At 42.0% G+C, this 50,931-nt stretch overlaps 1 protein-coding gene and 1 long non-coding RNA gene across 2 annotated transcripts; one reads left to right on the top strand and one right to left on the bottom strand.

Moving 5' to 3' along the window:
- Positions 1-513: 513 nt before the first annotated feature.
- On the bottom strand, positions 514-37,017 carry LOC140907533 (uncharacterized). The gene is made up of 3 exons (XR_012157516.1): positions 36,858-37,017; positions 10,104-10,278; positions 514-1,141 (listed from the first exon to the last, which is right to left on the bottom strand). It is a non-coding gene; the product is annotated as an uncharacterized lncRNA (long non-coding RNA).
- On the top strand, positions 36,095-50,705 carry NPY (neuropeptide Y). Its single transcript, XM_073333713.1, has 4 exons — positions 36,095-36,429; positions 37,290-37,477; positions 45,294-45,374; positions 48,381-50,705. Exons 2-4 carry the CDS (start codon positions 37,290-37,292, stop codon positions 48,403-48,405), a joined length of 294 nt encoding a protein of 97 aa, XP_073189814.1. The 5' UTR covers positions 36,095-36,429; the 3' UTR covers positions 48,406-50,705.
- Positions 50,706-50,931: the final 226 nt, after the last annotated feature.

The following is a 50,931-nucleotide window of genomic DNA, read 5'->3' as shown; positions in this document are numbered from 1 at the left end:
GATTGAAATTAGATCCCCATGATTAATTTCCAGTGTCAAAAAACTGTAAAATACATGCTATACTCATATAAAAACTTCAGTGTGACACAGTGATATGTTAAAAATAAAATTAAAAAAATCCTCACGCACCATTATCACAAACAAACACTGTTGGACTGGGTTTATTGCTGTAAACACCCATTTACCCTCCCACCACTATTGTTTTTAATCCTTTCTAATGAGTAACATAGAAGGTTTAATTGGCCCAGCACAACTTCACTGGTGGATAAGATCAGACTTTCATTCCTACACTGTCCATTTGTGTTACTTGAAACAATTTAAAAACCAAGTGGAACCAAAAAAGTGACTATTTCATATAGGAAATAACCAATAATATTTTAATTTTATTTGCACTTCAGTTTTTTGAGATATGATTTGAGCCATCAAAAATCTATATCCAGATGGTAGTAAAATGATACATTTTATGTAGCATGTCACTAGTCAAATTATTCTGCTGTACTTTCTAACCTTAATTTTAAATACTGTCAGCATCAGCTAGAATTTCAAACAAATGCAACAACTCATCACCATACTAATTGAATGAAAAATGCTTCATGATTTAAATACCTATAGCTTCATCATTGACACAGTTTTATGCTTCCATTTTGTTAAGCATGAGGTTGGTGATTAAACTAGATGCATAATTATTAGCAACAGAGAGACTGTTGTCATATCTTGCAGTTTCCTGACCAGGTGCAGGCTTCTCAGATTCATACTGAGCTTATCTGTCAGTCTGATGAACAATCCAGCAAAATAAGTGACTGATTTCTCGTTATAATCACAGAGGCACTTTTCAGCAGATTGTCACACTAGACCCTGTTTTCTGAATGGTATAATGAACATTCCAGTGTCTGGAAAAAAAAGTGTGTGATATATATATGAGAACTTCAGAAGATCGAGGTTGTTTGTCCTTGTTCTCCAAAATTTTTTCTTGTTTAAAATCCTTAACACCAAGTAAGTGAACTAACCAAGTGGATAAGAATGTCTTTCATGATCTGGAGGATTAATAGTTTTAGGATTGTGAGCCTTTCTTGTTGCAGTCCATACCAAGACTCCCATTTATTTCAACAGGTGTAGTAGCTGGCCTCTGACTAGCAATTCACTAGGTAAAAGAGAGAATTTAGAGTTCAAAAGTTATATGAAACAGGACTTAGAAAACATATGCTTTGTGATCAGTTACAAATGTACTGTGTGGCCAAATTCTGCAGTCTTTATTTAGGCAAAACTCTAATCGACTTTGAATCTAATTACCTGAAAATGGACTGCAGGATTGGCCCCACAGTTTGCAGTCAGCTCCTATTTCAAGGCACAAATCGGACATCAAGAATTATAACAATCAAAAACCAGTAGGAGAACACTTCAGTCTCCCCGGACACTGAATAACAGACTTAAAAGTGGCAATTCTTCAACAAAAAAACTTCAAAAACAGATTCCAACGAGAAACTGCAGAACTGGAATTAATTTGCCAACTGGACACCATCAAATTAGGCCTGAATAAAGACTGGGAGTGGATGGGTTACTACAAAAACTAATTTCCCCCTGCTGATACTCAGACCTTCTTGTCAACCATTTGAAATGGGCCACCTTGATTACACATGCATCCGATGAAGTGAGCTATAGGTCACGAAAGCTTATGCTCAAATAAATTTGTTAGTCTCTAAGGTGCCACAAGTACTCCTTTTCTTTTTGCGAATACAGCCTAACACGGCTGCTACTCTGAAAACTGGCCTCATTAGCACTACAAAAATGTTTTTTTTTTCTCCCTTGGTATTCACCTCTTCTTCTCAACTCTTGAGAATAGCCCACTTCCACCTTAATTGAATTGGCTCATTAGCACTGACCCCCCACTTGGTAAGGCAACTCCCATCTTTTCATGTGCTGTGTATTTATACCTGCCTACTGTATTTTCCACTCCATGCATCTGCTGAAGTGGGTTTTAGTCCACGAAAGCTTATGCCCAAATAAATGTGTTAGTCTCTAAGGTGCCACAAGGACTCCTTGTTGTTTTTGCTGATACAGACTAACATGGCTACCACTCTGAAACCAGTTATTTTGTTAGTTCTTTACATTTTGTGATATAATAAGTCTTCATATCTAGTGGAATTTTGCCATCCTTTACAATGGGCCAGGACTTGACTTACATTGCACAGACACCGATATTAATATTTTCTTAGATTAGACTATTGGTGAAACTTTCGCATGGTTTTTGTCATTAGAACCATGTAGTAGTCTGGTTGTAAACTATAAATATCTATTCTTGTCGCAGATCTTCCGGTTCCCTGTTCTCAGTGGAAAGTTGCTAGCCAGCAGAATGTAAGTGTACGGGAAATGTAATATTCCAGTTCTCCGAATGGCGCAGAAGTCTGATTTATTTATCACTGCAGGCAAGCTGGAAGACACAGGTTATTAATTCAGGGCAAAAATAATCTTCAGGCTCATAAGTCAAAAAACAATAGTGTGTTCAAAAGCTGCCCCTTCTGAGCCAGCTGTCACTTTTCAGAATGTTCCTTCCTTCTCCCTCTCCTGTTGCCTCCCTTCCACCCTTCTCAATGACCTGCAGTTCCAGTTCCCTTATGTTCCAATTCCCTTAGGTGAGATGAATAGTTTGTTGTGGGAGAGCACTATGCTGACACCTATACCCCAGAGTCTGACTCCCGGCTCATGGCTTTTGACATTGGCTGGTTTGGATTGAACCCCATGGTGGGTGATTTCAAAGAATTCCATTGGACTACCATAATGTGGCATGCTGGACTGGGGCAGGACTCCAAATGACTGGGTTAAGGTGAGGGCAGGGCCGGCTCCAAGCACCAGCATTCCAAGCAGGTGCTTGGGGCAGCTCCCATCTCTTCAGCCGCTTCGGCAGCAGCTTCTATCTCTTCCACTGCTCATGGTGGCGGCAATTTGGCGCACTGCTTGGGGCGGCAAAAATGGTGGAGCTGGGACTGGACTTTGATATCTCTTGGATAGTCATACAAGTAGCCACCCGGCAGGAGAAGCCTCTTTTTCAGCCTGCTGGGGCCCATAGCTCAGCTTGCCCGACCTTTTAAATTTGCCGCTGCTGTTAACTGAGATGGCTACTTGGTACAGTAGTCTGTTTATTGGATGGGCAGTTACATCTGTTTGTTGTGTAGCCTTATGAGACATCTATACGTTGCTTTCTATTATTCCTGGCAATGGAATTGTTTGCGCTCAAAGCTGCTCTGAATGCTTCTGCTGCTTTCTTAGGTTTTCTTTTATTTAATTACAGTAGCACATGAGGACCCCAAGGAGGAGTAGGGCCCTAATGTAATAGATGCTGCATAAACCAGGATAAGTATCATGAGAGCAGCCAATCCCTGCCCCAGAGAGCTTTCAATCTAAATGTAAGAGACAACACAGACGGACAGAACAGACGAGAGGTGGGTGGGGGTGAGAAGATGAGGTAACAAAATGAACAGAGAGTGAACAGATAAATAGGACTCTCAGCTTACCACTTGCCTACCCAATTATTATTCACATTATTAATGTCAATAAGTCATTGAATGATAAAAACATAAGGATGGAGATGATCTATTAAGCCACCTAGTCCATTTCTTTCTTAACAGCGTGTGTGTGTGGCTGAGGATGGAGAGGGAAGAATTACAGCTAAAAATCAGACCTTAAAAAATAGTGCATCCTGAACACTATACACATAGCTAGAGAGCAATGGAAACAGTAGAATCTGCAAGGGTGGTAGATGTGCCTGCAGATGATGGCTCATTACTTGTATGAAAATGGGCATGGCTGGGATGTAAGTAGCTCTGCTCTAGAAATGTCACCTGCCCCATAGCTAATGTCCTTGCTGTTGGCAGAGATGTGTCTATGGGGATGGTTTTGCCATGCAATAGGATTAATGAGTGGATACAGCATGCCTGAGGTTGACCCTGGGCACCTCAGTGAATGTGCAACATGTAGCTTATGATTAGGCAAGTACTACCTACGTGCACTTGTTGTTGGCACTTTGTAAATAACGTTGTGATCTTGTGTATCCATAAAAACAGGTGCCTGCCTTACTGGTGATGCATCTTTGGGATAATAAGTAACAGATTCTCAGTAGTTTAGATCAGTGTGTCTCTATTGACTTGGAGCTGATTTCCAATAACTGAGGTTCTGGCTGTCAAGGACTCGAACTCCAGACGGCACGGTTCGTTGTCTGACCGGAGAGAGACAGGCAACACCAGTAAGGTCTGAACTCAAAGCTCTTTATTGAAGAATGCACACAACAATAGAGAGCAGCCCGTCTCCAAAGAGAAGCAGCTGCCTCTAAGTAAAACTAATAGGTTTTTATAGACAGTTCCGTCGCGTCACAAATTTATTCATAAAGCAGCCCACGCCCATGTTAGTTAAAATCCTCTTTCTCTATTATGCATGAACTTCTACTCCCTTATTGTAGATAACTTTTAGCAAATCGTAATGCTTCACTAACTTTCTTATCGGTATGGGTGTCAACCAGGAGACGAGGAGTTAAAACAGACATAACACAAGAACAGGGAGTGGAAAACAGCGCCTCTGTATCTCAAGGTCTGGTACAAAGTAAAGGAATGCAAGCCTCCCCTTCTTTCTCACTCTCTGTAACTTAAACAAATATTCCTTCATTCTCCTTTCAGACTTTCACAGCAGCCTCTCTTAGCCTGACTTTGGTCTGGTTGGCATGACTGCTTCATGGTTAACTTTCACACCTAACATGGTCCTATGTATTCAAGTGTAAAAGTTGGTCCCTAAACTACGCCTACAAAATTTGAATCCACTCCCACTTACAAATTTTACAAATTATTCAAGCATGATTTAGGTGCCAACCTAAGTGAACATTTTGCCCAAAGTGTGTTTAGAGGATAAGATTGTTCAGTCTAATGTTCCTTTCTGTCACTTTTCCAATATAATTTGCTACCTAATTTTGCCAGATCAATCTACATTTAAATGTAGAATAAACATCCAATCTAAAAATCAAGTCTGCTCAGTAGGAAGATAAGCATTTTGTAAATGTGCTATTAAAATGTTATTCTGCAGGATTAAAAACATCGTGTTGGAGAAATCAATCTGTAAGTCAAGTTTTCCTGTTTGACCCCAATGTAAAGTAAATTCTCCAGTGTATTTGTCATTTCTGCTTCTCATTGAAAATGTTCAGCTGCTTTACCAATATGGAGCTAACCTAACCATGGAGCTTTCAAGTGCATCCTACATGTCCCATGAAATAGAAAAGCGGACCAGAAGTTAATATGCTGTAATTTTGTCCTGAACAAGACTGTTTTTTCCTTCCTCCTCCTCTTTCAAGATATGTGCCCTTGTAGTCACATTTTCACAAACACAACAGTAACTAACTCTAAATGGGTTTAAAATAGGTTTTAAAAAATCAGTATAATTTCACTTAATGCAAGTGTAGAAATACTATCACTTTGCTGGAAAACGTGGTTCTGCCAAAGAACAGAAGTATCCTGAAGCTCCAAAACCTGTGAAAAACATATTTTCCTTTACATTAGTCCAATGCCCCAAAAGAATAAATCCAACTGAAAAATACAGACAGTTTTAAAATATTGATTAAAGGAGCACTGTTCAGTAAAAAAGTTATATTTAAAACTAACGTACCTCTTTTTCTAATAATAACTTAGATCATAACTGAGATAATTTTAAAAAAATCGATTTTCCACCCTTTGTCTGTTTCTGGCTAGGGTAACATCATCAGAGTAGTTGTTTCACTTTTGTCTCTAGTGATTTTTGCTTTCTGATTGTCTTGCACTAGCGCAATAATACATAGCTTCAGCTGCAAATATTGGAGGGAATGAATGTGTAAGTTCCAACCACCTCCCTAGGTAAACATGAAGCACAGAAACATTTATAATAATAGTAGGTGTCAAACTTTTGGGGCTAATGGCTTTGAGTTACTTGTGATCCCTATTCCCAAACAGGGGTGTTGAAGCAGGACAGCCGCGGGCGCAGGGAGAGCTGAGCAGGCTGTAGGATGCTATCTATCTTTAGTCTGATACAGCCCGTAGATTATATACAGTATAGGTATTTTATGACTTTTAAACCAAACTTTGTACTTTTGGATAATTTAAGCAATATACCCAGACGTTTCGAAAATCTTTCCTTAACCCATGTATTAGATATTTTTAACATTAGCTTTAATACAATTTTTATCTTAACCTTGTTATCTTTGCATCTGAGTGCCTCACAATCTTTAATGTATTTATCCTCATAACACTGCTGTGAGGTACGGAGATGCTATTATCCCCATTTTACTGCTGGGGAAATGAGGCACAGGGAAGCTAAGTGACCAGGGGTCACATAGGAAGTCTGCAGCAGAGCAAGGAATTGAATCCATAGCTCCTAAGTTCCAGCCACAGGACCATCCTTCCTCTATGAGAACCTCTCTACGTGCTGGGCTTTATTATAGCTTTACTGACAGTATTTCACAGCACTAACACAAGCAGCCCCTTCTGGCCCAAGTGGAGAAGGAGACCAGTGCTAAAAGAGTCCTGGCCCTCTCCACTGCTGGTAGAGGCTGCTATGGCATAAGGGGCTGGTGCAGAATGCAATATATGTCCTGCTCATAGAGGACTAGTGGTATGGAACTGGGAGAAGAAACACTCAGAGGGAGGAAGACAAGGAATGTGTGTCTCATTCCACTGAATGCATCCGATGAAGTGAGCTGTAGCTCACGAAAGCTTATGCTCAAATAAATTTGTTAGTCTCTAAGGTGCCACAAGTACTCCTTTTCTCTCTTTACTGGAAATACTTTCCCTTCCCTCTTCCCTGCTGGTTAAGCACCAGCCCCCTGTATTCTAAAGGGAGAGATGGTGGCATTCCATAAGTGAGTATAACTAACATGGAAATTAATTAGGTCTCTCAGTTACCCTGTTACAAATGACTGTATTATATTCAATAGATTATTTGAGAAATAATGTGATCATGAAATTTAAGATGGTAAGGTAATCATCAGGCATACACCTAAAGGGGCAGACTTAAGGCTGCATGTGAAACCTTATCTTACGCATTTCCAGACTTTTGAGTGCTAAGCAGTGCAATCTTTACATGTTTTTAACATAGCTTTTTTTGTAAGGGTAGCAGACATGTTCAATGAAAATGTCAATTATTTTCAACCTGTAGTTGAAAGTGCTGCTCAAACATTTGAAAAAAGAGCTGGAAAAAATTAACTGCAGTGCATTTTATTATTAACGAATTAAATAGTTGTCTTTATTTAAATATCAGTATTGTTAATTTAAGGCACTGACCCTGCACTGTTTCACAGACAGCCTCTGAGTCACAATTCCTCCTCTGCTTCTTTCTTGCTGTAGAGGGTAGGGTGGAGTAACAATTTGCTCCTGGCATTACCTACTCTGGCCATAGAGTAGGGGGAGAAGAACGAAGGCTGTGCTTATACCCCTGCCTATTTGCGCTGGAAAATGGAGTAATCTGGTGAGTAACCCCACTTACTCCTATGTATTTGGACCAAGTTCCTGGTAGCCTACGTAGGGGGAATGGGTTTCTTAATCCCTCTCTTTGACTTGAATGAATTCATAGTCCAAGCCCAAATCTAGTCATTAAATATTTCTCTTGAGATTAACTCTCAAAGAGGTATTAGAAGAACACCTTCAAAAGAAAGCATAATCTAATCAAAATCACTATATTATTTGCCCTTTCCAGCAATGTATTTGAGCTGTACGGTGATATTTGAAAGCCATTTTTAAAGATCGATTTTCTTTCTAGAATAAGCCAGGAAATAAATTAATGGTTTTCTGAAAACAAAGAGGCAGCTGGTAGTTTGTCTAACAGAAAACGCCAAACAAACAAGAAATTCAATTTAGTTTTTATCTCTTAATGACGAAAAGTGAGAGAGGTTCCATTAGGGTCAAATATATGAACTACCCAAAAGGCACAACAAACAGAAATATTCAATGGATTTGTAATTTACCCTTGAAATGGCCTGGTCTGATTGAAAGTAATGATGTCTCACTGTGCTGGGGTCAGCATGTTACTCTTTGTTAATGCACAGCTAACCAAGATCAGCCATGCACTGAAAAGCCAATTAGCTATTCCAGGAAGTATATTAGCATTGGAAGATAAAATGTCCTGATCAATCCTGTAGAATATACATATTCCTTAGTTCTGTAACTCCTGTTTGAATATGTTCATTAATAGTTCTGAGTGAAATAATTTAGTTGTTGCATGTCCCAGCAGAGGTCTTGGAGCCAGCTATAAGTGAATTCTTCTGAGAGAATATACATGTGTATATGTATCTACAAATACACAATGTCAGATATATCTATAATATATATAAATATGTGCATGTGAGTATATATGATTACAGGAACAAATACATTTCGCTTACTCTGGTGCAAATCTTAAGGAAAATTATTCAAGTATTACTACATTATGGTGATTACAGTTTTATTAGTAATTTACTGGAAACTTTTTTCTTGAGAAATTTACCACTTTTCCTGTAAGTTATTAACAAAAATATATTGGTATGGTACAATATTACTGATTTAATAATTTCAACATTTTTTATACTGGGCATTAGAATACTAGTTTTATTCAATTGATGCTTGGAAGAATCCAGTTTCTCCTTTGGGTTCCCTATGCTACATTTGTACTGAATGGTACAGGAAGCTTTTTAATGTTTATAGCTGAAAGTGCATGAGAAAATGGATTTGCAGTTAAAAATAGGAAATCGAGTAAGGGTACGTCTACACTACAACCTCTTCCCCCTGCCCCCGGCTGCCCCCAGCAGTGAGTCTCAGAGCCTGGGTCAATTGACTTGGGCTCGCATTACAGGGCTAGAGATAACAGTGTAGATTTTTCTGCTAGGGTTGGAGCCTGGGCTCGGCGTCCCTCTCCGTTCATGGGGTTTCACATTCCGGGTTCCAGGCTGAGCAGGAACATCTATACTGCTATTTTTATCTCCGTAGCACAAGTCCCATGAACTCAAGTCAGTTCACCCGGACTCTGAGACTCCCTGCCATGGGTCTTTTCTGCAGTGTAGCCATATCCATAGTTTTGTAGCAATTGGAATAAGTTACTCTGGTAATGAATTTTTCATGCATGTTTTTAGCCTCTTTCTTGTGGTAGATTCTGTAGCGGAAGAAGCGCACACTGCACACAGGTGATTGTAGCGTAAATGAATGACGGCTGCTTCACCAAATCATTTAATGGAAGTGTCCCCACTTATGTTACCTGGCAGCTGACCTGTCCAATGCAGAGCTCTTTAATTACAAGCTGCCCACATGGGTGGAAGGAATCCAGTTACAACACACCCAGACACCCACCAACCTCCAACTAGATTGTGCTTTTCTGCACAGCACTCAGCAGAGGGTGGTACATAAGCTGCATCACCCCTGGAGCAGCACATAGAGGTATTTTGCTTCAGAGATTCCCCTCTGAGATACAGTTCCTCCTCTCTTGTTCTTTGTGCTAGCAGGAAGAGTAGGTTACTTCAGACCTCATAAGGGTGAAGCTTTCTTCCCTTTTCCATCTGACCAGCTACTCTGGCCAGCAAGTGGCAGCGGATGGGGCCAAGGCTTTGCCCATTTTCAGCTTGTCACAGCCCCGGGTTTTCTACAGCCTGGACTCAGGTAACTTCTGCCACCACCTAGCTTTGCACTTGGAAATTTTACCCTGTGTCATCCCTCACTCTGCTTCTTCATTCCAAGGATGCTGTTCCCAAGGAGCAGCGTGATTACTGGTAGATATCATTGGTGCTCTTCAATGGCCACTGCAGGAAAAACCCACTCACCACAGCTACATCCAGATTTGATTAATGAACTCTTTATTACTTTCAAGTAAACCCATGAATGAACTAATTTAGAGTCCATTCCTGGCATCTTCAGCCAGGTCCTGGAACAAGTCACCTCCAGCCACTCAGGGTCAACTTTCCCTTCCAGCGGTGCTTGGCCAGCTGCTGGAGTGTGAACAAACGTTCCGTGGTGGCTCCTGGCAATCAAGTGGGTCTCTACAGAGTCCTCAGATTTGCATTACTGACTCATGTCCAGCTCCTGCCTTTACTTCCTTTACAGTCCCATACACAACATAATAGTAACTGAATACATTACCTAACTTTCTCCACATAGCCCCATGCTATTCACTTGCACACAGGAGGGAGAACCCAAAGAGCAGGGACTGCGCTTCATGCCAGACTTAGACCAAGATTCACATAGGTCTTCTTCAGCTGAACAAGATGGAAGGGTCTTACTCTCCAGCTGAGCAGCGGACAAGGTATGTAAGTGACTAGTAAGTAGGGGACAAGAAAGACAAGGGCACAATATGGCCCATTAGGATTAGATTACAGAACAAACTCTGTCATTCTTCCCTTTCCTCATGCTAAGAATTTGGGCACTAAAGCCTCAGTCTGTGGTCCTTGTTGAAGCCCAACACACTTTCCCATCTCCCTTAGCTACAGGTGTTTTAACTTAAGTATGCTTAGTTATAGCTCAGAAATTTAGTGAATATTAACTCAACTAAGCTCTGCTTTTGTTATACTCATTTAAATGAATATTCTAGTAAACATATTCCTGGCTAGATACATTCATGCAAACAGCAAATTTTACAGACAGCCAATTTCTATCCTGAAATCTAAATATTAGCACTAGAAAGCTGATTTGAAGAGTAACTCATTCAAAAATAGCATGTGATCTATCAGTCCAGGCAAAATTAACCAACATTCCTTAGATTTTGAATACAGAATACTTGCAATAAACTGCTCATGAGTACGGCTAAGATTTAGTCATGGGCATTTTTGGTAAAAGTCATGGATGGGTCACAGGCAATAAACAAAAAATCATGGCCCCGTGTCCTGTCCATGACATGTACTATATACCCCTGTCTAAATCTTTGGTGTTCTGGAGTGTCCAGGGGTGCAGCTGCTGCTCTGGGGTTTGGTGGGGCTCTGGGGCACATGCTGTGGGGGACTCGGGGCACATGCTGGGGTGCCCACTGGTGCTGGGGGCTTGGGGCGCCTGCTGGGGGTTGGGGGGTGGCACAGGGAAACTGTGGCAGCTGCTGCTGCTGGCAGGGGCAGCCCCACCAGCGTGGGACCACCGCGCTGCTGCTAAAGTGGGGATGGCCCAAGACTGTCGCTGTTGCAGGGGAGGAGCACAGTGCGGCTGTGCTTCCTGAACTGCTCGGGCAGACCTGGGGTCAGTCGCACCTGCTGGCTGCACAAGACTCGCAGTCTTACTCATGAGCACTGTACAGACCAAGAATTACAGAATGAAATTATTCAGGAAATAATTTTGCATAATGAATAAATCACAAATTGTTTGCAGACAATTCATTAATAGAAAAAGTAATAATTTCTATGTAGGCCAGTCAGTAGAGAAAATTTGAGTGCCTGCACAGACATGTATGCACAAAGGCACTGATCCTACAAAGACTTTGTGCAAATCCTTAACTTTATGCATTTTGGATGAGATCCTCACCACTGCTTTGGCTCCTTTGCAGGTAAAAAGGCCGGAATGGTCTAATGGGGCCCTAAAAGCTCTGGTTCTGGCCATGGGATGATTCTCCCAGGATAGGTGCTGTAGAAAACAACCATAATGCTATCTTCAGATGAACTCTTACCACCACTGACATAGGGGCATGTCACAGGTGGGGCTCTAGGGCAGGAGGTGAGCATCAGGGTGGGGCTGCCGCACACAGCAGTGTGGAGATTTTAGGCAGCATGGGGAGGCTGCTATAATTTACAGGTCCCTAAGGCTATGTTATACCGGGGGGCCATTCCTGCCCTGGAGCAGCCAAGAATGGGGATGGTGCAAAGGTGTCTTAAAGCTGCCGTAGCCACTATTCTCCCAAGCTGCAAATTTTGTGCTACTCCTCTCTGGCTATGTATTCATTTAAAAATGATGCAGTTTTTCAGCGAGATAACTAACGTGCTAGTTATCTCGCTGAATTTCCCTCCCCCACCAACTCTTTTGGCAGTGTAGAAATAGTTTGAGGCACAGCATGAAACACTGAAGGTATTTCAGGGGAGCGACTCAATGTATAAAGTTGAGAATGCAAATAAGACTCGGCAGGATTGGGGCCAAGGCTAGTACTTTACAATTACCTCTGCTATGGGACAGATAGTCTTGAATTCCACTCCCCTGGCTAATTAATTCAGAGTTAGAACACCTTGTCTGATTAAACACTGGCCCAGTTTAAATACATAATATGTTATAGCAGGTGGCTCATTTGCATGCCAGTTCCTGTACTCTTGTCCAAGCTATTTCTTACCTGTGCAGAGTTCTGAGCTCTAGGGGAAAACATCTGATAGTTTGGATATGTACATACGTACTCTGAGTTTTTGCCTGTGTGCTTAGCAGCAATTTTAAAATATTGAATCAAGAGATTTCAAATTTCTCCAGGATCAGTTCTGTACCTAATAATGATGATCTTGGCAGTGGGGTTGCACACACGTTCATTAGCCTATTGACATTCAGCCAGCCTGTTGACCTTGGTCCAACATTTACCTTGCTTTAGGACCACTTTACATCATATGTGGGGTCCCTGACCAAAGTCAAGAGGGGGAACTAAAAGATAGGTAGAGAGAGCTATAGGAGTAGTGATTCTTCTAGCCTGTATAGAGAGGATGGATGGTTTGTTACCTTTCACTCCAACTCATCCAAGTCTAGAATAGGGATGACAACTTTAAGGTAGTAGAGGGCCCCAACTAAAACCCTTTGGTGGGTCTTACATTTTTTTAAGAGGCTACATATTGCATAACTCAGAAATGTTTGCTACAGTACAGCGTGCTTAACATACAATTAACTGTGTATTAACAGTGTAAACCTGAAGTGTCCTTAAATATAAAAGTGCCTTTTAGCACAACCTTTAAAAACAAAACAAAAGAACCCCCACACCAAAGTTTATACATAACTCTTTCACTAACCTTTTTTTTTTCAAAGTTCAGAGGAGAAGGGGGTTAATCAATGAAAATAATAAACATCCTTCTGAATGTTTTCTCTCTGCTGCTCCCCCATGTACACATGCTCCAGCAGATTGGGTGGAGCCCAGGACTGGGAGCAGGAGCACATGAACTGGGTTGCAGTGCCACTCAAATTTGGCCTGGCAACCCATCTGTCATGCCAGAAGGATCACATATATTCTAAGTAATCCATCTACTGTGCAGGACAAAATTAATTCTCAGGCTCCCAGAACATTAGTAAAGTTGTCTAGATTTTGTAGAAGCTAAAACACATCTATGAATTACCAGCTAACACTGTGGAAACTGATCACTTTTTTAGAAAGCCTCACCCTCCTTAACCTGCCTTGAGCAATTGAGAGACAACACTATTAATCAAAAAGTAATTAGTCATTCATTCATTTAGTTTGTAAAATTTTCTCAGTATTTCATTTCAGCCTGGAGGTGATTTATGTACTGATTGGGCTGACAAAACGTGTGGTTTTCTTTCTACCATTTAAAAAATAAATACAACCTTTAAAAAATTGATCCCTCTCTTCTTGCTCCAGGATAAAGAAGGGTAAATGTATCTAAAAAGGTTCTATTACCAGGGAACCACCTTGCGTATGCGAGGCACAAATACATAAGACAGATATAATTTTTAAATTGTTTTTATTGGTTTCAAGGCACACACATAACAGTTAAAACTAGAAGTAACCTTGACAGCTTTGCTGTATCTAAAACTGGCCTTACTTTTACACACTGGTTAGATAAGAATGTATCTTTTACTCTGGATTGTATTTCATTTGCTTTGTACTTTGACTGTTTTTTGTCACATGTGGTTAAGGATTTGTAGCATAACAAAGCACAGATCTCAGTTTACAGGAAGCCATGTGCTGTTGCTGCACAAATATCCAGATTGGAGAGAGACCACAAGCTGGACTCCTCTTCAATATTTTTTAGGAGCCTGTGATCCTCTTGGAAGTGACATCACAGTCTCTAGGGATCCACCAGCTATTTTATAGAGCAATGGTCAGATTAGTCCAGAGAATGTGAAGAACTGAGTTGTGATCACCTTACTCATATAAGCAGAGGCGATGTGTGCGGGGGGTCAGGTGGGGTCACGTACTCCCCCAGATTTCTGCCAAGGTTTATATGCCCTGCTCTGCTCTCCACTGCATACTAACAGAACCTTTGAATTGTGCCCTGGCCCCGGTCTGAACAGTTTCGCATATTCTCTGCTTATAAACCATCCCAATGAGCATAGCTCCAGTGAAGAAATGGGTTTTCTATCTGCTGGGGCTGTAAAAGGAATTCCTCAGCCAAAACAAAACTAAACTATGAGATGAAAAGCTTGTCTTGATCATGCTTGGACACAACTCAAGCACTGAAGTCGTTAGAACAGGGGTGGGCAAACTTTTTGGCCTGAGGGTCACATCGGGGTTGCAAAACTGTATGGAGGGCCGGGTAGGGAAGGCTGTGCCTCGCCAAACAGCCTGGCCCCCACCCCCTCCCCCTCCCACGTCCTGCCCCCTGGCTGCCCCCCTCAGAACCCTCGACCCATCCAACCCCCCCCCCCCCCCGCTCCTTGTCCCCTGACCGCCCTCTCCCGGGACCCCCCGTCCTTAACCGCCCCACCTGGGACCCCACCCCCTATCCAACCCCCCCTGTCCCCTGACTGCCCCGACCCCTATCCGCACCCCAACCCCTTGACAGGCCCCCGGGACTGCCATGCCTATCCAACTCCCCTTGCTCCCCCTCCCCTGACAGCCCCCTGTATCCTCCACCCCATCCAACCACCCCGTGTCTCCTGACTGCCCCCAGGGACCCCCTGCCCCTTATCCAACCCCCCCCTTCCGCTCCCCGCCCCCTTACCATGCTGCTCAGAGAAGCAGGAGCTCACAGCCCCACTGCCTGGTCAGAGCCAGCCACGCCACCGCTTCTGCCCAGCAGGAGCAGCGGTTCTGGAGCGCTGGCAGTGCGGCGAGCTGAGGCTGTGAGGGAGCGGGGGGACAGCAAGGGAGCTAGTCTCCCTGGCCGGGAGCTCAAGGGCCAGGCAGGACTGTCCCTTGGGCCGGATGTGGCCTGCAGGCCGTAGTTTGCCCACCTCTGCTTTAGAATCACTGCAGAAGAGCTAGAAGTCTCCACACATTGACTGAATAATAGCTCTGCACGTGTGATGCTCCCCAAAATGGGCAACATTTTCAAAGACTCTCCATTAAACATATCATTTGATGATGGGTTCTAATTTGTGCATTCATCTTCTGCACAGTATACCAAAAGTGGACATCCACATAATGAAAACTATACATCCAATCAACAGCCTGGGCCAGATGCACCCTGTTGTAATTCCATTGAAGTATCTCTATTGGATTTGATCCCTCTGTTTTTTTTTAAATATCCTGACACTCTGGAAGAGCATATTGAGTGGGGTCCCGCAGGGATCGGTTCTGGGTCTAGTTCTGTTCAGTATCTTCATCAGTGATTTAGACAGTGGCACAGAGAGTACACTTATAAAGTTTGCAGGATGATACCAAGCTGGGAGGGGTTGTAAGTGCTCTGGAGGAAAGGATTAAAATTCAAAATGATCTGAACAAACTGGAGAAAAGGTCTGAAGAAAATAGCATGAAATTCAATAAGGACAAATGCAAAGTACTCCACTTAGGCAGGAACAATTGGTTTCACACATACAAAATGGGAAATGACTGCTTAGGAAGAAGTACTGTGGAAAGGGATCTGGGGGTCATAGTGGATCACAAGCTAAATATGAGTCAACAGTGGAACACTGGCAACAACAACAAAAAAGAAAACAAACATCATTCTGGGATGTGTTAGAAGGAGTGTTGTAAGCAAGACACGAGAAGTCATTCTTCTGCTCTACTCTGCACTGATTAGGCCTCAGCTGGAGTATTGTGTCCGGTTCTGGGTGCCACATTTCAGGAAAGATGTGGACAAATTGGAGAAAGTCCAGAGAACAGCAACAAAAATGATTAACGGTCTAGAAAACATGACCTATGAAGGAAGATTGAAAAAAATGAGTTTGTTTAGCCTCGAGAAGAGAAGACTGAGAGGGGACATGATAAGTTTTCAAGTACATAAAAGGTTGTTACAAGGAGGAGGGAGGAAAAATTGTTGTTCTTAACCTCTGAGGATAGGCCAAGAAGCAATAGGCTTAAACTGCAGCCAGAGCCGCTTAGGTTGGACATTAGGGAAAACTTCTTAACTGTCAGGGTGTTAAGCACTGGAATAAATTGCCTAGGAAGGTTGTAGAATAATACTTAGTCCTGCCATGAGTGCAGGGGACTGGACTCAAGGTCCCTTCCAATTCTATAGATCTATGAACTGAGCCAAGTCTTTAATTACAAGGTCTGGTAGGGAGTCTCTCTCTTTTATGCTTATTTTCCACTTGCCATTGTTAACAGCAAGTCATTGGCTATGTTATTCACACTCCAACCATGGACCTATGGAGATTTCTAAGAGATGAAGAGATTGATCTGAAAGAAACTGAAATAATAAGGCTCAGATTGAAAGCTGTGTGCAAACAGAAAGGTTTTAACCATAGAAAGGCTAGGAACAGTGGGTGGAAAATAATGTATTTCTTCCATTTAATTTGATAATTGAGAATATCACCTATTGTTTTGCAGATGGAGATTTATCTACTTAAATTGTATTTTGAGTTATGTACAATACGATGCAGGTTTAGTGTTTTTCCTTATTACAAACCTCATACTATTGAGAGTTACTCATTTCATCCCGTCTCTATGCCTTCTCTTCCCAGGAATCCCATATTCACACCTATCCTACAAACACTCTCCTGTGCTCTTTACTGTTAATACCTTTTTGACAATAGATTTTAAAATGTTTTGTAGAAATGCTTTAGTTGCATCCTCTTTGATTATCTGCTGCACATTTTCCCCCATAGGGCTAACATCCCTCTACTCCCCCTGCGTCACTGTGCTGCTCTAACAGAGCTGTTCTGCAGGCATGTGAGGAAAGGAACGTCCTCTAGAACCCATAATTCCTGTGATCCCTCTCCATTGGGGTCAATGGCCAGTGTATTTGTGTAACAGTAGTCCAAGCCAAGGCTGGATAAAGGCAGTCTAGGGCTCCAGGCACATCATGACAAGGGACCTCCTGGAGCTCCACCACTATGGCCCTGCCCCCGATTTGGATCAGTGGTGTCATGGCCCTCCTCTCCCACACCATTTACCCCAGTAGCCAGGGTATAGCTCACTGGGGTGAGTGCTCCTGCTTCACTCTTCCTTCCTGCTGCGCACAGAATCCTTTGCTGGGATCTTGTTAGTCCAGTGCAGTGTTTACACCATTGAGAGGCCTGGAATAGTTCTTACCTCTCAGAGCTATTGTTTCAGGCTCTCTGCAGATGCAGGCAGACTTCCATGTGTTACACTCATTTCACATTTTCAAGCTTTCCTTCGTAACTATAAGGGCTAGAAACTTGCTTTTTTTTTTTTTTTTTTAAACTGTGATATAATCATACGACTCAAGGAGCCGAGTCCCTAGACGTGGGCTCACAGTCCCTATGCCATAATTTCAGCTCTAAATACAGCTCTACCATTGGCTCACTACTAGCCTACCCTTGCTACCCATCCAACCTGCTGTGCAGGGATGCGCAGAGCACTCTCACAAAGCTGAGTTCAATGGTGCTTAGGTGGCATGGAAAACCAGTGGAGAGTCCCCAAATCTTGGTACTAACATACACTGCAGAATTGTGCTGTACCTGGGGCACCTAGGGGAGGCAGGACTTATCCCCTGCCATGTGACCCACCCTGGCCTTTGCAAATTGAGAGAGGCTAAAGGGGCGAACAAGTTCCATATTAGTTGAGGTTTTATTTGTAATGGGGCTTTTGACTTCTCAGCGGTACATTATTATAATGTCATAGCAATGTTTAAGTCCTCCCCATGAAATGTTTATTTGCCCAGGCTGCCTTTGTCTATCCCTTCTTCTTTTCACCACCCATGGTCATTAGTGCCTCACAAAGAGAGACCTTTAGGAAGTTTTAATTTTGCTTATAAAATCTAAATGGGAACCTGATCAAAAGCTTACTGAAGTTAATGGAAAGACTCCCATGGACTTCAATGGGCTTTGGATCCAGCCCTTGTACTGACAATTGACTTTAGAAATACATGATTATATAAATTATGTAATAATGAATACTCTTGGTTTTACAAATGAAACAACGAACTGTGCTGGAATGATGAGAAAAGGTCAGCATTTCAGACAAGTGTCCAGAATGACTAGAGAAACTGAACAAAAGCAATGGTGCGAGCAGCACTGGGTGCTGGTGGTTATACAAAGTCCAGGGGTTAAAAAAGGTTGAGCTGGGATGCTATCTATCATGTTGCAGGTTTAGCTCAATGAATAAAGAACCTGTGTACAATAAGACGGAAATTATCTTGGCCCATAATATCACATAGAGCTTTAATCAAACTCTGCCCTATACATAACATTTAAAAACCTCATTACAAATCTACATTGTGCTTTAAAAACACTCACAAAATGTGTATTTCATATAAAATGCTGCAAGATTCTAACATCTACATGCCCTCTAGGATGATTTGTTCATAGTATGCTCTTCAGTAATGATGTTTTTTCATTTAATAGACACAATTTCCTCCATACAGAAATGTATTTTTGATACATTTTTTTTTCATTTGATCAGTGATGCTAGAGTTTGCTGTGTGGAATTCTAAAATTTCTGATTGACACAGCGATTATATTCCTGTTGCCAGAATGTAAACATGGTCACCTAGAAAACTGAAATTAGTGAAATTGCAGAGAACCTGTCACATGGTATAAGGATAAGTCTTTTCCTCATTTTAATTGCTTTTAATTTAGATGTAGTGTGTTTTTATGGTATTAACTCCTCTACCACCAATTCCCGCCCCAACCCACCACTCTGATTTTAATCCATTAAATCACATAGATTTTTACATACTGTACCTTTCCTGATTTTTTTCCCAATATCTTACAGTCTTTGGACCCACTTCTTCTCTGTTATACCAAATCCTGTCCCCTCAAGTTCAGTGAGAGTTTTCCAATCGACTTTAATGGGGCCAGGATTTCATCCAGTGTAATGTAGCTGTAGTTATAGTCCTTTGTATTTGGGTAATGTTTAGTACTGATGTCTATGGCAAGGCTTGCTGTTGGTGGAGGCACCTAAGAAACTGCATGATGAGCATCTACTGTATGGAATATTTCAATGCGACATGGGATTCTTATCAAATATTTAGAGAAGCTTCAGTCCATAAGAAAATGTTTTACAAAAGCACTGCACATTATTATTATGGAATATTTTTTTATAAGTAAGGAGGCCAAATTTATGTGAACTAGGACTCAAGAGGTCTGGGTTTATTCCCAGGCTTGACAGACTTTCTGTGTAACCTTGGCAAAATAACTCAGTCAGTCTCTCTCTCTCTCTCTCTGTGCCTCAGTTCCTCATCTGTAAAATGCAAGGCTAACACTTCCCTACCCAACAGGCATATTGTGAGGATGAATTCATTTGTGTTTATGGGGTACCTAGATTCTAGAATAGCCACTAGAATAAAGAGTGCCACAGAAAAACTGCTAAATAAATGTGACTTAGTGAAGTTGCCCCAAGAATAAATTTGGCCAGTGAAAGTCTGCATGGACCAATCATTGCTGTACCATGGCAGCGTACAAAAGATGTAGTTTATGAGGGAGTGTCAAATATATTTACAATCAATGTAATAATATTGCCTTAAATGTTGCATGGGACAAAGATCCTCCCCAGAGGTAGCATGGTGTCACTCCTTACACACTTCTACTTGTGTAAATTTCCTTCTGCCTCCTATGAGGCCCCCCATCAGCATTTTGGTGCTGATTACCCTACTTTTTCCTTCTTCAGACACACCAGAAGTCCAGGAACCCACTTCTTAATTATGCCATTTTAGAAAATATATGCACTAGACAGTCAGTAGGAGTTGTTTTGCATGAGTAAGGGTTGCGTGACTGTGCCCTTCATTAGGGAGTCTCAATTTAGTTTGTTTGTTACAATAATGGTTTCATTATCCTTCTATTAAAGGGAGGGCGAATTAAGATCTGGCCAAAAAAACCAAAGAAACATGCAAGCAGAACTGGTTTTAAATTTGCATTTGAAAAATGTATTCTAGAGTGGTTTTTAAACATATCTTAGAGAAGTAATGCCTGGGCTAGGCTGACCAGACAAGCTGTGATTAAATTGTGTACTACACTTTAACCATATTTAAAATGAGTTCCACTGACAGTTCAATTTCCTTTGTGGTGGGAATGTTAAAATGGTCTTTTCCTGTGGGGAGGATTTACAACTCTGGAAAAATTCTGCAGAAATCTTCAATACAATGGACTGACTCCGCCCTTGGGAACCTATACAATTCTACACAGATTGTGCAGTGAATGAGTTTCTGATCTAATAGAGGGCTTTTACTATGGAATCCCCTTTTTGTGTCTGCCTGCCTGGTCTTTTGAAAGTTTTTTTTTATTTTTTTAGTTTATGTATTACTATTATCTTCAATAAAATGTTTAAATTCAACATTGACAGCTCAATTAGATTAATATGCTTGAGAATACAAAAACATAAACCATCAAAAAAAATTGGGGATTGTGCCTGCTTTGAGCAGGGAGTTGGACTAGATGATCTCCTGAGGTCCCTTCCAACTCTGATAGTCTATGAGACTTGAACAATACAATGATGACCAAATTCAACTACAAATAAATGGGCTAATTCATCCTCAACGTAACACCATTGAAGCTGATAGATACCGCAGGGATTAGTTTGGCCCAATAGCTTTAAATAATACATTCCATTTTTCTAAGGTGGTTTTGTTCTATACTGTAGTAAGGACAAATAGTTTGGGAAATTTTGGAAAATATTGCAATGCTGATGTTCTCTAAGCAGTCCAGGGCATAACAGTCATCAAGACAAATGCCAGAAAGTCTTTAATATTGATTTAGAAATCATACCAAATCTTGTAAGGGGAAAAATATTGACTGATTTTATAAAAGATATCAAGACTACTAAAAGGCAGAAAACTAAAGGGTAAGTGGAGTATACTGCACAGTCAAGGTTTTGCTCTCCAAGAGCAATGTGTCATGTTAACTCTATTTTAAAATATTATAGAGGCATATTATATCAATGGATGCAGCTTGACTGAGTTATGGTGAATGTGTATCTATATGTGTATATAATTACATTATATAATCTCAAGCACTAAACCACTATGGTGATGGGTACTATACAAAACCATAAAGTAGGTATCGTGGAACTCTTCCTTCCTGCCACTCTGTATCTGGATGGGTATGCTGGAAAACAGCATGTTTCAATAAGAATCTCCAAAGTACAAAGCTGTGTATTGGCTTCTGTTGGGATTTGTTTGACTAACAGTTTTTAATCACTGGTGCAGGAAGTCTGCTTTTTGTGAGGAGATAGAGAAAAATGGAAAATGTTCATTTGGACTGAACATGACGGTTTAGAAGTGATGTGACAGCTTCCATTGGTGTCCAGTGCACAGGAGTGATTGTTCATTGTGCAAAGCACTGACAAAAGATAGCTTAATCCCATCAGTTTTTTCAAAAACACATGAATAACAAACATGTATGGTAGTACTGAGAATATATAACAACAACTTCAATTAGCAGAGGGTCTTCTTGTGTCAGATCCTTCCAAGACTCAAAGAATGGACAACACGAATGCTCCGCTAAGTGTAGTTTGCAGAGTAAAGGCCAAATCCTGTCCTGAACTACACTCATGTGACCACTGATTTCAACTATTGAAAATTAGAACAGGGTTCTTATTCTGTGCTACTGTTTTCTCAATAGACCATTATTCCAGTTAGTAATGGGATCCTAACATCATACTTCTAGCTACTCTGGCAATGTGCCTTCTTTGGCTTCCAGCCTGCAGCTAATTCCTTCATCCTAGCCACCAAGCCAATTGCAGAATTCATATATTACCACTAAGTAGATTCTTATATTGTTTCCCCTTTCAGGTGGAGTTATTGGATTACTGGCTAAACTTGTAGCTCATCCTATTGTACCAATCCTCTTAATAAGGGGTTAAAAACAACTGGCCTCAGCAGATGAAAGTGAAACAATCCTAGTCAGACCACAGCTACCAAGCTACCCAGGCTGTTCAATGTTCAGTTGCCCTAGCTGTGCTTTAGCCATTCTGTGTTTGTGTCAAGACAAATCAATGAGCATCAGTCACATGTCCCCCCACTTCAGAAAGATCATCAAAGTCAGGCTCTTTGGAAAAGTAATTAATTTATTATCATGTTCTAAATCCCAGGCCAATGTGTAATCACATTTACAGACTGGTTGGTAGGTAAAGAATTATCACTAAGTGAATCAAATGTTGGGGGAGCCTCCATGGCAAGCATTGTACTTGTGCTCTGACCCCACAGTCATGTGAGGAACCTGGGTGCAGTTACTCCTCCAGTACTATCCCACAGTTCCACCTGGGCTATACTTTCTTGTCTACTTCCCCCCTCCTTCTGCACTGGAAGTCACTAGCACTTACACTGGCTCAATGCCTGCTCCATTTCTGCTGCACTTCCACGGTACTTGAGAGAGATGCCAGCTAAGAAATCTTCCTCCCAGGCTACCAGTTGGCCAGATGCTGACACCACTGTATCAGACTGACAATATCCTGAACAAACCTTATTGAATTAGGATTATTACCTTTGGGGTCTATTGTATTAAAATGCAATCGTGTCTGTGTTGTTGTGGCACTGTATGTACCTTCTCTAGTAGGGAAGGGGGATGCTAATGTATGTCCTTCATTAACAATCTTTGGAAACCACTCCCTGGAAAGGTTCCCATATAGTTATTCAAACTAGAGTCTCCAGGGACTAACATACAAAGAGAGGGTTTCTTGATAAATAGCCTGGTTTTAAACTGCCTCAGGGCCTTCCTGATTCAGCAAACAGGCAGGATCCCTGATCCACATCTCTACGGTAGAGTTAGAGGGTCTGGGTGCTTGTTTTGAGTTGAAGCTGTAGTGAACTGGTAACCAAAAGGAATCCCCCTTGGGTGAGGGGTTTGAAAGACTGTTTCTTCCAGAATCCATGTTAGGGTTAGGGTGATCTCTGGTAGGCTTATTAGCATTCATGGAGGTTCTTTTATTGTTTTGAATGTATTTTCTCTGTAATGGTTTTTACCTTAGCACTTCTTATGCAAGCCTATTTTAGTCTTATGTAGTACCTTATAACTGTAGCAATTGTACCTGTTAACCATTACTGAAGAGAAAGCAATCAGGTGTCCTTGAGCAATCTGTCTGTGCTGGGAATAACCCAATGTAAGCAGGAAACTGCGCACCCTGGAACTACCCTGGTCACAAGGGAGAGGAATGCGTGTCTCCACCCTAGAATGTCAATGGCTAGGAAGCTGAAAGCCTGAAAGTGGGTGTCCTTTTGGGTCACTGAGGGGAAACAGAGGTGCAGTTGTCCTAAAATGTGACAACCACCCCTCTGGTAAAACCATGGTGTGATATCATTAAGACCCATACTTCAGGGAAATGCACCCAAATCAACAGAGCTATGATGATATCTCCAAGAAGCTGGCAAAGGAGGAGATTGAATGGACAGGATTTCAGCAGAAGGAAAAAATCAAATTTCTTAAGACCACGTACAAGAAGGCCATGGACCACAACACTACGTCTAGCAAATTGCTGGAAATATGCCCATTCCACAATGACTTTGACCAGGTGCTGGGCACTTCTGATGCCATGGTGCCCCCTTTAATTTCTGATGATCTTTGGGTACCGGGGAAGAAGGCGTAGAGCAGCTGCAGCAGGAAATGGGACCAGAAGACATGGAGCAGACCCTCAACCCCAACCCCCACCATACCATACACTGCCCCTGCTTTGGACAACAACCTCAAATTAACGTTGACCCTGAAATTCTTCATGGACTGATCCCAGGATGAAGTGGAAACAGCATCTCTGCATCAGGGTGAGTAGTGTGTAGCCAGGTTTGTTATTGTTATAGGACCTATTACAGCATAAGGGGTCTGGCTTTGCCTGCAAAGCTTCAGTTGAGGGTGGAAAAGACTCTATTTTCCCTGATACCCCTTCTACCTCCCCCAGCCTTCTGCAGTCATGTGTGATTCAAGATGGATTCCTAGTGAGAAGAATGTAAAAAGGAAAACAGCGATATACTGTGGTATGTGTTGCTGCAAGTATGCAAAGCATGGATTCAGTAAAAGCACAGCAAGGCACTGCCTGCAAATACGGGGATGGGGCAGAACAAAAATATATGCATATATTATATTTTGCTGTTTGATTTTTCTAGCATTAAAGCATTCGTTGAGGCAGTCTGCATATTAAGTCCACTGCATGACCTTCGTTGGTATTAAGCCCAGTCAGAGCACTTGCAAAATTTTTGTGGGTTTGGTGGATCCTGATACAGGTGGAAGGGGGGTGAGTGGGAACCATACATCTGTAATTCTTCTAAGCAGCTGCATCCTCATTCAGCATCCTGTTTATGTTTGCTGATTTTTTTCTCCACTCTTTAATTTTTTCTTTTTTGGGGGACATGAAAATAAAAAAGCTGTTTCATTGCTTTTCAGAGACATATTGACCCCAGTTGTTAATAGGCACAGCACCGTGATGCTATGGACTGTCAGTGAGGTGTGCAAGAACTATTGGGCGAAAAGAAAAAAGGCCAGAGATTAACTGCTGCAAAAAATACACCGGGAATTTTCCAGCAAGGTGGACTGTCTCCTGGAACATGACAGGCAGATGATGGAAAAGGAGAAGAAGCTGGTAGTGGACTACATTGCCCTTGAATGTGAGGTGAGGGAGGAAGATAGAGAGCTGCACCGGGTGACAGCAAAATCAACATAGGGAGATAAGCTGATGGACTGGCTGCTTAGCATAATGTCCTGCAGGCAGCAGAAAATGCCAGCCATGATGTTAGCTGCTGCCATGCATTCAGAAGACAAGCTTAGGTGGGGAATGAACCACTCAATACAGTACACGGAAAAGGTGCACGTAATGTACATAGTGCACATGGCCAGATGTACCTATTTCATTCTAGTCAAGCACAGCAAAGGGGGAAGGAAAACAAGTTTGATCCTGAGGACCAGTCTCATCATTTCATAGAATCCTAGAAATGTAGGGCTGGAAGGGACCTGTAGACGTCATCAAGTCCATCCCCTTGCACTGAGGCAGGACCAAGTAAACCTAGACCATCCATGACCAACCTGTCCTTAAAAACCTCCAGTGATGGGGATTCCGCAACCTTCCTTGGAAGCCTATTCCAGAGCTTAACTATCCTTATAGTTAGAAAGATTTTCCTAATTTTTAATCTAAATCTCCCTTGCTGCCAATTAAACCCATTACCTCTTGTTGTCAGTGATTTTTTGGAGGGAAGGGGGAGGAAGAAGTCATTTATTTTTGTTGCAATTTATTTAGTGCTTGCATATTTGCTGAGCCAAGCAATAGCGTTCTTAGTGGCCAAGTGGAGCTTTCAAAGCCCTCTGCTGAATTTGGTTAGTGAGCATTCCTCAACAATGTGTATCACTGTTTGATCTGCATTGTAGCTGCAGTTTGGATTGTCTCAAAGACCCCAACGGGTGCTGTTTGGCTGCACAGTGGCCTTGCCCAGTCCAGAATCAGTTAAGAAGGGCCCACTGATGACACAGCAGATCAAAGCTGGGTGGACAAGCAATAGGGTCTGTGATGAGGAACTGATTGGTGATTGGTGTTAAGTACTGGTCTTCCCACCACAGGGACTCTGCTGTCATGTCCTGGCATGGTAGCCTTGACCACAATGGGTGTAGTGATTAAAGATGTAGTTTGTGGGCTAAAAAGGTCATTGAACAAGGGCAAGCTTGGATTGGAATGTACTTTCTCAACCAGCTTGCCAGCTGCAATCTCCCTCCTGATGGAAAAGGGAGCAATGTGGCTCAGAACTGGAAGCCATGGAAGATTAGACGGTCAGAGAGTTCCTGTAACGATACTCATTGTGGAGTTGAGTTACATGTCAAAAAGTTTGGTGTGTGCTGACTCCATACTGGCGCACAATACTATGCTATTGAGTATGAGATGGCATGAGCTGAGGTCCTTAGGGTTGGAGCATCTCCTCCCTGCGAAGAACGTGCCAGTTTGCTGAGAAGATGGTTGCGTGTCTTGGCCTTTGCTGCTATCTTGCTCAGGTGGCTTTCATATGTCGGAGTCAGTTTGTTGCAATGATTGTTTATATTGTACCTGGACACACCATTGATTATTTTTTGCTGCTCAATCAATAGCTCCTTTTGTTATTGTTTTGCGGTCAATGGACACGTGAATTAAAGCAAAAGCTTTTAATAAAATCTCAGTTTAAACATACATCTAGTTGATTACAACACTGGTCAATTTTATACCATATATTGATTCACACAGGTATATTGCTACAGCTGTCCAAACCTACGGTCACAGTATTCTCTCTGTCAATGTTTTACAACATTTAATATTCTTATAGTAATTTCCCCTGCAATGCAAGAGTGTGGGCACATAAGGCATTCCTTATGTCCCTTGTTCTCATGCCCTGCAACTTTGCCTTTTTGCTTTTCATGCAATGTGGGTTGCATTAATAGCAGCTGGAACAGGTCCTCTTCCAGAATAGAACCCAGGCTTTTACACTGGTTGTTCGCTTTACTGAAATGGCAAGCCCATGCACTACAGATAAGTTCTCCCACAATATGCTGTGAATAGTTACATAAAGCTGCTCAGTTTAATGCACCACTAAGAACCATGGGAAATCCCACCAGAAATCATCCCAGCACACTGGCTAATGCAGTACCATCGCAGACACAGTTACACAGGGTTAGCATGGGTAGTGCTTTTCCAGTGGGCACACTTCACCCATGCTAGGCTAGACCAGGCTTATAATTGATCAGTCACAGCTATCCCCAATATAAAATCTTTTTTAATGTCTGCCAGTGCTGCAAATTCAACTTTGGATTTGAAAGTCAATATGGCTTTTGTGGGTAACTCGACATTACCAGCAACAATGTATATGATACCTAGAAAATTATTAAACCAGACTGACTTTCACGAACTTTCTCTTAGTTGTATTGGCTTTGCAGAGCTAACAAGAGTAAAAGAAAAAAAAAAGCCCCACCAAAAGTAAAAACTATCTTTATCAGTAAAATGATCAAATATGACTCTGACTACACCCGGGTTGTGGATCTGTTGGGAAAGAAGGTGGCATTTTTATACAGTTAATTTCCTAACCATAACCACATTCTAAGCACAAGGCTGTTTTTTCAGCTTCAGTGCCTTAGATCTAGATGAATTCATTTCTGGACACTTATCAGTCAGTGATAATGTTCTACTAATGAATATTCTCAGATTTCTTTTAAAAGCTTCAGCAGATGTATTCCTTGTATCCCCCTCTTTAATTTACTCCCTGCAGGTAGGATGTCTGACAGTCCTCTATCTGGATGTGTTTGGTTTTCTTCAGTCTTTGGCATACTCCCACTAGCCTTTGAAATCTTTTGCATTTCAGACGAGCCTTTGTAGTTTTTTCAGATGCCTCATTTTAGCAGACTTGTTGTGGGGCCTACCTGGACTTCTCTCTCTCTCTCTTCCCCTTCTTTTACACTACAGTTGTATTATTATTGTACATTTTAGTAATTTTATTTGTTGTTGAGCTACAGCAGTTTTCTCAATCTCTCTTGTCTTGTACTCTTGCAAAATCACTTTCCCCCAGAGCTGGGAGATTGTATTTCTGCCAGGAAACCCACGTTTTATTTTGTTGTTACTCGCTGTTTTTGGTGACAGCAGTTGAGCTGTTGCCAGAGATTTTGTTCTATTCTCTACATCCTCTTGAATGTGTCTGTGTTTCTGTGCTTCTTCAGGGGCGGGGATGTCGGGGGGAACTCCCTATTATCAATAATAATGTTTTTGTTGCTTTGGCTAGTATGGTTGTGTTCCTGTTAAAACTGTGAATTTCTGTATGTGTCCTGAGAATTGTTACTGATCCCCTCTGGCATCACAACAGCGTTCTCAGAACTTTGGGTTTATTGCTGTGTTTTTACAAAACCAATTATAGTTATTGCAAGGTTCCCCTGAAGCAAAGATTCACGTTTTCAGTTGTACATTTCTGTGGTTTATAAGGCAAAGGCGTACAGAGTCTTCACTGGTGTGAACAGCACCACTTTAAATAAAGTAGAATTTATCTATATTAAATCTTGAAACTCCAGCTCCAATCCAAGCAGTTTAAACAGAGTCATTCAGTCATTACCAAAAATTTTTATTTTCAAGAATGTTGCCTTTCCTTTTGCCTAAAAGGGAGAGGGGGTAGATGGAGATGCATGGAGTCCTGAGTGTCTGTGGGAACCTAGCTGTATCATTTTTCTTTAGTTCATCATTGTAGTTCTACAACTTAGCTTTCAAAAGGAACTCAAATTCTGTGGAGCTTGAGGTTCCAATTCCCCGACTTGGTCATTGAATATAATTGGCCTTCTCAATATGAAAGTGTTGGAATATTCAGATACTTTGATGATGGGGACCATATAGGAGTATAGACCCAGATTCTCAAAGGTATTTGGGTGGCTAACTCTCCTTGAAATCAATGGGAACTAGCCATCAAAATACTTTTGAGGATCTGGGCCATAGTATTAAATAAGTAAGAGGGAGCTCTTCAAGTCTCTCAGCACTTGGCTTGCATTCTTATGCTCTTCTGAGTGTTCCTGATAAGGGATGAATTGACTGTGTTGCTCCTTGAATGACTTGTGCTGTGCTCTGCCTGTGTTCCTCACTTGTTTGAGTGAGCATAAATTAAAAAGAGAGTGCCTGGTGAGTTAGCTGGGGTACAAGCATATCTCCGCCTTTTAGTGGAATATCATGAACCTTCCTGGATATCATGGGCCTTTTCACTGCTTGCTGAGTCAGTGAAGATGCTCCTTTAATATTAGCAGACAGAGAAGTGCTCTGCTTTAAGACTGAAGTTCCTAAGTTTGAATCTTATTGATATGTAAAATGATTAACAAGAAGGGGATTTGAATATGTGTAAAAAAACCAAGACAACTCCTTTGGCCTTAGTAGAGTCCTGGCTTAAAAGGGTGAAAAAGTGGGTATTGGCAAGGTGTATTAAAGTGCCATGAAAGAGACTTTTCTAGAAGTATTTGTAAACAATCGAAACCGGCAATATTAGGTATTTTGTGTGAGAGTCTGATTCTGTGAGATTACCAGCCCAAATTTCTTACTGTGCAGGTTCAGATAAGTTCATGCAATTATTGAATAATAATTATACTATTCTTATCAAAGTGAACTTCCAAAATTCCAATTTTAAAGATTCAAAATTTCTGGAAGGTTTGTTCAAGTAAGGAAACCCTTAGGGAGTCATTTTAATTCTTTTTTAACATGTTAACTTCAAATTACCACTGTGACTTACAAGGGAGCAGAGCCATCATCGGTTGACTGATAATAGATTCATAGATTCATAGATATTTAGGTCAGAAGGGACCATTATGATCATCTAGTCTGACCTCCTGCACAATGCAGGCCACAGAATTTCACCCACCACTCCTAAAAAAGACCTCACACCTATATCTGTGCTATTGAAGTCCTCAAATTGTAGTTTGAAGACCTCAAGGAGCAGAGAATCCTCCAGAATATCTGCCCTTGCCAGTTCCTTCATATCTCCTAAGACTTAGGCTGGAGCTTGTGTTCTTAAATACTCTCCTTGTGCTAAGTGAAGTGTTAATCTTGTTCTTGCATTTATAAAAAGTGCTGTTAATGGGATCATTGATGCATGACATCTCATTTTGTTTTAGTGAAAATTTAACATTTTGTTTCTTTAACTAATGAGAAACCCCTGTAATTCACTGGCTACATATTATGAGTAATAGTCTATCCACACTACAACTTAATCACACTACATCTCAGTTTAATCACGCTCTGTCATGCCCCATATTTAGTGCAAACATGTGTAACCCTTCTGCCCGTCAGAGTTGGCAGCAACAAGGGCCGGGTTCAATATCTAGGGGTTCCATTCCAATAACACAATGCAAACCGGCTCGAGCCCCCACCCAGTGACCTGGGACAAATATATACCACCCCCGCTGGGCGCCTCCAAGAGGCGATACTTCCCTCTCGCAAGCACATAGTCTGAGTGTAGCAAAAGTCTTTTAATAACAGAGAGAAACAATGTGGCCTTATGTTGGGGAAACACCACCAACAGGATTCATAACACAACCCATGAGCAAAAACAACCCCACCCCAGGCAAATTGGGGCATGCCCTTTTCCCTTTGGTTCTTGAGTCCAGCAACCCCAAAAGTCCAATGCCCCAAAAGTCTCTGTCCCTGGTCAGGGCAGCCCCAGAGTTCGAAAGTTTATCGGCGGAGCTTTACCTCCCAACCTGGGTGGAAATGGGACGGGGGTAAGAGGCACCTTACGTGATCTGAAGCTGACCGCCCCATAGCTCCATAGCGGCGCTCCGCTCCGCCAGCCGCCCCACAAAACTCCTTCACGCAGCTGCACTCCACTCCACCAGCCGCCCCACGAACTCCTTCACTCAGCTGCGCTCCGCTCCGCCAGCCGCCCCACGAACTCCTTCACTCAGCTGCGCTCCGCTCCGCCAGCCGCCCCACGAACTCCTTCACTCAGCTCCACGGCCCACAAGCAGCTCCTGCCATCCACACACTGCTCCGCGTCGAACTGCTTCACCAGCCGTCCCGCAACCTGCTCCACAATATATCTTCAGGCTCCCCCACTACTTAACACAACACTCAGTGATTTCAGCTCTTAGGTGAATTCAGCTTATAGTAGGGGAGCCCCAGTGCTGGTGCACTGTCAGCCAAAGTGAGCTCAGCAGCCTATAACTAGACTTCTAATGAAATCAAAATTAGCTCTGATATTCCACAGTGGAGAGAGGAGGAAGTGCAATCAGCATGTAAGGCCCTCACCAAAGGGCCCATGCCACCAAGTATTAATACTTGTTCCCAGCCTCTCTCCATTCACACAGTTTTGGAACCCATGACCCTTGCCTAGCGAGTGCTACTTAGTTGATGGTGAATCCCTCCATCATAACAAAAGGCCACGTACAGTTCCAAGCACAGTTCCCATAATCAGGGTAATAACAATTTATTCTTCCTGCCCCAATAACAGAGACACTGGGGATCCCACAGCAGCCAAAGTGACCATTTGGGCAGCTATGGTCTCATTCTAGGCGTGGTGGGTGTGCCTATGCAAATGAGATCGGCCCCTGAAGTTCTTTTCCACAACTTGCCACACCTCACCACCAGATGTCAGGGTGGAGCTCATCCTGACACTGCTTACACATGTATATCACCTTTAATAAATGGCTTAATTTTTCATTCAAATTTATGGTATTTGCAAAACAATGTCATCTTCAAGTTGGCATACTGGAAGAATTCAAGTTCTCATCTTAGTCTGAAATTGTAGCTAAACAGCCTTCTATTGAACTTTTAAATACTTTGAAATTAAAATGTATGTAATGTGAAGTTTCGTGTTCCTTTTGGCTTTTTTCTGAATGCTGTATTTTGATCTGATATTTGCTAGCAACTTTGAAACAATCCCGTGTTCCACGCTGTACATAGTGTTACACACACAAGGGGTCTTTGACTGCCTTTTTATGCTGCCACTGAAGTTAACCTGCACCAGTGAGCTCAGACATCTACTTCTGTAGACATCAATATCCATCCGGTTGCTTGCTGATGTGAATAAACAGTATCATAACTGATGGATTGGCACTGGTTTTATTAACACATTTTATGTGATCATGCACTTTATGTAGTAATACTTCGATGTGAATAGTTGCTCTGAATATGTAATGCTACTATTCAGTGTATTGATTTTTAACAGGATATTGTGAGAGTGTGTGTGGACCTCATTTAAAGAGAGTGTGTGGTGAACAGAGTGAGAATGCAATCATCTGACAGCTACATTTCTGGGGATATGGATGGGATATTAAATCATTTGGCAAAGAGTAAATATAAGTAACTAAGCTGCTAACACTCCTGAGTCTGTATCTTTCTGATCTCCCTCCCGAACTGCTCTTGGATCATTCCCATCTGTCTAACACTCCCAAACTGCACTCATCCTTTTCTGTCCTTCCTCTCCAGCCCTACGTTATCACAGTCATCTCTTCCAACTATTCTCCCATTTCACTCCTCTCCCAAAAGCTTCCTCCTGCTGAATATCTGAATATCACTCCTCTCATGTCTGCCAGCAAAGGGAAGCAACAAACACCAGCATGCTTGATGCTGGACGTCTTGCAGAACAGCAATGCAATTAAAGAACCCAAGTGGGAATATAATGTATGGATGATGTCATTAAGTGCATAGTGAGCCCTAAGCCTGCAGACCTCTTGCAAAACTCCCGCTGAAATCAGTGGGAGCTGGAGAGATGCTCAGCTCCACCAAACAATCAGGCCACCTAGATGCCTAAATTAGATTCCTAACTTTAGGTACCAGGTTTGTAAATGTTGGCCTTCCCATACTATTTTAATAGCTTCAATACCTTGTAGATGGGGATTGCACTAGTTAACATGGTAAGGGGCGAAAACTGCTCCCATTGAATTTAGTGGAAGTTTTTCCATTAGCTCCAATAGGAACAGGATTAGCCCGTAGAGCCTTTGAGTGTTTTGAGAAATAAGACAAGAAAAACACCCTGAGAAAATTTTAATAAAAAGTTAGAGTAAATTAAATGTATTACTACAATTCTATATGACAGGTTTCATATGGCTCTGAATCAGGAATACATCCCTATCCAGAAAAGTACTTAAGTATGTGCTTAATTTTAAATGTATGATATGGGACTTAAGCACATGCTTAAAGGTCAGCACATGCTCAAGTGCTTCCCTAAAAAAAGATGGATTTAAACACATCCATATGTGCTTTCCTGAATCATGGCCTAGATAATGCCCCAGAGTGCTGTTCTCTCTATTTAAAACTTCGAAAAAACCCTACTGTTGACATTATTTATATTACTGCAGCCCATTTATGAGTTCACATATATACAGAGATTGAACATATGCTGGTCCAAGGTCTTGGGCTTCCTAAATTAAATGTTGGTACAAAAAAAGCAGTGATATTCTGAAGAACAGTGAGAAATTAATGGTTTGATATTTCATGAACCACTATGCTATTGTTTGTTTGTTTATTTATTTATTATTGTAGCAACTTGGAACCCCAGTTATGGACAAGGGCTAAGTGCTCCTCAACTACACAACACCAATAGCAAAAGATGGTCCCTAGTATAAATGAATGATACAGGCATGCACACAAAGTGTATTTTCGCAGATTTTTTATCACTATGCAGGATTTGTTATAGCCCTGTAAATCCTTAGATACTGGACTTTACATTAATTTCATTCTGATTACCATCTTCGTCATTTACTCTTATTTCCATTTCAACTTGATTTTAATGGGTGCTATCTTGAGAATCACTAGTACTAGAAATAAGAGCAATATTGGAGTGCAAGGAGTCTCAATTTTCAGACTGTATGCAAGTATTAATATCTTTGATCCAAGAAATAAAAGAAGTTGGTCCAATATTACCTCATCCCCCTTGTCTCTATAAGGTCATGGAATCAACATGGTTCCAACACCACTGCAGACTAAAAGTATTAATGTGGTAAACTCTTCTCCACTTCTGTGAGCTGATGGGAGCCAAATCAAGCAGGGCCAGGCCAGAGAGTGGTAAAGATGGTGAATGCCAGCTTTGGAGCGTGCTCTCCCAATATGCCATTGCCACCACCATCCGAACTTCCCAGAACCCTATGAAAACTAATTAACTGAAGCACTGCAGGGTTTGGATTCAGCAGGATTTTGGAGGCAAAGTTGGAAGTGGTAGGGCCACGGAGCCGTTGCTTTCTATCGCATACTCTTTAGCTGAACCCATGGGTTTCCAGTGAGCCTCCTTGGGGGAGTCAGCCAGTGTTAGTACAGTTCTGCAGAATTAATAGGGTAACTCTTTACAAGATAACATGCATATGATGTCTCTTTACTAGTTCTGCAGGAGTTGCGCTGCTTGGGGGATGAGGGCTACCAGAGCTGCTGTGCAGAGCTCTGTGGATCGCTTTCTGGAGCTGCTGATTTTAGGAGCCAAAGCCCCTGGCTATTCCATGGAAAAAGCCAAAGCCCCTGGCTATTCCAGGGAACTTCAGGCATAGAGACTCATTGAAAGTCATCTTCTACATGGGGTAAAATATAACCCACAGTCTCTCTGTGTCATGGTCAATGCTTTACTGCAGGGGTGGCCAACCCGTAGCTCCAGAGCCACATGGGGCTCTTCAGAAGTTAAGATGCAGCTCCTTGTATAGTCACTGACTCCGGGGTTGGAGCTACAGGTGCCAACTTTCCAACATGCCAGGGAGTGCTCACTGCTCAACCCGTGGCTCTGCCAAAGGCCCTGCCCCCACTCCACCCCTTTCGGCCCCCTCTTCTGAGCCTGCCATGCCCTCACTCCTCTCCCTCCCCCCTGCTTCCAGAGCCTCCTGCATGCCACAAAACAGCTGATCAGGAGGTGTGGGGAGGAAGGGAGAGGCACTGATCGGCACGGCTGCCGGTGGGTGGGAGGTGCTGGGAGCAGGGTGGGAGAGCTGATGGGGGCTGCTGACGTATTACTGTGGCTCTTTGGCAATGTACATTGGTAAATTCTGGCTCCTTCTCAGGTTCATGTTGGCCACCCCCTGCTTTACTGAATCATAAACTATTGGCTAATATCTTGTTGAGGCCCTGGGTCTCTTGAACTTGCTCCCCTGCCTTGGTCTGAAATAGCCAGAATTGGGTGACCTTCCAGGCATGCTGCACAAAGCACTTGTTTGATAGGGTTTTTGGAGAAGGTTTTGACTATGTTCTTGAAATGATGCAGGTGGAAAGGAGCTTTTTTTCAGATGGCCTACTGGCTGAGTTAATTTGTTCCTGTCTGAATGTTTGATTTTTAATTCTGCCTGGTGTATTACATTGTTGAAAGATTAATTGTCAGGGGGCCTAGCGCTCTTATGTAGGCATTTTATGTTTTACTACTATTTAAATCTAAAGAAAAAAATAACTGAAAGAAAGTTGTATTAGTGCTGAAGTGGGGGGGGGGGGGGGCTAAAGGCAAGATGTCAATCAGAATGATTTGATTTTAAAGGCTGGCTTCACCTCATTTAGTAACATATATTTTCCATATTTTGTTAGGTTACTGAATGTTACTTTATAAAACCTCTCCATAGTTCCACAAACTCCTTGCAACAAATTATGAGCGGCTTTAGAGACCTATGCAACATCCACTACCATAAGCAGTTTCTCTTTTCCAGATTCAGTGAGCACTACCATGGTCTAAGAAAGTTGAAGTGTTGGTGTCTCCTGGAACTTTGAGGGGCTCGCTGTTGCTGGCATCATAGGTTACCTGGGGTGCTGAACATCCTCTGCTGTGGAACTTACATAAGCTATACTGAAAAAAGTCACTTACTTGAGAATAGAGTGTCCATATGGGGAGTTATATTAGCAGAGCTATAGCTGATCAATTTCCCTGAACAGATAAGCCTCAAGACTTCTCTATTTGGAGGGTACAATTTCTGGGTCTTTAGCTATAATTTTGGCAGGATCCAGATGTGAAATCTGGATTTTATGATGCAATTGTACATCAGAGTCTGGTGCCTTTTGGTGTAATAGGAGCAATTAATCTTGTTCTATATTTAAGGAGTGACATTCTGGGATTAGGGTGAAAAATTGACTATATCTGGCAGTGCAAGTTTTCTGTGGTGCTGTTGTGCCAGGATGCATCGGGGATCAGGTGGTTTTGTATTGGGTTTTTTTGGGTGTAAGAGGCATATCTACACCTGCTCTCTAGTTATCCTGTAGAATTAGAGGATTTGTGCAAAACAAGGGCTGTCTCTGGCAGGATTCAGGTGTAAGATCCAGGGCATCTGAACTACTATTGCTCCAGCATGTGCTGTGTTTATTGGTGCGGTAGGAGCAGCGACACCTCATTTAGGCTTTGGAATCTGGGAGTGAGTGGATCTAGCAAGAGAGCGGTTTTGCTTTGAGACCCTTTTGTGCCAGGGCCCAGGGCTTTTTTGTTCTGGTGCAGCAGGAGAAGCTGCAGTTTTGACAGCGCAGGGTGGGAGTCTGGAGAGGAAAACGGGGAGGGTCCATCCGGAGCCAGGTAGCCCCAGCTTCACCCGGCTGCTGGGCGGGGGAGGTGCCCGGCGGTGCAGATGGGTGTGTGGAGGGGGGAAGGGCGGCTGCCTTGGGACCCAGCCATCGGAGGCGTCAGCAGCCACCCCGCTCTCCCCTCCCCCGGGGGTGTCAGTGTCAAGAGGCAGCAGCAGCCTCTGGTGCCAATCCCGGGGCAGGGCGCAGGCGGCGAGGGGATTGGAGTCACCGAAGCGTCAAGCGTGACCGCCCGAGGCCCCTCCTGCCTGCTGGGAAGGCCATAAAAAACCTCGGCGAGGCGCCGAGCCACAGACCGGAGAGTCGAGCCACTGGCAAGAGCGCGACGCCGACCTGAGCGCGGGAAAAGCCCCATCGACGGAGCCGGCCGTGAGTACCGCGGGCTTCCCCGAGGGCCGGGGGACGCGGCTCTGACCCGCTCGCCCGGCCCGCCGCGCGCCTCCCTCCCGCGTGCAAAGCGGGCCGGGGGCCCCGGCTCAAAATCTCGCCTGCCCCGTGGCTGCCGGGAGCGGCTCTGCTCCCCGCGTGAGCCCCGCGGCCGCGGCCTCCGGCGGCTCCTCGCCCGCCCGGGCTCGCGTTCAGAAACAGCCGTTTCTTCCGCTTTTCGGAGAAGGTGCGAAGCCTCTGCCCCTTTTGTGGGAGAGCCGCGGGTTGGGTGCCGCCTCCTGCCTGGGCTGGGACCAGCTCAGCAGCCCGTGGAGCCCAGGGGGTAATAAACAGCCACCGCCCCCCCCCCCATGCTTTTTTTTTAAAAGGAAATCAAGTTTTCCGGTGCGTGGGTCTCTCTCCCCACTCACGTTTCATTGGAGGCTGCGGGTCTCTTCCTAGCATCCTCCTAGAAAAGCCGCTGTGTTCCCCGCAGCGTGCCCTGTCCCACGGCGCAGCTCTACCCCGGGGCTGCTGCTCGAGCCAGATTTTACCCCCGCCCCCCAAAGGTGACAACAGGCGCAACTTCCTTGCACAAGCTCGGCGCGCGCGGCGAGTGGGGCGCGGTGACTTTATGCAGCGCGAGCCGCCCGCGTGGCCGGTGCCCGCCAGAAACCGGGGAGGGGGGGGGGAGGCGCTGCAAGCCGTGCGCGGGTGGAACTGACCAAGGCCCGCCCCGCAGCGCTTTGTCCCGGGGCGCGGGGGCTGGGGGAAGGGGCTGCTGCTCCCTGGGCTGGGCGGCAGCCAGGCGCCCGCCCGTTCACGCTCCTTTCTCCCGCCTCCGCCGCCCGCGTGTCGCGCAGATGCAGGGGACCATGCGGTTGTGGCCGTCCGTGCTGACTTTCGCCCTGTCCTTGCTGATCTGCCTGGGGACGCTGGCGGAGGCGTATCCATCCAAACCGGACAACCCCGGCGAGGACGCGCCTGCGGAGGACATGGCCAGATACTACTCGGCACTGAGGCACTACATCAACCTCATCACGAGGCAGAGGTAGGTACCGGGCACCCTAGCGCGGGCAGGGAGGGCGAGCACAGACCAGCTGTCCTGGGTGGGTAGGTGGGTGGGGGGAAGCCTGTGTATTCACCAGGCTCATCCCCACCCCTTTCTCAGAAAACAAACTGGGAAAATACGTTCTGATCTCGCCCAGGCTCTGCTCTGTAGGAGGGGCTCTTTCCCTCCGCACAGCAGCCACTAGTGAGCACTGCCCCGAGGGGCGGTCTGACTCCTCCAGGATCTCTAGCTCATAGGTCCTTCTACACGAGCCAGGTGGGCAGATGTGAGGGACGGTCCCGTCAAGGCTGAGATCAGGCACCAGAGGCTGAGCATGGTCCAGTGAGGGGTATGGAAACAGCAATGTGAGTGCCGAAGTGGTGAGGGGGGCACAACTGAGGGGAAGCTAAAATGCTCCAATCGGAGCTCTGAGCACTTATGAATTCACAAAATGAGGTGCCCAAGAAAAACAGTAATAGAGAAAGAAGTCGGTTAAGGGTGGATTCCATTTCTGTAGCAACCACAGCCACCTCTTCATGATGGGGCAGATCCTGACTGGATACAGCACATGGGTTTTGTGTAAGGTGGAGGTAAATGTGACCTCCAACACGAATAACATGTAATAAAGGGTTGGTGGAGTGGTACCAATATGGGCTCTAGAGGCTGGTCTCATCCAGTCTTGTCAGGTTTTAACACAAAGAGCTTTCGTTGCTAGGAACACAAAAGTCAAAAGAAGTTTATTTCATGGAGAGAGCACCAGCAGAAGCAAACAGGGAAAGAGGGAAATAAAATGTAAACGTGGAACATGAGAGTGTGAGACAGACAGGGAAAAAAGCAGAACAATTTCATACTTCCATTGCTGCCGCTGTGTCTCATATGGTGTTTATCTGGAGCGAGTGACAGTTCTTATTGTTGCTGAAGAATTGTAGTAATTCAGAAATCTTTTGTTTTGACAGCTGCTTAGTACACCAGTCACTTAACAAATAATTAAAGAGCGCATTGTATCGGCAGACAAGTCTGCCCTTCCCTAGAATGGTTACCTAGGAATGGCCCTGACTTGCTCATGTTACTGCAGATGTGTGTGATGAAACCTCAGATTGAAAAGAAAGGTAAAATTACAATGTCAAGTCTCTTTGTTTGGGGGAGTCAGTCCGATTTAGTTCAGCTGGCTAATAGAAGAGAAAGCTTCCTCTGAACTAAGCGTTGCCCAGAAAAGCCGATGCTCTGATAATTTCCCATCTAGGCTATTGGAACCTCCTCTTTGCTGTGCTTTTGCTTTCCTCCCTCTAGTTCATATAAAATGCAGATGCCAAAATTTTCTCTCCTCCCCCTGGCTCTGCCCATATCATCTTCCCCTTCCTTCACACACTCGAATTCACTACATTGGTTTCCTACCTCTTCTCTCATATCCCATTTCCTAAATACAATTTCTTATATCAGCTGATTTATTCATTAGACTGGTGGCTCTCAACCTTTCCAGACTACTGTACCCTTTTCGGGAGTCTGATTTGTCTTGCGTACCCCCAAGTTTCACCTCATTTAAAAACGACTTGCTTACAAAATCAAACATAAAAATACAAAAGTGTCACTGCACACTATTACTGAAATTGCCTACTTTCTCATTTTTACCATATATTTATAAAATAGATCAGTTGGAATATAAATATTGTACTTCTAGTATATAGAGCAGTATAAACAAGTCATAGTTTGAATGAAATTTTAGTTTGTATTGACTTTGCTAGTGTTTTTTATGTAGCCTGTTGTAAAACTAGGCAAATATCTAGACGAGTTGATGTACCCCCTGGAAGATAGCTGCATACCCCCAGAGGTACATGGTACCCCTGGTTGAGAACCACTGCATTAGACAGTATTTCAAGTGTGGTTCTAGTCTGAAAAGTGACTGTGTAAAAATGACATCACCTTACTTAACAGATCCACTGCTTGCATATATATCATATTCATATCTGCTTCTTTTAGTGACAAAAACAAGATTTTACTCCCCCCTTACCCCTCTTAGTTCTGCAAAGTCAGTATAGCAGGGATGAGTGAGCTAGATTCCGTTCTGGTGTGCATATTATAAATAGAATGTTGAACCAAAGTCTTTATTGATGATAAGGCATGAAGGAAAAAAGAATCAAGTTTGATTTTTATATTCCACGTGCCAAGCAGGGGGAACAATCATTTTACTTTTAAATGGAGTAAATTTGAGTTGGACAGTCAATTAGAGAGTTGAGAGACAACAAATATAGAACCCTACAAAGCCAGTTTCACAATGTCACTTTCCAGGGTGGACCACACTGTAATCAGAGGAATGGAGGCCCAAATAGGACTTAATTGAAAAACATGATGGACTGTTTCTCTTGTTCAGTGCATTAACTGCACTGAAACAACCCACGGCAACAGGCTTGCAATTGGTTTTAATTTAACTCTTGCACATTTCCTATTTCAGTAATAATAGAAAATGTTGTGGCATAAACGTCTTGGAAAACTGATCCTAGATCAGAATTGATTTTTTCATGATGAACAGCATAACTAAAGTCAAAGTTCCCCAGTGAGAACTTTATTTCATTTTACTTAGTACTGGATGATGGTTTTGAGGACTGGTTCTGGCGGGCTATGGAACCCATAGGTGCTGGAACTAAGGGTGCTGCCACACCCCCTGGCTTGAAGTGGTTTCCATTATATACAGAGCTGACAGTTTGGTTCAATGGCTTTCAGCACCCCCACTATACAGATTGTTCCAGCATTCCTGATGGAACCTGTGATTGCAGGGAGACTCGTGATGAGAGGGCATAGGTAAGCTGCAAACAAAGTAAGCCTGTGTCTGTGGGACCTGGGCTTGTGTACTCAGCATTTTCAAGCCCATGCTTGAATGTCCACTCTGTGTTATAAACCTGGGTTTACAATTTCTGGACCTAGCTCTCACAGCCATGCTAATGTGTTCGTATTTGCGTCCACACTGCAAATGACAGGGCTTGGACCTGAGTGACAGCAGGCTGCAGGCTCTGACCCTTAGCAGAGTTCTAGGAGGACCCAGGTTCTTGAATCAGACGGATTTGTGTGTGGATGGAAGGGGGCTTGGGTTCAAACCTGAGTTAGAGCCTGGGCTTAGTGTGAAGTGTAGATATAACCAGAGAGGCTCCAGCCAGGAGGAAGAGAGAATTCTGGGCATGCTCATCACTTCTCACTGAGTGTGAGCAAGATCCTGAGGCTTTGTCTGTACTAAAAAGTTAGGATGACCCAGCTACGTCGCTCAATCTACATCCGTGGGCCATGCAGTTAAGCCGACCTAACCCCTGGTATAGACTGCACTAGGTCAATGGAAAAACTCTTCTGTCGACCAACTACCACTTCTCAGGGAGGTGGATTACCTGCACCAGTGGGAGAACCCATCCTGTCAGTGTAGATAGTGTCTACACTGAAGTGCTATAGCAGTGGTGCTGCTGTAGTATTTCAAGTGTAGACAAGCCCTGAGCCTCTTATCTTACCCTGTGGATATTGAACCCCGTAGGCCCAGCCATGAGCCTCCAACTCACCGCACAGTTGGTGAAACATATGTGAAAGGGTATGTTTGAGGGGGAAGAGGCAGAGGTAAGTGCCCTTTCCTTTTGGGTTTCCACTTCCTGCTTTGTCGTCTGATGCTTCTGTAGCTACTGATTGCATTTTTCTGTCCCATCCCTCCTGGCAACTGCTGCTGCTTTAACCAGTACCTCTTACTGTCCCTTTCCCATGGGCTACTGTTACCCGCAACTACAGTTAAACCTGCTGCCAAGAATGACCATTCATGGGAGCTAGCAAAAGTAGTTGCTTGTAAGAAGGGGCCTCTCTTCAAAGGTTTGCACACGAGAGAGCGGTGGCTCCTGGCGAGGCACCCGGCTCTGAAGGCAGTGCCGTTGCCAGCAGCAGTGTAGAAGTAAGGAAGATTGGTTTCCTCCTACAAGTTTGTTTTTATGGATGGGAGTAAGAAATTGTGGTTGCTGGTCACAGATGACAGGTGGTCACTCTTCGCAGTTAAATTATAGGGGAAAAATGTTCCTTGGCCTCTGCAAGTAGTCACTCATGACAAGTGATCTCTTGTCAGAGCTCGTCACTAAGGCACGTTTTACTGTACTTCCTGAGCCTCACCTCCCGTGAGGCTGTTCTCCATTCCCATACAGGGCCCTTCTCCACTGTACTCTCACCCCCTCCAGTGGTGACCTTGGGAACTTCCTCTGGGCCTCATCCCTGTCCTGCTGCTTGAGTCAGAACTCTATTCCTCCTCAAACCATCTTCTGTCCCTGTACAATGGCTTCCTTCCTGCAACTGGCACTGCCCTGCCACTTTGTTGCCTGCAGCTTCAGATCACTGAACTTTCCATCTCGTCTTCACTTCCCCCACAGCTTGTCATTGTCATCTCTTGCCTCCCCCAGCTTGTCCTTTGCATGCATTGCCATTCTATGTTATAAACAAACATGCAACATATTGTTTTAAATATAAGACCACAAGAAGGGGGCATTCCTATAGAAAGTGGCTCTAATCCAGGGGCTCTGCAGGTGGCCCTGGATGTGTCTGAACCATCTCTGATGACTTGGATTTCAGAAAACACTAGATTTTTCCCATTTCACATCTATATCAGATATGTAATGCGAAAAAGAGCCTTTGTTACATGCAGATTCTTTTGATATTGAGGACTTTGCAAGGTTCTGAGCACCCTCAACCCCTACTGGAGGTGCTGAACACCTTAAAGGATTTGAATGCCCAGGCCCAAATTTTCAAAAATGGCTTTGGGTGCCCAACGTGAGACACCAAGGGCCTGATTGTCACAAGTGCTGAGTGCTCACAGCTCCCCTTGAGTTCAACTAGAGTTGTGGATTATCAGCACCTCTGAAAAACAGGCGATGTCTAAGGGTATGTCTGCATTACAAGTGCTGCAGCAGGACAGCTGCAGCATTGCAGCTACACTGCTTGTAACACGACTGTGGACACAACAGCAATGGAAGGGATTTTTCTGTTACTGTAGTAGATCCACCCTCTCAAGAGGTGGTAGTTAGGTTGATAGAAGAATGTTTCCATTGACCTAGCTGCATCTACAGTGAAGGTTAGATTGACCTAACTATGTTGCACAGGGCATGACTTTTTTCACAGCTCTGTGCTAGGTTGACCTAAGTTTTAGGAGTAGACCAGGCTTCAGATTGGGCACCAAACACTACTGGCCACTTTTGCAAAGTTGGTCCTTGGTCTTTAAAATGTTAATACTATTCGGTGGAAGTGACTGTTCAAACATTTTCCACACAGCAAGCAGTAGGTTGGGATACTGTCATTGGAAAGTCTCTGGATTGTGCAAGATAGATATGGAGACAGTACCATCTACTCTGGTGTAAAGACTTTATGAAGGATTTCCTCCAATGGCAACTAATTCTATTTTGTGTTCAGCCCTGGCTTTCAGTTCAGTTCTCTTGTCATTGTTCTATTGTGACTATAAGGGCTATCCTAAGTGATAGAGACTGCAAAACTAAGGGGCACACCCAAGCCTTGAACATTTAACATTAGAAGAATTTGCTTTCCTTTTCTGCCACCTGGGCTGATCCTTAAGGCAGCACTCCATTCCTTGATGGCTTAATCCTATTCAGGACACAGACACCCTGTATGGCAGCACAATGTGTTGTCCTCAATCTGGGAGCCAGGGAGCTTCAGGGACAGAGTGTGTCGAGTATCTCAAAATAAGAATCCTCTTCATGTATCTGAGCCATGTCTCCTCTCTTGCAAGGGACCCTCTTTAGTCCTTATTCAGACAAAATTCTCATTGAAGTCAATGGGAATTTTGCTAAGGTATGGGCTACTTAATCCAGTTTTTAATTTGTTTAATCAATGTCTTTAAAACAAATATTTTAATCAGGGAAATTAGATTCCTCCTTAGGGGAAGTCCCAGTCACATCCATGTTAATTGGAGTAGGTAACTAGAAACAAGTTCCTTTGTGGTGATGGAGCATAAGACATATGATTCAGCATCACGCTTGATTGAATTACTATAATAGCATTTCACTGTGGGCGGCTGGTTCTTTTCAGATATTCATTTTCAGTCAGTTGATATAACAGAAATTTGCTTCCAAAACTTGAAACAGATACTAAATTGACCAAGACCATGGAAAAAATCCAGTCATTAAGATATAATAATAACAAGTCATCCTTGTTTCCACAGTCATATAGCATGATAAACATATGAAAATCACACAAATCATATCAAGAAAAGCTAAGACTTTTTTGTTGGAAGTTTGCTCTTCTGCAATCTAGCTGAATCCACTGGAGGGACACCTTGAGGACCATTGACTTCAGTGGGGCCAGGATTTCACCCCATGCATTTAGTAATTCTTTGCCAATGTAATTTTACCGTCATTTTGCCGATACAGTACAACCTCAGTGTTACGAACACCAGAGTTATGAACTGACCAGTCAACCACACAACTCATTTGGAACCAGAAGTACGCAAAAAAGCAGCAGCAGAGACCAAAAAAACCCCCCGGCAAATACAGTACAGTACTGTTAAACATAAACTACTAAAAAAATAAAGTGAAAGCAGAATTTTTCTTCTGCATAGTAAAGTTTCAAAGCTGTATTAAGTCAATGTTCAGTTGTAAACTTTTGAAAGAACAACCATAATGTTTTGTTCAGAGTTACAAACATTTCAGTGTTATGAACAACCTCCATTCCCAAACTCTGAGGTTCTACTGTATATCCATACAAGTAATAAACCATGATCTTTATTTCTTTATAGTGAAGGAAGTGTTCTCTTGTGGTTACCATTATTATTGTTAACCTAGTGGTCCCAGGCAGTAATGGATTACCTGTCAAGCTGACTGCTTATTATTGATACTGTTTTCAGAAAGGAGAAAAAGGGCGCATTCCTTTAGAAGAAATGGAAATTGGGATTATTTTTTCAAGTAAATGCCCCTAATGGATTCTATTGTTTTCCAGGATATTTTTTTTTAATGCAGGAATAGAAACACAGTTGTCAGGTTTACTAAGAACAAAGATCACACCTGACAACAATTGTCATACCATGTTACTAACAAAGCTCTGATTTGCAATACAAGATCTACGATGGCAAGAGTTTTAAAAGTGACGAGTGAGTTTGGGTAGCTCAAGTTTTGGGTCCCCCACTTGAGACAACTTAAAGGTGCTGGATTTTCCTCAGCACATTTTGAAAATCTGGCCCCTTTAAGGCATCTCATCTCATGTTACTAGTCAGTTTTGAAAATCTTGGTCTGTATGTATGGTAACTTGATGCAGTATGAGTCTTTTTGTATTCATTGTATAGGGCAGGTAGTTTTTGTGGATTTCTCACTCAATGAATTTCTGATGGAATATGCAGCACTATCCAAATCTGTGCTGGAATTGAACAAAAAAACCTTAATTGCATTTGTAGAAAAGGATCATAAACCTCAGATCTGCTGTTATATTTCCACTTCTCTCTCCCTCCCTTGCACATCCTCCCGCACAAAAAGTGTGACTGTAGGATATCTGCTAATACCTGCCAAACAAAGAAATGTTAGAAATGTCCGGTTTCTATCATGTATATTATAACAGGTGATTATGGAAAATATTTCAATATGAGGGGTCTTTATATGTTCTAATTATTGATATATTTGTAACCAATGTGACAGTAGAGTGACACATTCTCAAATGAGCAAACTGGGTTCAACTAAACCTGCTGGAGAATTGCCTTTACTTCTGCCCTACAAAATTTTACAATAAAGGTTTATATGAACATTCCAAAGTTAGTCTCAATTTTAAAGTTGGAGGTATGAAAAAATAGGTATTTTTTCCCCCCATTTAATAGATATGGAAAGAGATCAAGCCCAGAGACACTGATCTCCGATCTTTTGTTGAGAGAAAGCACAGAGAATATTCCTAGATCTAGGTAAGTACAAAAGTGCATTGTGATAACTATTATTTTTATTTTAAATTTAACTATTTCAGTAAATGATTTTCATAGGCAGAAAATATGTAAGCATCAAAAACTAGAACACTGTATTTGGATGTCAGTTTATATATATATGTATATATAAACAAATAAAATTATTTATCCATTATTAAAACAACACAAACATCCTAGGAACGTAAGGGCTATGATACCAGATCAGACCACTGGCTCAAGTAGAGTACTGTATCTTACTTTTGGCAGTAGCTGATACCTGGTGTTTAAAGGAAGGGAAGAATCCTCATAATGCATATCCCTTATTGTGAAATGCTGCACAGAATACCACCCTGACCCCTGATGGTGATCCACCTACATACTGAAACATGAGGCATGTTTCCCCATTAATTGTTAATTTTCTTAGTTTTATTTTTCTCTCTGAAATCCTGGGTTCTTTTAAAATAGCTTTAGGTGGGAAAATCTGTGCCTATATTAATCTACACACAGATTATATACATTGACTTTCTTTAAAATATTACATTTTGCATGAGTTTTGTGCCTAATATTTTACAAAGTGAAAAGGTCACAAGTTATTAAATTTTGGTTGGCACACACAAGAATGTCTATATCTGAAAGCCCATGATCTGGATGTCTGATTTTACTACAACACTATATAAAACAACATTGTAACAAGGTGGCTGATGTTATTAAATGTGTTATTGACTATCTCAGTATAATTTTAATTGCTAAGGTATGACAATCAATGCAGAGGGCCAGTATAAGATCTATGCATCACTGAAATTCCACTTAAACTTGATGTTGAGCGGAAAAAGCAGAGGTCTCAAAAATGCATAGGTGTGGTGTTGGACCTCTGCACAGGGGTGAATTTCAGTCAGTAAGTATATATCCATTTAAGCTAATGGCATATCTTGATTAAAATACTATAATAATGACTAAGATTAATACAGTCTTGCAAAATTCTACTTGCCACCTCATCTGGATTGAGTCAATTTTTTTAATGAAGATGTAAAATAGTATTTTTAATCTTAATTGTAGTTAAGAGTGGGTAAGCAGAGTTTAAGCCTTGACGGTTATGTTTAAAAGGCTGGTGATTGTATGTCTACTGCAGAAGTAAACTATTTTCACCGTAGCTATGTCATAATGCCCAAGCCAGCTGTTGTGTTTCATAAGTCAATATGCATGAGCCCCATGGGAGTACTCTCGTGCCTAAAATTAAGCACACATGTAAATCATTGCAGCACTGGCACTGAAGGGGCTAATCCTGCAAACCCTTTGTGTCCAGAATTCTCATTGATGCCTATGGAAGTTGTCTGTGCAGTAGACTTACAAGATTGGGCCCAAGTATAGGAAATTTTACTACAAAGTTAAAATACAGCATTATGGTTATGACTTTAAGTGCACCTGCCATGATACAATTTATCTCGCTGATTTGATGTATATGTTAAAGTAAACTGTAGTGAAATATGTTATGGAGGTTCTCTATGCTTTATAAAGACCAGGCAAAACACTAATTCTTCAAGGAATGCTATCAGTGTCGTCTGCTTTGGGCAGCACACATGTAGTGTTACAATTTATGTAATTCCTCCATCTAATTCTTTATACATGATTCTTCTCCTCTCCAAAAATGCTACAATGCTTTATTTATAATAATAATAATTAATAACTTAAAGCTTATGAACAAAAAAAAAAAAAGAATAAACGAGTGTGCGTGTGAAATGGAAAAAATTATAAGGAAGAGATTTTAATTTCATGCCCTCAACAGGGTATTGTAATCAACAGTAAGATTAAAACAAGGTCCAATATTATTAAAAAATAAAAGCAGTTTAAAATTAGTTCATAACTTAAAATAAAGTAATTATGTATGTATTTATATTTAAGAAATAGTTGCATGCATGGGCAGCTAGAGAATAGATCTAGTTTCCCATGGCTGTATCATCACCAGAAGGTCACATTTCATGCCTCTGTCACTTCTGTGAACTTAGACATTGTACCCAAAATTAATGAAGTATGAAGAAAAACTTGAATAGTATTCAGAGTGGCTGTCTCCTCTGATGTGCACTCTTACCAGCTAATAAAGAGAAACTCCATAAGTGTCTCGAATTAACATGGTACGTTTGGACATATAAAGAAAGTTTCTCCCTTAGCAGAACGTCTTTACTAGATTCTTAGGGAAAATAGATTAAAAATAAATGTGCTGCAAAACTAAGGAAAGCACTGAGTTTAATACAAATGTCTCTCTTATGCATGGTTTTGATCTTGTGGATCCCATGTGGTCATTAGGAAATCCTTATACTGTATGTGTATCATCCTTTGTCTCAGTTATGTTCTCCCTCTTTTTGTGTCTCTTTCTGTATGCACGTAGTACAATACCAGGATACAGAAATACTTTGGGCCCGTGGCATTTGCTTTAGCAAATATTTTAAACATCATTTATTTAAAATATTAAGCAATAATGCCACTTAAGTTTTTAGCAATCACTGCTGCTACCTTCAGATTGAGTTTTTGAAAAAACTAAATTCTGGGTGAACAGCATTATAGAATTTTGCTAAATTCAGTAAGTCCTCTCTTTAAGCAGTACAACAGACAATTCAGTCAGAGATACAAATGTACTGATAGGCATGTTTATATCTCTACGTGCTATAATTTTGTAGCAGAAATGCACTAAGTGTTAGCCACTGGCATAAAATTATTCTGCAATGGGTCTTAGTACTGTAAAGACACAGCACTGATGCAGCAACATTTAGGGTCCCATTACATAATAATGTGTGGGTATTTAACCACCTGACTTCCATTCATTTTTGTGGAAGTGGAGCAATTCAGTCTTCATACGTCACATTGGAAATGTATCCCATACTCTACTAGTGGTATTAAAATGAGAACTTTTATTACTTCTGCCTGTTAAAAGATCATCAATTATCTTAAAATCTATTTGGTTCTATTACTAATCTTTCAGAGAAAATTTCATAACATGTTTAATGTGTGTTACAGGTTTGAAGACCCTTCTATGTGGTGATGGAAATTTCAGCACATCGTCAAACTTTTCCTAGTTTTCAATCCATACTTATTGCTATAAAACCAATCACAGTTTATCACTCCTCAGTGCATGCAACCATCGTATTGAATTCTGTAGCATTTTTCCTTCATCATACTTGTATATACATTTATTTAAATAATTTATTTGTGCATTCCATAATGTAACATATTAAATGAAAGACAACAACACTATTATTGGCATAGTAAAGATTTGTTTTAAACTATTAAAACCGAATTATAACTTCCCTGCAGTCTAAAGTAGCATGTACAGTGATCATTTCACAAATATTAAAATAATTGTGAAAAGTGAAATAATTACAACACTTAGCTGGGCCTTTAATTCAATTTTTCTGTTTTGATTTATACAGATTTATTTGTTTCATAACATCCAATATATCCTACATAATTTAGGAAAATAAAGTGATCTGGAAAGTGTTTTTCATTAATCATTATACAGAACAATTGTTTATTACTTACATTAACCCATATATTAAAATTAATAGCATTTTCAAAATACAAAGAGGTTTAATTCTGCTAAATAGTCAAGACTGATTAAGAATTCAAATTAAAAAAATTGAATCTCTTCATTTTGGCAATATATAAAATGACAGGAAACAATATAATTCCTAGGACTATGAATATGGAATTTGGAAGTGTTTGAGGGTTAATAGTTGATTACATGAAAAGCTACCTAGTGAATGTTTGATATTTCCTTTGCAACACAAAGTTTTGAATAACTGAATCCAACACAAAGAATTTTCCTAATTTCTATCCTAGTCACCCTTTCCATGAGCAGAGAGTACCTAGATCAGGTACAATGGTATTTTCTTTGATGTTTATTCTCTAAATGTTCCATGTGTAAAATCCATATTACCCTGGTGGGAGAGCTACTGATGCTTGTTGAGTTGAAAATAACCTTAATATTTTCATCTAAAACTACTTAATGTTATAACAGCATTTTCTACCCTCATTCTATATATGGTTCTTTCATTGTCAGAGATTCAGTGTGGAATATTGTCAGTAGCTGTTTGTATTATATTTGGCCTCTTCTATAGAGTGGTACAGATTCTGGTCCTTGATCCCTGATATTTTAGCATGCTACCCCTTATTTATATGTCAGCGATGAGTGCATAGGGATTGTGTGAAAGAACACAACCAGAATTGTAAGTCAGAAAAAAATCTGCTCGGAAGTTTGATGTATAAACATTTCATATCTGTTTTCCAAATATTGTTATATAGCTAAAACACAAATACATCTATACAATTTAAGTGGGTTTTTAATCTGCTTGTTAGAGATACACACTGGATGTGTTGTTACATTTTGTAGTTCCTTGACATTTGCCAGTTACTGTATGTCATGCCTACTTCAGTGAAACATTAAAAACATATTCATTTAAAGAAAACACGCAGATGGTATTTTAATAGGCAAACTGTATTCAACACCTACATTGTCACTTTATTGATTTAGACTATATATTTGGTCTATTCTGGTGCATTCTTTACAAAAATTGAATTTAATGAGATATATATTGTATTTACCACTGATTTCTGGCATTGTGTATAATAAATACATTAGTGATCTTGCGGGACTACGATTTGATGGTAACGAGGATGTTAGTAGATCCCATGATTGTTAAATTAGAGTTACCTAGCATTATCTTCAATATATATGCCAGAATGGAGAAAGGAATGGTTAAAGAAGAAGCATATACACAAGTTACTCACTCTCTGCAGTCCCACCTAATTCTGTGAATTTTCTTCATCTTATGGAGCACACACCTGTGTACAAAAGCTAGTGAGAGCTCTAAGATGTTAAGTTTTATTTACCTTATTGTTTTAATGAGGCATTGACTATAGAGGCAAAGCAATCAAACAACATGGTACCGAATGATATTATATATACTAATATCTTGGATTTTCTTTCTAAATCTTCCTGTGTTCTCTCTGTTCCAAATGAAGCTCTTATAGTATTGAGTGAAACTTGCCTTCTGAAGAACTGAGCCTTTGTGTATCTCATCTTCCAAATACTGAGGAAACTGGAACATTCAAAATCACAAGTCAGGCCCCCCAAATCATGAAACTATCTTAAATGGTAAATTTGGGGTTCTTTTGATTCGCCTTCTGGTTTTTGAGCCTTTAGGATTTATGTTTTCAAACTTTTCCACAACCGTGAGGGGTAGACCTAATTTTTTTCTATAAAAAAAGCTGAGATTCATGACTCCAGAAGTTTGAGGCTTTAAGAAAATGAGAAACTCACAATAAAATCATGAGAGTTGGCAACATTGTATTGTTTTCACTGGGAGTTCTGGATTCATAAGAAACACGGGGTGAACCAGGAGCAGCACAAATAGGGAGCATTTATGCAGAAACTCATGCATGCGCATGAGGATGGGAGGGTGGAGGCAGCTTGAGGTACTGACACAGCATCCAGGATCAGGCCAGGGAACAAACAGAAACTGCTGGGGCCCCCTTCGTAGCCTTAGTTGGCTCCCTACCCTCTTGAGTC

Source organism: Lepidochelys kempii, chromosome 2 (genome assembly GCF_965140265.1).
Source record: "Lepidochelys kempii isolate rLepKem1 chromosome 2, rLepKem1.hap2, whole genome shotgun sequence".
In the NCBI taxonomy this organism is placed as follows: Eukaryota; Metazoa; Chordata; order Testudines; family Cheloniidae; genus Lepidochelys; species Lepidochelys kempii.
This window is presented reverse-complemented; position numbering and strand designations above follow the sequence as displayed.

Coding starts and splice junctions, on each gene's coding strand:
- NPY (XM_073333713.1), top strand. CDS start 37,290: ATGCAGGGGACCATGCGGTTGTGGCCGTCCGTGCTGACTTTCGCCCTG. Junction 37,478..45,293: donor AACCTCATCACGAGGCAGAG/GTAGGTACCGGG, acceptor CCCATTTAATAG/ATATGGAAAGAGATCAAGCC. Junction 45,375..48,380: donor GAGAATATTCCTAGATCTAG/GTAAGTACAAAA, acceptor TGTGTGTTACAG/GTTTGAAGACCCTTCTATGT.